General features: G+C 40.4%; 2 protein-coding genes across 3 annotated transcripts; both read right to left on the bottom strand.

Moving 5' to 3' along the window:
* Positions 1–24,373: 24,373 nt before the first annotated feature.
* LOC118004379 (myosin regulatory light chain 12B) lies at positions 24,374–42,215 on the bottom strand. The gene is made up of 4 exons (XM_034995661.1): positions 41,947–42,215; positions 29,530–29,728; positions 26,330–26,491; positions 24,374–24,895 (listed from the first exon to the last, which is right to left on the bottom strand). The coding sequence occupies exons 2-4, from the start codon at positions 29,711–29,713 to the stop codon at positions 24,723–24,725; spliced, it is 519 nt and encodes a 172-aa protein (XP_034851552.1). The 5' UTR covers positions 29,714–29,728; positions 41,947–42,215; the 3' UTR covers positions 24,374–24,722.
* A 5,072-nt stretch (positions 42,216–47,287) lies between these two features.
* On the bottom strand, positions 47,288–57,418 carry LOC118004378 (myosin regulatory light polypeptide 9). Of its 2 annotated transcripts, none has more exons than XM_034995660.1 (4): positions 57,166–57,418; positions 51,369–51,567; positions 50,763–50,924; positions 47,288–47,783 (listed from the first exon to the last, which is right to left on the bottom strand). In XM_034995660.1, exons 2-4 carry the CDS (start codon positions 51,550–51,552, stop codon positions 47,611–47,613), a joined length of 519 nt encoding a protein of 172 aa, XP_034851551.1. In that variant the 5' UTR covers positions 51,553–51,567; positions 57,166–57,418; the 3' UTR covers positions 47,288–47,610. The 2 variants fall into 2 exon arrangements, with proteins under 2 accessions (XP_034851551.1, XP_034851550.1); XM_034995659.1 differs by lacking the exon at positions 57,166–57,418 and adding an exon at positions 52,645–52,749.
* Positions 57,419–72,089: the final 14,671 nt, after the last annotated feature.

The raw sequence follows: 72,089 nt of genomic DNA, 5'->3' as shown, positions 1-72,089 counted from the left end.
ATCAAGATAGGGTATTGCACTTTGCCCTTCTTGAAGGATTAGCAGGTAGCTGTTAGGAGGCCTAGATCAGAGAGAAAATCTACATGACTTAACCGGAGAAAACTGTGCATGTTCTGTAAAGCATAATCTGTCTTTCCTTTAAAACTGGTTGCTCTGGGAGCTGCCCGATCACTCACTGTTCAAGTCTCAGGGCACAATGTAGCCAGTGAAGTGCACATTGTGTTTTCATCTCTATCAGTTAAATTGCAGAAGACGTGCCCATTAGGACATTTTTTTTCCCCCTGAAACTAAATGAGGGACTGAAACACAATGCAGATGTAAAATGCATCTTGTCTTTAGTAGCATAAGCAAATCTCATTAATTGTTAAACTTCCAAAGTTATCATAGAATAAAATGACAGGCTGATAAATGCAAAACACCAAACGCTTAAAAGATGAAGGGACCTCTCTGTGAAGCCAAATACAGGGAAGTACAGTAAGGCTGGTAATCTTACATCATTTAATTCTGATCTTAAAATCTACCTCTTACCATATTTTTACATATAAATGACAAAAATGTAAAAGATTTGTAATGCCCAATGTTGGCAAGGGTGGGAGGAAATAGGACCTCTAACATGGTTGGTTGGAGGATAAATTGGTAAACCTTTGAAAAGGTAATCTAACACAGTCTACTAAAATTTAAAATTCACTCATGGGGCACCTGGCTGGCTCAGTGAGTAGAACCTGTGACTCTTGATCTCAGGGTCACAAGTTCAAGCCCCACGTTGGTCATGGAGCCTACTTAAAAAAAATGCACAGAGGCACCTTGGTGGCTCAGTCAACCAACCGCACATCTGACTTTGGGTCAGGTCATGGTCTCAGGGGTCCTGGGATCAAGCCCCACTTAGGTCTCCCTGCTCAGCGGGGAGTCTGTTTGTCCCTCTTCCTCTCCCTTTGTGCCTCCCCCCCACCCATGCTCTCTCTCTTTCTCTCTCAAATAAATAAATAAATAAATTTTTTTAAATGAACTCATCATTTGACCCAGTAATTCTACTACTGGAAATTACCATATGAGATATATTTGCAAAAGTATGTCTATTTATATGCATAGAGAGTTGTTCATTATAATATTAATTGTAATGACAAAATTCAGGAAATAACCCGAACACCCATTCGTAGGAGACCAATTAAATACATTATGATGCACAATGTTGAAGACTGAGGTAAATTTGTATATTTCACATGAAAGATCTCCAAAATACGTTATCATGTGGGGAAAAAAAAGCAAACTATAGACAGCATCTAGTATGAGGTAATTTGTGTAAACATTTTAAAGTCTTCATACATATTTACATAAACATTTCTTAGAGGATAAGTAGTTATTGACACTAATTATATTTGGTCAATATAGTCTAGGGGACTAAAATTTGTGGAGAAGGAGAGGTCATTTTATATCTTTCTATACTGTTTGAATTTGTTTCTGTGTAATTTCTTATATATTTTTTAAGATTATTTATTTATTTGACAGAGAGAGAGAGTGAGAGAGCACAAGCAGGGGGAGCGGAAGGTAGAGGGAGAGGGAGAACCAGGCTCCCTGCTGAGTAGAGAGCCTGATGCAGGGCTCAATCCCAGAACCCTGGGATCACGACCTGAGCCGAAGGCAGACGCCCAACTGACTGAGTCACCCAGGTGCCCCGGTAATTTCTTATTTTTAAAAAAAATCACCTCTCTCGGTGGCTCAGTCGTTAAGTATCTACCTTTGGCTCAGGTCATGATCCCAGGGTCCTGGGATCGAGCCTCACATTGGGCTCCCCGCCTGGGGGGAGGCCTGCTTCTCCCTCCCCGGCTCCCCCTGCTTGTGTTCCCGCTCTCACTGTGTCTCTCTCTGTCAAATAAATGCATAAAATCTTTAAAAAAAAAATCACCTTTCCCTTGGGGACAGGCAACTGTCCAATTCATCCATTCAAAGAGTTTACAAAATTCACATTTTTATAGTCTAGAGCTGTGGCCTCTTACCTCATAAATAAGAAAAGTAAGGCCCATAGTGTTCAGGTGACTTGGGCTAAGTGACTAAGCTGGTGCAAGGCCAGGAGGAGAAGTCAAGTCCCCTGACCCCTGGTCAAGTGACTGGCCATTGCACTTTGCTACCTTGGTATGTCGACTCTGGGAGGTTGCTCCAACTGCGCCTGACATTTCACTCAATTTAGATCTCATTGCTAAACAACCATTCCCTGAAAAATACCATACTTCACATATTAAACAATGGCCTCATAATTATTAAATATTTTTCATTTAATAAGTTTGAAGTAGCCTGAACGCATCAAAATAAACAATCCCCTCCAAACTGAGGTGACCAGACACCCACCTGATTCACTGGTACCTGGATCTACTTGCAACATGCAGTCTGGGAGCACCCCACTGTGCCCACCAAACACAGTGTGTGAGGTGCCAGGTAGCCCAGTCAGTGCACTGTACCAAGGGGACTAAAAATGCCCTTTGGACCTCTTTATAAGCTGGCTTAGGTCAAATCTTCACTAATTTTTAAATTCTTTTTCATGAAGTGCTCGCTTCGGCAACACATATACTAAATTCTTTTTCATGAAGATGTAACTTACATTTAGTAATGGGCCCAAGTGCTTAGCTTGATGAACTTTCTCACACACACACACACACACATACACACACACACACACCCTGTAGCCATCACCCAGCTCAAGCACCCAGCAGGCTCCCCTCGATCCCTTCGCGTCAATGTCCCCAAAAGGTAACCCCTCTTCTGGCTTCTGTAACCAAACATTAGTTTTTAAGCCTTGATTATTAAAACAAAGTCAAACAAACAGAAAGCACAGCTGATGATATGGGGTGGTAAGCTGGATAAGCAAGAGGGGTCAAGAGTGCTTTAATCTATTCCTTTTTTTTTTTTTAAAGATTTATTTATTTGACACAGAGAGAGAGACAGCTAGAGAGGGGAACACAAGCAGGGGGAATGGAAGAGGGAGAAGCAGGCTCCTGGCCGAGCAGGGAGCCCGACGCGGGGCTCGATCCCAGGACCCCGGGATCATGACCTGAGCCGAAGGCAGCCGCCTAACGACTGAGCCACCCAGGTGCCCCTATTCCATTTTTTTTTTTAAAGCATCTTGTTATCTTTTAATTTATCTTCCTTGTTCACAGTGTTCTTTTTAAAAATTATTGTGTGAAAGATTTAAAAAAGAGACTTTTTCCAGGCCTCTTTTCTTGTAATTTATTTGTGCTTGAACTTTGACATGCTCTAGAGATCAGAGAAAACAACGTGGAAGGAGGAAAAGAATTACAGAGGGACATTGATTTTTTTTTCTTAAGTTCTATTTGTCATACCTGCTGTATTTCTCACTGCTTTTACTCAGAATCAATGCCTACCTCTACCTTCCCCAAAATGTGGGTATTATATCTATTATATTACATATTGTATTTATTATATAAAAACATCTATTATATAACATCATATACTGAAAGATTATGGTTTTTTATTTAACAGTTAAGAATAACTGCAGTAAGATTATAGAGTTTGATTATAAAGACTAGGGAGAGAACCGGTCCTTAAATGGACTTTGAAGTTTGGGAGTAATTAGTCTAGAGTCCCAAACACTGACTTACAGGATGTTGAAACTGGATCCCAGTCCGAGGGGAGTGTCTGGTGTGGGATACCAATGTGTTGGGGGTGGGGGAAACTCCCAACTGAATACAGCACAGCCCAGAGTTTTGCTATCTGACCATCAGCTGACCTCATGTGATCTCACCTACCCAGAGCAGATCCCCTCGGGGGATTCAGGGACGCTGGGCTTGAGAAAACTCCAACACCCTTTCCCCTGTGTCAAAGGGAGCTAAGAAATACCTTTCAGCAGAGACTGGAGAAGGCAGTGACAAAGAGAGCCATGCTTCCTGTAGACAGTGACACTTAGGGTCAGAGAGCTAGGATTTGAATAGAAAAGCTTCGAAAGCAACTGGTTACAAACTTCCTGTAGTGTTGTAGCAAAAGGCAAAGCTCAACTCTACCACTGATCTAGTACTCAGATAGTTCTTCAGGATAAGTCCGAAATGTTGAAGCAAAAATTATAGTTGATACTTATTTAAAATCGATGGTTTCCCCAGGGCACCACAGCCTTTAAACTACTCTTTATAAATATCTTTTGACATGTTTAACAACATATACAAACATTCTGGGAATGGCAAAAGAAAATCAGAATCCTGACGATTAAGAGTAAAACCTCAGGCTGACAAAAAATGATACTCTGCTCTAGAAATGGGAATCTGGAAGTGAGAGCCTAAGACAAGTCCCATTCTTGTTTCTGCTTTCACAGAGGGGTGAAGTCTCCCCAGTTCGAGGCTTGATCATCGCAAGAGCTCAAATTAATGGCCGGTGTTCTTGCAAAGAGTTCTGATGCTATCCGATTTCCTGTAAATTGGGATTTCTAAGCTTGGAGCAGAGCAAAGACTACAATTCATGTCCTATGACCTGGGTGGGCATTCAAATGAAAACCAGAATCAGCAATCATTCCCCTGGGATTTACATTTTCTGGGAAAAAAAAAAAAGAAAAGTCTCTTCCTACCCAAGATGGATATAAAATGAAAGCACCCCCCACCCTCCCCTAAAAAAGCAAAGCTACTGAATAGTGTTTGTAAAAGATCAAATTGCCACAGTCACCAACCATGTTCTGGTACATCTGAGGGACCCAAAGTGTTAGTTGAAGTAACAGAAATAGAAGCACGTAACAGGGCAAATGCAGTGTTGTCTTCCTCGCAGGGACATGAGCAAAAGAGTGAGTCAGCAATATGTAACAGCTTTCTGGACACTGAGGCCAGTATTATCATGGGGGGGGGGTGCTGTTCACAACATAAGTGTCCCATGAAAACAAGGAGGGCAAAGGAAGGAGGAAATTTTCACACTGAAGTGTAGGACTCTAATTTTGAGATAAATACTGTATTTCTACTCCCATGTAGCACCAAGCTGTGCTTGAGCAAAGATATTATTGGTAAGAGCACAATAAATGTTAGTTATAACTACTCTATTTATCATTATTATTCACTCTAATCAGGCCTTTTAAATGAGCCAAACATCATTATAGACCAGTCTGATTTTTTCAGGAGACCGCTGTCTAAGGAGAAAAATACAAAAGATATGTATCATGAAATAAAAATCCATCAGTAAGATAGTTTTTGAAGCTTCCTGAGAGTTCCTTTTAAAGTGTCATAAAATGTCTTCATTGACTGAGTAAAAAGTACTTTTTGGGCTACCATAACCAACAGAGTTAGGAGCAGAAAAATAGCAGCACAGGAAAGGAGAATATTATTAATATTATAAGTAATCTGGTACTTAGTTTTCTAAGAAAAATATCAGTGTATATCTTTGGGTAAGTAAGAGTCATTGTAGGTCATCCTGGATTACTATGGTGTCCAGGACTGCAGGGACATGGGAGCCACTAAAGAGATGAGTTTTTCCTCTTCCGATAAATTTATCCACCCATTTTACAATTACATATTTTGTCTCCATCTAGGGATATTTGAAGAGGACTTTGGGATAAGATAAAAAAACTGGTAAAGTTAGATCACAGAGTCTCCCCTAAAATTAAATGAAGGGAACAAAAAAGAGGAAATGCACAGCAAGCTACACAGGAGCCCCCTCCTTCCCCCCGGCACACTGTCAAAGCCCACAGGCTTCATTTATCTTTTCTTTCCTCCGTTGGCAAGGCAGTGGTGTGGCTGCCAGGGAGCAGCAATTGGCAAGTGAAGCAGAGGGGAAGAGGAGGGAATAAATGCCTACATTTTTCCTTAATCAGAAACAAAGCCTACATGGTTCCACTCTTAATTGGAGAGCCGCTGGAATCTAAGAGTAAATATACTCTACTGATAAAAGTGGGATGGATTTTAGGACAGGAGTTTTAACCCAAGTATAGCAAAAAGAGCAATGACCAGATCCCCCAACATGAGAGCCCGTGGCCTCTGCTGAAGCTCCTCCTCTCCTCCCATCCCAAACCCCAACCCTGTAGACACCAAGAGTTGCACCTGCTGTCTGTTCTTCCCTTCCTCCTTACTTAAAAAAACAAACCAAAACCAAATAAACCTCATATTTTTACTGAGCACAGGGACTCAGAAAAAAAAGATATTTCTAAGCTACCCGTGGAGTGAGGTACTCATAGGTGTTAAGTTCTGGATAATAGGATATAAGCTGAAGCAATTGTGTACAACTTACGGGAAGGTACTTAAATGGAGTGGACATTCCCCATTTCCTCTTCCCTCTTCCTTTCTGGCTATAAAGCCGCTGTGATGGCTAGAGCTAGAGTGACCTGGGACCACAGGGTGAACTTGAGTTTGCGACCCTAACACTGCAAAGTATCATATCAACTGTGATGGTTGGCATAGACTGCTAAGTGAGAGACGAACAAACTTCTTTCTGATTTAAGACACTGTTACTTTGAATTTTCTCTCCTGCAGACAAGTCTAATTCTAGCCAACAGATGCTGCCTTCAACCCATCCTCATGCAATGAGAGCTAAAACACAAAAGACTCAGTCTCAGACTGAATTTCTTAAAGGAAGACAAACAGGTCTCAGATCATTGTGAAAAAGTTTATAATAAGAACTCATCCACACCATATCTGTGACAATAGGAAATCTAGATAGGGACCCCCATGGTAAACAGTAAGATGGAGAGGAGGATCGTACAAAAACAAGACAAAAACACTATGACAGAAAAAGAACATGAACAAAAGATTAACTATATCTGGGAAGAAACATATATTCTACAAAATTCTACAGCAAAAGCTTTGTATTCTATGAAAAAAATTAGAAAGTGTATAAATGCAATGAAACAAGAAATCAAAGGTGAGCTAAGGCAATAGAAGGCTAAGATTGTAATGTGTGATAGTTAATTTTATGTGTCAACTTGAGAGGGCTCCAAGATGCCCAGTCATTTGGTCAAACATATTCCGAGTGTTCCTGTGACTGTTTCTGGATGAGATCAACATTTTAATCTGTAGACTGAGTAAAGCAGATTGCTCTCTCCCATGTGGGTGGGCCTCACCCAATCAACTGAACACCTGAATAGAAGAACAAAAGGGCTGAGTAAGAGACACTCCTCCTGCCTGACTTCTTGTGGGACATTGTTCTTTTCAGGCCGTTAACTCAAGCTGAAACATTGGCTCTTATTGGGACTTGAGCCTATTGGAACTTACGCCATCTGCTCTCCTGGTTCTTAGGCCTTAGACCTGGCCTGGAACCACACATCAGATCTCCTGGGTCTCCAACTTGCAGCCTGCAAATTTTGGGATGTTTCAGCCTCCATAATCATATCAGGCAATTCCTTAACTCTCTCTTTCTTTCCTAACCAACAGGATATATATAGATATAAATGCCTTGTGCTTAGATATATGTGTGTCCTGTTGGGTCTCTTTCTCTGGAAATCCCTGACTAATACACAATGCTAAATAGGAAAGAAAAGAAAAGAAACACCACAACGCATTGTTTTGTTTTTGTTTTTCACCAATGCATTGTTTAAAAAATTGATTAGGAAGAGCAAGGAATGGAACACACATAGCTGAAAACTAATTTAATAACATGAAGGAAAGGTCTGCAGTAATTACAGAGAATGCAGAGGAAAAAGACAAAGATATTTTAACAATCTTAGAAAAGAAATTAGATATAGTGTAGACAATAATAGTCTGACATCAGGATGACTGGTATCCTGAACCAGAGACCACAATAAATGGAATAGAAATCATATTCAAAGATCCCATAGAAGAAAAAAATTGAAACAAAGAAATACAACTGTATGTGGAAAGGTCTACTGTGTTCTAAGATAAATTGCTTAAGAAGGATGGACACTAAGCAATATCCTAGCTAAGTTACTGAGTTTATTAAAACAAAGAAAGAATTCTTCAAGCTTCAGGACCACAAACAAAGCTAATCACCAACAAAAGAGAAAAATGGGACTGGTGTCAAGCTTTTCCAGATCAGTAAAAGACTACAAAATTCCAAGAGGGAGAAGAATTTGACCTGAGAAAGGTGAACTGAATCACACTGTCTTTAAGTATAAAGGCAACAGACAAACATTTTGCACTTTTAAGACCCAAGGAATATAAAATTTATAAGCCCTTAACTAAAAAAAAATTCTGATGAGTAAATGAAGCTAGCCCAGAAATGAATCAAAATACAGGAGCACAGATAGAGTAGTGATTCTCAGAGTGTGGTCCCAAACCCACAGCGTCAGCATCACCTGGGAACTTGTTAGAAATGCAACTTTGGGACCACGACCCCAGAACTATTAAGTCAGATACTCTGGGGGTGGGGTCCAGTAGCTTCTGTTTCAATAAGTCAGCCCTCCAAGTGATTCTGATTCACACTGAAGTTTGAGAACTACTGGAATAGAGAATCTGTGGTTACAGAAGAGGTCATGGGCATTGAATCCATTTAAATAAAGAAAGAAGTCTAAACAACTAGGGGAAATTAAAGAAGAGGATAAAAAAGTCATTTTAAAAAGACACTGAGGGGTGCCTGGGTGGCTCAGTCGTTAAGCGTCTGCCCTCCACTTGGGTCATGATCCCGGGGTCCTGGGATCGAGCCCCATGTCAGGCTCCCTGCTCCGTGGGAAGCCTGCTTCTCCCTCTCCCACTCCCTTGCTTGTGTTCCCTCTCTTGCTGTGTCTCTCTCTGTCAAATAAATAAATAAAATCTTTAAAAAAAAAAAAAAGACTCTGAAAGGGGTGCCTGGTTGGCTCAGTAGGTAAGCATCCAACTCTTTTTTTTTTTTTTTTTAAGATTTTATTTATTTATTTGAGAGAGAGAATGAGAGACAGAGAGCATGAGAGGGAAGAGGGTCAGAGGGAGAAGCAGACCCCCCGCTGAGCAGGGAGCCCAATGTGGGACTTGATCCTGGGACTCTAGGATCATGACCTAAGCCGAAGGCAGTCGCTTAACCAACTGAGCCACCCAGGCGCCCAGCATCCAACTCTTGATTTTGGTCAGGTCATGATCTCAGGGTTGTGATCTTAGGGTAGTGAGATTGAGCCCCGTGTTGGGCTTGGCATGGGTCTGCTTGAGATTCTCTCCCTCCCTTGCCCTCTGCCCCTCTCCCCACTCACGCACATACTCTCTCTCTGTAATAAATAAATAAAATGTTAAAAAAAATAGGGGCGTCTGGGTGGCTCAGTCAGTTGGGCATCTGCCTTCAGTTCAGGTCATGATCCCAGGGTCCTGGGATCGAGCCCCGCATCAGGCTTCCTGCTCATTGGAGAGCCTGCTTCTCCCTCTCCCTCTGCCTGCCACTCTGCCTACTTGTGCTCTCTCTCTATCGCTCTGTCAAATAAATAAATAAAATCTTAAAAAAGAAAAGAAAAAAAAACATAAAAAGATAGCTGGCATCAAGATCAGTCAAGGATGAATTCAACAAAAAAAAGGTGAGAAAAGATAAAGGGGGAATTTTACAATGATAAAGCAGTAAGGATATAACTGTCATAAATCTTTATGGATCAGATTTTATATTATTGAAATACATGAAGAAAAATTGCAAATACAAAGAGAATGGGGAAAAAGACAGTATTACTAGGTGACATTAACCCTTGGAAACTCATTTCCAATTCATCTTTGGAAAACAAATATACAAGAAATAGCCAGGAAACAGCAAGGAAAATAAATATGCAAAAAAATATGCTAAAAAAGAAGAGCATTGAGGGAGACTAGTCCTACCAGACAGTAGCATCTATTAAAAAATTTCCATTCTTGGGGCTCCTGGGTGGCTCAGTCGTTGAGCGTCTGCCTTCGGCTCAGGTCATGGTCCCAGCGTCCTGGGTTCGAGCCCCACATCGGGCTCCCTGCTCGGCGGGAAGCCTGCTTCTCCCTCTCCCACTCCCCCTGCTTGTGTTCCCTCTCTCACTGTGTCTCTCTCTGTCAAATAAATTTAAAAAAAAATCTTTTAAAAAAAAATTTCCGGGGTGCCTGGGTGGCTCAGTTGGTTAAGCGACTGCCTTCGGCTCAGGTCATGATCCTGGAGTCCCGGGATCGAGTCCCGCATCGGGCTCCCTGCTTGGCGGGGAGTCTGCTTCTCCCTCTGACCCTCCTCCCTCTCATGCTCTCTGTCTCTCATTCTCTCTCTCTCAAATAAATAAATAAAATCTTTAAAAAAAAAAAATTTCCATTCTTGCCTTACTCCAAAAATAATTCAAGACAGAATTTAATGTAAAATATAAAGCAATCAAATGCTTGGATAAAATGTGGGAACATTTTAAATAAATAATTTTGAAGAGGAACTTCTTTCTAAGCAGAGTGTACCATCACAAGCCAAAAACATAAAAGACATGCATTTAGGGGCACCTGGCTGGCCCAGTCGGTAGAGCATGTGACTCTTGATCTCAGGGTCATGAGTTTGAGCTCCATGTTGGGTGTAGAGATAATTTAAAAAGAATAAAATCTTTAAAAAATAAAAGACATGCACTTAATTTGATAAAAATGTAAGATTTCTATTTAGCTAAGAATCACATAAATACAGTTTTTAAAAAACAAGCAACAAAATTGGGGAAATATTAGCCACACAAATCCTGAGAAGGGCTAATTTCAACAACAGATTTAAAAGTCTTGCTAAAAAAAAGAGTTTGGTAAAATTGAATTTGTGGAATGGTGTGAGTAAACATACTACGAACTCCTAAAAACTTGTGCTTTGTTTTTTAATAGCTTTATTGAGCTATAGTTGACATATAATAAAGTGAACAGATCTAAACAATTTGGTCAGTTTTGACATAGTATAAACTCTGGCCACATGAAAATAATGAAGGTTCTGTCACCTCTGAAGTTTTCTTGTGTCCCTATAATTTCTCCCTCTGTTGTTCTTCCCCATCCTCAGTCCCCAGGCAACCAGTGGTTTTCTTTTCGTCCCTATAGATTAGTTTGTGTTTTTATAATTTTATATAAATGGAATTATACAGTATACACTCTTTAATTGTCTGGCTTCTTTAACTCAGCATAAATATTTTGAGATTTATCTATGTTGTTGTGTGTATCAATAGTTCATTCTTTTTTTTAATCATTGATTAGTATTCCAGGACACTATATATTTTTAGATGATGTCTTATATTGTTGATTAGCATTCCATTTATAGATACGATTTGTTTAGCCATTCACCTGCTGATAGTCATTTGGGTTGTTTCCAGTTTGGGACTATTACAAATGGAGCTGCTGTGAGCATCAGTGTGTAAGTCTGGTATGGACGTATGCCTTTATTTCTCTTGGATAAATAACTGTGGGTGGTATATCCTGATATTTAAGGTTATCCAAGATGCATTACTCATTAAAAATTAAATATAACATGTATACTTTGATCTCATTCATGTACATTTTAAAAATACACACACTTTTATACGGGGCGCCTGGGTGGCTCAGTCGTTAAGTGTCTGCCTTCGGCTCAGGTCATGATCCCAGGGTCCCGGGATCGAGCCCCGCATCAGGCTCCCTGCTCAGCAGGGAGTCTGCTTCTCCCTCTCCCCCTGCTTGTGTGCCCTCTTTTGCTGTGTCTCTCTCTGTCAAATAAATAAATAAAAATCTTTAAAAAAAAATAAATAAAAATACATACACTTTTATTTATTTATTAAGATTTTATTTATTTATTTGACAGAGCAAGAGAGCACAAGCTAGGGGAACAGTAGGAGGGTGAGGGAGAAGCAGGCTCCCGGCCAAGCAGGGAGCCCGATGCGGGACTCGATCCCAGGACCCTGGGATCATGACCTGAGCCAAAGGCAGACACTTAACCATCTGAGCCACCCAGGCGCCCCAAAATACATACACTTTTAAATGTACTTCAACACCAACTTCACAGTTTGGCTGAATTCCAAATGGCTGGCTGTTAAAATCAATATACAGTTAAAACTAAGACTGAAACAGATTATACCACTATAGAATGAACTTCTGGGTTACTACAAGAATAAATCTGAATTTTTATTTGAAAATTCAAAAATTATGGGGCTCCTGGCTGGCTCAGTCAGAAGAGCATGCAACTCTTGATCTCAGGGTCATGAGTTCGAGCCCCATGTTGGCTGTAGAGATTACTAGAAAAAAATAAATAAACTTTGAGGTACCTGGGTGGCTCCATCATGGAGTGTCTGCCTTGGGCTCAGGTTGTGATCCCGGGGTCTTGGGATCGGGCCCCGTGTTGGGCTTCCTGCTCAGCGGGGAATCTGCTTCTCCCTCTCCCTCTGTCCCTCCTACCCACCCCCCCCAGCTCGTGCTCTCTCTTTCTCAAATAAACAAAATCTTAAAACAATAAATATAAATAAATCAATAAATAAACTTTTAAAATAAATAAATAAAAAGGCAAATATTAGTTAAATATTTAGTAGTCACATCTTTAAAGATTGCCATCATGGTTCAGGAACAGGGGTCCTCAGCAGGGTCAGCGGGTCAGCAGGTCCTGTGGTGATGGCACTGCACATTTATAACAGGTGAATTAGTTATCTCTTTCAACCAGCTCCTTTAATAACATCGTGTGTGTGTGTGTGTGTGTGTGTGTAGAGCAGAACACAATTCAGGAAGTAGTTTTTCAGCAGCATGTTTTCTAGGACGAACTTTGTACCTCAGATTTACATATTGGGTAACTCCAGAATCTTTTTACTTCAATTATTGAAAATGGTTGACAATCAATAGGAGTCATTTCAACAAGGTTCTGTTTAGATTTTTGAGCTCAATTGACTCAAAGCTATAAAGCAATTGTCTTGGGGCACCTGGATGGCTCAGTCGTTAAGCGTCTGCCTTCGGCTCAGGTCATGATCCCGGGGTCCTGGGATCGAGCCCCGCATTGGGCTCCCTGCTCTGCAAAAAGTCTGCTTCTCCCTCTCTCACTCCCCCTGCTTGTATTCCCTCTCTCACTGTGTCTCCCTGTCAAATAAATTAATAAAATTTAAAAAAAAAGCAATTGTCTTCTTAAAGTATTCTCATAGAATCTTTTTTTAAATTGTGGTAAAATACACATGACATAAAATTTACTATCTTAGCCATTTGTAAGTGCACAGTTCAGCGGCGTTAAGTACATTCACACTGTTGTGCAACCATCGCCACCATCTATCCACAGAACTTTTATCATCTTGTAAAACTGAAGTCCTCGACCCATTAAACAATAACTTCCCATCCCTCTTTCCCCGCAGCCCCGGGCAACCACCATTCCACTTTGCATCTGTATGAATCTGACTTCTCTAGGTACCTCGTAAAAGTAGAATCACACAGTATTTGCCATTTTGTGATTGGCTTATTTCACTTAGCATCATGTCCTCAAAGTTCATCCATGGTGCCTGCCATTTTGAAGTTAGAAGAGTGAGAACAAAATGTGTTTGGGGTACCCCCTTTTTCTCTATACCTCTATGTAATCTTCATTATGTCTAAATGTGTCACAGTTGTTGTTATGTGATGTTGGAGTTTTCCTTCTTTGGAAAATCTAAAGTGATAACAAAGCTGCATTTAATTCATCTTTAGAAGATGTGAGGAATTCTCAAATAGAATTTTTTTCTTGAAATAATCATGGCCTAACTGGAATTAAATAACAAATAATCAAAATTCTTTTTTTAAAAAAAAATATTTTATTTATTTATTTGGCAGAGAGAGAGATAGCAAGAGTGGGAACACAAGCAGAGGGAGTGGAAGAGGGAGAAGCAGGCTTCCTGCAGAGCAGGGAGCCCGATGCAGGGCTCGATCCCAGGACCCTGGGACCATGACCTGAGCCGAAGGCAGACGCCTAATGACTGAGCCACCCAGGTGCCCCAAATAATCAAAATTCTTAAGAGCTATTTTATTCACTAACTTCACCAAACAAGTCTGCAGATTCTAGCCTTTTGATACTCTCTAATCTCAATTATTTCCCTTTGTATTAATGCTTAATTTTTTATAAACATTTATGGACTCAAAAAGGATGTTTTACTCTTTCCTAAAGTTCTCAAACTCTGTCTTACTTATTTGCACTGTCAATCTATTGTCTTATTTAAACTGAAAATTCTCAATGATGGCTTTTGTTTACAAACTTAACTTTTACAACATTAATTATTACAACACTTTTTTTTACAATGGTAAATACAAACTTAACACTTTAACTGAAAGAATTTCAACATAAAACACTTGGGGAGATATTTCTCTCCAAATTGTATTTAGAATGCCTCCTGTGTTTACAAGTGATTGTTCAGATATTAGCAATCAATGTCTTGTCTTGTTTGGATTGTGGGTGTTATCATGCTCATTAGCTATGATGATAGCTTAATCAGAAATGGCAGACCTTTTCCCTAAAAGGCTGGAAATGAATTACTTTCAGCTTTGCCGGCCAGTTTCTGTTGCAACTACTCAACCCTGCCCCCTAGTGTGAAAGCAGCCATAGACAATTATATAAAGGAATGGATGTGGTGGGTTTCAATAAAACTTTATTTACAAAACAGAAGAGAAACCAGATTTGGCTGATAAGTTGCAGACCACCCCCCCTCCCACCCCTATCTGCCCAGATCTAGATGATAAGTGATCTTGCACAAGACTCAGAATGCCAGGACTGAAGGTAAGTTGGCATTTGACTATTCAGTCTTCCACAGGCCAAAGTTGAAGCCAAATAGTGATGCAGGATAGTTGGAAGAAAGGCAGGCAGTGACAAGGGGCCCTGCCCTAAGAGGAAACCACCCTTAAAAGGATATTACACCACCCTGGAAGGAGCCCTCCACCCTTTCCCATGTGCTTATTGTACACCTGAAACTAATACAGTGTTCTACGTCAATTACACCTCAATAAAAAATAAAATATAATAAAAAAACTCATAGAGTAAAAAAAAAATCAACCTATTATGCCAGTCCATGTGTTCAAAAGGCTATAAGAAGCATAAATAAGGAACATATTGGACTAAATAAGATCAAAAGGCGAAAAAGTTAATTTGGTTCATTGATTATGTTTTTAGTCTTCTCTTATCACAGTGATCATATTCTTGACAACAATTTTTTTTACCAAAAATGATTTTATAATTCATGATAATACTGTGCTGTAAATCAGAATATTTACCAACAAACCTTGGAGAAATATTAATGACTGAAGTGTCTTGAATACTTATAATGAGCCAGACATTATGTTAAGTGCTTACCGTGAATTATCATAAACAATGCTCACAATATCCCTCTGAAGTGGGTGCCAATGTTATCCTCATTTTACAGATGATAAAAAATTAAGCTTGAGGAGGTTAACAATTTTGTCCAAAACAAGACAGTTAATAAGTTCAACTAATAAGCTAGTAAGCTCTGAGATTTGAACATAAGCAGCCTGATTCGAGTCCTTCTTACTCTCAGTGTTCGACCCAATGAGGACAGGATGGAGTGGATAATTCAGGAAGCCTTTCAGATTGGCTGTGGAATGCACTCGATGACCTCCCAGTGTATAAGGGGTGAGAATACGGGAAGAGTTGCAAGCAGTACCAGAGTCACCTCCCTAAATGTTATTGACCTAGGACATTGACTACAGTTGGCATTCCATTTCTGACCAAATGTCATTTGGGCTCAAGGGGAAAACAGTATTTTTCATAGCATCCAGAAAACTCATTTAGGTTTTACAATTTATTGGCATTGCTGGACTTGCTAACTGAAAAGTAATTGTAACGAAAAGAAATCAACATTGCTAATTCCATTCCTCCTCTAACCTAAATGTTTTAATGCAGCGAAAACATAACAGGGTTTCTCAAAACTCTTAGGAATGCCAATAAAGACACACTCAGAAGCAGGCTGAACTTGGGTGAGGGCCAGATGTGACAAAAGAAAAGAAACAACAGGCAAGATCAGAAGGAAGTGATGAGTGCCGAAGCCAAGGCGAGAGGAGCTGGGATATTCTCTGCAGAGCACAGAGGAAATAATGTAAACATTTTAACAAGGAGGCTCCCTCAAATCCTTGAAATCCTGTGTTTGCCCTCTGAATGACCGAAGCCCATATAAAGATAATATCCACAACCAAGCCAGTACTTTGCTGCAAACCAGGACTATGTGAGACAAGCCGGCCAAGGAGACGGGAAGGTCAAGGCCACGTGGATCATGATGGCCCAGGAGGCTCTTACCATTGTGCTTGAATGTTACACTGTTTTTACTTTTTCCTCTTTTTGGTGAAGTCTGGCTTCATAACAAAAAACAGAACACTGAAACTTGTAAATATTATACAAATTTTACTTCAATTTTTCTTGTCCAAGCTCCAATTTCTTCGGAGCCTGGTGACTCTATGGTCATCTAATTAATCTGAAAATCCAACATTATTGGTCTGTGAATGGTGCCATGTATAAAAGTGTAAACATCACACTCCTCCCCAGAGGGTAAATTCGTTGGAGTGCTTAAACCCACTATGCTTTAACGTCTGGGCCATTAAATGAAATAACACAGATCCAGATTACCCAGTGCCCACCAAGAATGAAAGTACACTGCAAACCCCCACAGTGACTGGGGTTCGCTGTGGAAGCGTAAGGCACTGGATGTAGTTCGGTGGTTTTTATAGTCACTCTATGTCAGGATCTCCAGAGGTTTCCTATGAAGCATATTCCCGGCTCTTTCTCCAGAGATTCTGATTGGAGGGGTCAGAACAAGAAACTATTTTTAACAAGCCCGCCATGTGCTTCTGAGATTTGGGACTGGCTTTTGAGAATTGCTGTTTGCAATTGATCTTCACAACTTCTGCCCCCGCCCATATCACCCAGGCGTTCCCTTGCCTCATGCCCCTGCCCCAGGGCCTGCCTTTCTATAAGGAAATCTTGTAGCTGTTTCTCTTCTTGTCTTCTGCCCAATCTAGGCCTTCTTCCCTTCTTCACCATATTTTCCATAGCACTGTTATCAGGAGCCCCCCAAGTCCATGGTATTCAAGAGCATTTTGCTACATGGTAATATATCTTTGGCACATCTTAACCATCTCTGTAGTAAAATGATAGTTTATAAACATGCCACATTACTCCCTCTTCCATCTGAGGTAACACGCAGGATTTTATTCCTCCTGTGCCAAAAGGAGAATAGGGGACTACTTTTAGACTTACCAAGGCTTATAGAATATATTCTCTTGTTGATTATCAAAGTTTTAATTTGTAATGGGAAATGCAAGCATGAACTCCAAATTTTCAAAAAGGTGTTTACAGTGAAATTAAGTCTCCCTCTCATCCCTGGCCTATAACTACCCAATTCCCTCCTCAACAGCAGCCAACTTCTTGTACATCTTTCCAGAGACATTTGATGCATTTATGTTTGCATGAATACACATGTGTGTGCCCACAGATGTAGAACATACATTCTGAATACAAATATGATTTCTCAATGTGTTATGAACTCTATCTGGACTCTACCTTAAACCGAGGCCACCGATTTCCATATCTGCTTGCCATTCCCAGCCTCTGTGACACAATGAAGCATCAAGGTTGGGGAAATGCATTTGACCTCTGCCTACACCACCCTGACCACCACTCCCCCACAGGCCATGGTCAGTCTGTTGGTCAGCATCTCTGCCACTAGTCAAAGGTAACCCATTTTGCTGACTACTTCCAATTTAGCCCAGAGGCAATGAAAGTAGGGCAACCTCTTCGTATTTTCTAAATCAAACACATCTTTTCAAATAAAAGAAAAATGTGCCATGAAAGAGTTTAAAAATTGTGGTCGGTTTTGAAATATTCCAGCCAAGTAGCAAAGTGGTGAAGGTGACAGGCATCTGGAATGCGGATGGAAAAAGAAAAACAAATCCACAACAAAAACCATATGCATACAAAGACAGGTATATACTGAAAAGATAAGCAAAAATACTAACATTTTCAATCCCCACGATTGTGGAGGGATAGAAATGTTTGTTTTTCGTCTCTTTAAAATGATTTTGTCCGTTTTCTCTTTGTACTAATTTGATTGCATCCATTTACCCTCCATTTCACTTTATTCACTCAGTTCTTGGTCAATCCCACCACCTTGAAGCACCAGCCTGGATTTGCACATCTTTCCAATGTGACCATCTCAGACTGGTGATGGGTTTTCCTTTACTTGCTTTCTGGGGAGTACACGCTGGATTTGCTTAAGATCAGCCAGTCAACTACTAATCATGGATCTCCCACTCTGCATGGCAAGCCTGTTAAAGGGAGGTTCCTGCTCTGGTTGGGTTGATGTTACGGAAGAGGTTGGGGCTCTCGACTCTTTCTCTCTTTTAACAGGGAAAGAGCCAGACTCACAAGCAAGGTAGGGAAAAAAAAAAAAAGATTCCATGAATGTGATATAGGTCAAGAAGGGTGCTACAAAAAACTCCCTGGTTCTCTTAGAGACCTGAAATGAAGTAGGGAAAGAGACTGAGACACAAATCTTTTTTCTTGGGAAGTTTCTAAGAATCACGGATTAAAACTTGCCATTATGATTGTTCTCTGAGATTGCTCTCTTTATTCCCAGGAATGTAGGCATCATTCCCTGTTTGTGTCTCTGTTTACAGATTTTTCTCTTTGTATGTACTTTCAAGGTTTGGGCCCTAAAGGTGTAAAAACTTGGTGTGGGGAAAAGTGAGAGGGAGGGTGCTGAGCTCAAGAGCAATTTGAGAACAAAGGGAAAAGCTCTTGAGATGTGCACAGACAGCAGCCAGGTCTGCCCAATCAACTAGGTGAGGGGAGGAGGCCATGGGAGCCAGGGAGAGGCTGGAGTAGGAGGCTACTTCTGCCCACAACTGGCGCTGACGAACCCAGGCGTCCTTCAGATCAGAGGCCTTCATCTTCTGACCTGAGAAGTGGGAGCTTCTCCGGAGGTGCCTTTCAGCAAGTGGACCCACCTTTCAACTATTTATAACCTGGTAGGGACCTAACATAGAGAATATGCTGAATTTCTTTAACTATCTCCAAAATAAGCAGGAAATCTTGAATATTTTCCATGTAACTTTTAAAATTGAGGTTTTTCTTTTTTACATGTTTGCTTGAGTTTTTTTTTTTTTTTTTTTAAGATTTTATTTATTTATCAGAGAGAGAGACAGAGAGAGCACAAGAAGGGGGAGCGGCAGGCAGGAAGAGCAGGCTCCCCTCTGAGCAGGGAGCCCGGGTGGGGCTCCATCCCAGGACCCTGGGATCATAACCTGAGCCGAAGGCAGACGCTTCACTGACTGAGCCACCTGTTTGCTTGAGTTCTTAGCTACCATTGTTTCCTGGTTTGAAGGCAAACAATGGTAGTGCTGGGAAAATAAGCATCATTGTTAGAGCATTGTGTAAAAACCATCTTCGACCTCTTTGGTGAGCTGTTAGGCCAACAGCTGTAGCCCCAGCACAGCCACAGAGCACAGCTGTGTTTGGGGTTCCAGTAAAGGGAGAGAACTAACCTTTATTACCTGCATCCAGAGTGCTAGGCAGTCGGACACTTCTAGAAAGTGGGCTCAGAATCTCTATGTCGCCCACAGCACTCGGACATAATGTCCACTTCAGTAAATAAGAACTGAATAAATAGGTCACACATAAGAAGATAACTTGAGAAAAAGTACAATGAGCCTAACCTCCTAAAATGAGCCATTGTTAATTTACACTCAGATTATTACAAAATGTGAATAAAGTATTCACATTTAGTTCTGCTGTGCTGGTTAGCAACGTCCACGAGGAAATATGCTTCGTCATCATGTTCATTCAGAACGGGTGTCTGAAAGGCAGTAGTGTATGGGAGCAAAATCAACTGCACACAAGCAGGAGCAGTAAAGATTAGGTTAGCTTCCTGCAAGACTTGTGGAAACAATTTTTATACTTAAACACCCCCATTCATATACACCCCACAACATACTCCTGGTATCCTGCCAAAACACTTCAGATCTATTAACTTCATTTTTGGTTCTGACAGTATTTCCAAGAGGTAGATAGAGGCAGGGAACAGCTACACTAAGAAGCTGTCTCCTGGTCATTTGTGTTGGGGCTGATCTTAATAAGCTTAGATTGTGGGACGCCTGGGTGGCTCAATCGTTAAGCGTCTGCGTTCGGCTCAGGTCATGATCCCAGGGTCCTGGGATCGAGTCCCACATCGGGCTCCTTGCTCAGTGAGGAGCCTGCTTCTCCCTCTCCCTCTGCTGCTCCCCCTGCTTGTGCTCTCTCTCTGACAAATAAATAAAAATCTTAAAAAAAAAAAAAAAAAGCTTAGATTGTGTGACTTAATAGAGTATATTATACAAAACTATTAATAGAAACAGCTCTCAACATTCTTGAGGTAGTAGTAATATTCATATATAGAACATGATTTTACAAAGTATTTTCATACCCGTCCACTGGCTCTGTGGCTCAGTCTTCTCATCCCTAAAACAGAAGTGATAATAATACTGACTTGCACAAGATGACCCTGTCAATAAATGGAGGCTTACAAGAGCAAAAAATTCTTACTTTCTTACTTTCAAAAAAAGTCCTTACTTCAGTGTGAAAATAACCAGAGCTTTGCTGAGATCTTGGCATTTTCCGGACAGTCAATAAGTATTTGTAGTGGATGAATGATTGATTGATTGATTGATTGATTGATTGACTCAATGAATGAATGAATGAACGAATGATACAACATTGTAAAAAGGAGTCTGAGAGATTGCTCCCTGGATTTTGGGGTTCACAAAATAGTATGAGTTTCACTGCAATAGACTTTGTTATTAATTCTTTCTCTTAAACAATTTTGACAATGTTACAGCATTGTTGGGACTAATACTCTACATATTTATACTCTTGCTTTATCACTCAAGTTCATTAAGGAATAAGTTACGACAGTACTAAGAATATAGTGCCATCTAGTGACACTTCTGGTTATTATCTCTAAAATTGCATATGACAAGGGAGTGTGATGTATGCATGCAATCGGCGATGCTCAGCATTTTTCAGTCCAAGAAAACTTTTCTCAAAATTTCAGTATGTGATAGACTTTCACATCCTCGTTCATATTTCCCAGATGACATATTTACAGAGGCTATTCATACCAGATTTTTCAGTTTATACGTTTATATTTCAAAGACTGTTTCTTACCTTTTAAGACCTATCAATTTTGAGTGGCAACACTGCTACAATGATTTTTCAGGATAAACAATATTAAATATATACATTGATGATAAGACATCCTGTTTTCAAAAACATTAAAATTTTTTTAAAAAGTCAATTTACCATCAAGGAAATTCATTATTCAAGTATTCATATATGTATTGCTGAACTTTAAAATTTACTTCAATGCAATTATTAGAAGATAATCCATTAAATGTATAATTAAATACAATTTCATTTTTATAAATATTAATGGCTTTCATATATATGATATATGGTATACATAAATTTACAAATTAGAAAAAAACTTTGGTCAGGCTACAGATGTTATTTAATTAGAAAACCATAGATTTAATGAGAAGCCCTCTAGCTCTCAAAAAGCTTAGAAGCTAGTCTTAGCTCTGATACCATCTAGTTATCTCAAGCTGAGCAAGTCAGGGAACTTCTGTAACTCAGTATTCTCAACTGTAAAATGGGTTAACAATGCCTACCTTATCTACTTCCCAGAGTTTTGAAACTTCTTTATGATGCTAAGAAACTAATGCTGTTATTGCCAATAATCATTTTCCTGGGAGGGCAGGTTCTGGAGCTAGACTGGCTGGACTCCCAAGTATAGCCCCATTTTTGCCTCACAGCTGTGTAACCTTGTTAAGTTACTTCTCTGCTCCTCAGTGCCTCATTTGTAGGACAGGTATGTATAATAAAAATACCCACCTCAAAGGGTGGTAGGGTGGGGCGCCTGGGTGGCTCGGTCGGTTAAGCGGCTGCCTTCCTTCGGCTCAGGTCATGATCCCAGAGTCCTGGGATCGAGTCCCACATCGGGCTCCCTGCTCCTTGGAGAGCCTGCTTCTCCCTCTCCCTCTGCCTGCCTCTCTGCCTACTTGTGCTCGCTCTGTCAAATAAATAAAATCTTTAAAAAAAAAAAAAAAGGGTGGTAGGGTAACATGCTTAGTACATGGTAAATATTCAGTACAGTTTTAACTATGTGATTAAACCACACATCCCCAGTGTGATAGCCCAAAGATCAATTACCAACTTAAGAGATCATCACCATGTGGTTCTCACAAAAGGGAAAGATACTAGAGAATTTTCACCATCATCACCAGTATTTATTGTAAACACCAAAAAGGAACAAGGTCCTAACCCAGGTGCCTTACAGCACTGGATTCCACAACTGTCTTTAGCGATCCTATAGACAAAACAGAATGGGATAGGTCAGGTCAACGTAAGATGTTAAGAAACAACCGCATTTTTTTATAATCTTGAAAACTTCTTTTCCAATCTTTCAAATCTGCCCTTAAGCAGAGCAACAGAATAAATCAAAATATGGCAGTTGGAATGATGCCAAAGACAGCAGCCAGACAGGGTTGCAGCAGAGGAAATAAGACAGGGAGAGGCATTTTACAGCCACCCCTTCTACTATTTCTGGAGTCCAAGCCACCCTTGCATCTTACCTGGATGACAGCAATAGTCTCCAAACTGGAAGCCTTCTTGCTTCTCATCTTGCCCCTCCTTTCTATACACAATGGAAAGGTTAAGTTTCCAGAACCCTAACTCACCTTTCTTCCCTCCCAAAGCCCTATGATTCCACACTTAAACTAAGCAGCAAATACCATTCTATGTCCTTATCCTATGCTCTCCCCTTGCTCCTGCCACAGCATGCCCTGAAAGGAGCCTTTTGAGTGGAAACACAGGGACCTCTTCTTGTCATGCAGATCTCTGCTTAATGTCACATCTCCGAGGCCCTCTGCCACACTTGCTCCGTTCTTTGTCCCACAGTACTTGTGTGCTATGGCTCACTGATCCTGGCTCTCACCAGAGAATATGAACTCCAGGAGGGCAGGCAGCATCTTTGTCCTGCCCCCCAGTTATCCCCAGCACTTCCAACAGTGCCTAGCACATAACAAGTGGCTGATCAGTCTTGGTTTAATGACGATCAAGATTATCATGGCAGACTCTCCCCTTTTCTTAAACATATAGCAATTCTCCACCTGGTGTGATGCTGCATGGTGACTTGAAGCTTGGACAGGTGCTCTGGCTTGTCTGAACTTCAGTTCTCATTTAAAAAGCAGGAATAACAGCTGCCCTACCTACCTCATGTGCCGTGAGGATTGGATAATAGAGGTGAAAGCTCTCATGAAGTGTGAGCACTCTAGACCATGACAGTGGAACTGCTCTCTCGTTTTAAAGACGATGAAAAGGAAGCCCAGAAAAATTAAGTGGCAATACATGACCAGGACTTGCCTACCACACCAAGCTCTAAGGCACAAGTATTAAATGATATGAAAATGCATTCATTTGAAGCAGATAAAATACCAATACAACACTTTTAAGAGAGGGAATAGATGTTGAACAAGATAGGGAAAATTTTTGATTTTTTTCCTTTTTTAGCTTTTTCTCTCCTACTTTGCACATTGTCTGGCCTTAAGGATTTTAAATGAGCTCTGTAACAGCCTTGTCTGTTTTCCAGTCCTTGATACAGTCTACAGTCTATACACCACATGAACTACCTTCAAATATAATCTTGCTTAAAATCGTTTGTCTTCTATTTTTTAATGGGATACTTTTCTGAAATTCTGTTCAAATAATCAATTTCCACAAATTATTTCAAATTTTAATGACTACAAAATTGTGTTAGAGTGTAATAGAAATGTCTTGACCTTTTAGGCATTTGGGACTTTTTGTAGAGAGAGCGCAGGGTTCCAGGACTATAAGCTCTGGAGTTAGGCGCCCCAGGTTGGAATCCCACCTCTTACTTACTCTAGTGACTCAATCACTCGATACTGCAGAGCTCAGTTCCCCCACCTGAAACACAGAGCTAACAAAAATCTCACAAGGTCACTGGGAAGATTCAGTGGAAAAATCATTACAGTAATGTTAGTAATAACTATTCTTTTCTTTAGAATTTTGCCTCATCTTCTTAGACTCTAAGATGCATAAAATGTTAAATGTTTTCTCAGATACATCCTATATTTTCATTCAATAGTTTAAACATCTGACTTATTAAAGCATGAAAAAAACAAAGGCAATAAGTAGTTTTTACTGCATAATGATGTTAATATGTACTTAGAAGTTCTTTTTTTTTTTTAAAGATTTTATTTATTTATTTGAGAGAGAGAATGAGAGAGAGCACATGAGAGGGGGGAGGGTCAGAGGGAGAAGCAGACTCCCTGCTCAGCAGGGAGCCTGATGTGGGACTCGATCCCGGAACTCCAGGATCATGACCTGAGCCGAAGGCAGTCGCTTAACCAACTGAGCCACCCAGGCGCCCTGTACTTAAAGTTCTTAAGAACACTGTCCTACATAGGTGAAAAATCAGCTTGACCATGAAATTTGAATTACGTGAAGCTGAAAATCTGAAAAAAAAAAAAAAAAAACTACCCCCAACTACCACTTACTTGTTTAACTTTCCATTATATTCCATCTGAGTCAGCATAATCTTTATTTCAAAATAGTGTTTTTATTATATAAAAGTGTAAAAATCCAGCAAAACCAGAAATACCGGATATATTTTCCTGGGCTTTCACATTTGTTGATTTTTATTCGCAATCTCTTTTTCAGTTCAATTTACAACCTCAACCCCATTCATTTGCAGTTTGATTATACAAGTGCTAAGTGGCAGAAAGGTCTAGAATAAATACATCAAAAAAAAGAGGCCAAGCCGTGAAACTAAGCTGCATGCAACAGGTCTATGAGGGTGGGGGAAAGTGTCTGGGGAATAAAACGGAGTAAGACAAAGCAATTGGAAGGTTTTAGCTAAAGTTCTTTCAATCATCTTTGTCTTTTGCTCCATGTTTAAGGATGCGCGTAAACTCAATATAATTGAAATTTCCCTTTTTGTCGATAGGCGCTTCTCTGTACAGCTCATCCACTTCCTCGTCTGTAAACCGATCTCCCATGGTTGTCAGCAGCTCTCTCAGGTAATCTTCCTGGATGGTGCCTAGAAGGCAGTGGAGAGGAGGGAGTCACGAATACTTCCTGGCGCTTTAATGGTTCATTTCTAAACTAGGTCAGTGTTACAAAATATTTCAGAATACCCACATTTACGTGAACAAAATAAATTAGTGAACTAAAGCAATATGTAACTATATCATTATCTTTGCCTATTACTTTTTTTTTTTAAGATTTTATTTATTTATTTGAGAAAGAGAGAGAATGAGCCAGGGGATGGGCAGAGAAGCAGGATCCCCGCTGAGCAGAGAGCCCGATGTGGGGCTCGATCCCAGGCCTCTGGGATCATGACCTGAGCCGAAGGCAGACGCTTAACTGACTGAGCCGCCCAGACTTTTAGAATTATTACTTTTGGAGTTCTTTCAATACTTTTAGAGTTCTTTTAGAGTTATTGCTATTACTTGACTATTACTTTTAGAGTTCTTTCATTTTAGAGATTTTTTACAGCCACCCCCTCTACTATTACTGGAGTCCAAGCTGCCCTTGTGTCTTACCTGGATAGTAATAGTCTCCTAACTGCCTATTATTTTTAGAGTTCTTTCATTTTAGAGGTTTTTTTTAAAAAAATATTTTATTTATTTATTTGAGAGAGAGAGTGTGTAAGCAGGGGAGGGACAGAGGGAGAAGCAGCGAATCTCAAGCAGACTCTGCACCGAGCACGGAGCCCGACATGGGGCTCAATCTCATGACCCCGAGATCAGGACCTGAGCTGAAACCAAGAGTGGGATGCTTAACAATGAGCCACCCAGGTGCCCCATCTTTCACTGTAAAAGCTCAGTTAATACATTATAATGCTTACAAAATTAATTTGGAGCAAGTGTTTTCTAGAGGAGGAAAAAAAAACCCCTCTATATTTCAGAGATGCAAAGAAAAAAAAAGGGCAGCTGCCCAGAAAAAAAAACCAAATGTGCACGAGGGACGGTGCAGTTGTGACAGGTAGAGACAGGAAGCAGGAAGAGGGTGCAAGGTGTCTCTGACGAAGTGTGCGGGTGGCTGAGGAAGGGGTTAAGAGAGAAGGAAAGGGGAAATGAGAGCAGTAAGAAATGTGAATAGCTAGGCTTTACACTCATTAAAATGAGGAAAAAAAAGATTTTACCTGTTGAAGTTAGTTAATTATACTTTTTGGTGAGATTTACAGTCACTTTAAGAAGTAGTTTTCATTGTCTAGAAATACTATTTAACAGACAATTCTCCGTTTGGCTTTCAGGAAGCTCTGAACCAAATTCAAAGATTAACACCACAAACCGGGCAGCTTTCTGACCCATATACCTGTGACCTCCCCATTCTCGGTCATATTATCCTATTATAAATGATAGTTTATTCATTTTTTTTAAGTTCTATTTTACTCATCTTTTTCATTTCCTAAAAAGTGTTTCATGTAGTCTGGAATGAGGGTGGGCATGAACAAACAAAGAGCACTCACCAGTTGCTTCTTCATCAAAGCAAGCAAAAGCGTTTCTGATGACATCTTCCGGATCTGTGCCATTTAACTTCTCACCAAACATTGTGAGGAACATGGTGAAATTTATGGGCCCTGGAGCTTCATTCATCATGGCCTCAAGGTATGCATCGGTTGGATTCTTCCCTAGAAGATTTCACATTTTAACATTTAAGGACAAAGAACTAATTTCAATACATAATTATTTTGTTATTATGCTCCCCAGTATATTTTTAAGTTACATCATCATCCCATGGAATTATTTTTTCAATTAACTTGCATTAAGAACATTTTTATTTTTTAATTTTTTAAAAGATTTTATTTATTTATTTGACAGAGAGAGATACAGCGAGAGAGGGAACACAAGCAGGGGGGAGTGGGTGAGGGAGAAGCAGGCTTCCCGATGAGCAGGGAGCCCGATGTGGGGCTCAATCCCAGGACCCCGGGATCATGATCTGAGCCAAAGGCAGACGCTTAACGACTGAGCCCCTCAGGTGCCCAAGAACATTTTTAAAAGACAATTTTTAACAATGTAAAAAATCTTTGATATATCATTATGTATTGTGAGCGTAGGTTGAATGTTTTTCATTCACTGATACTTTCTGCAACTTTTCCTTCACTATTTTCATTAAAAGCAAGCACCTGAGGGGCATCTGGAGTGGCTCAGTCAGTTAAGCGTCTGCTATTGGCTCAGGTCATGATCTTGGGATCCTGGGATCGAGTCCCGTGCTGGGGTCCCTGCTCAGTGGAGAGTCTACTTCTCCCTCTCCTTCTGCCTCTCTCCCCCAGCTCATGCTTTCTCTCTCTCAAATAAATAAATAAAATCTTAAAAAAACAAAAAAAACCCCAAAAAAACAGGCAGCTGAAACCATGAACCAGGCAATGCTATGTTTTCGCATCTTGAATGTTAATCATGTTAAAGGTCTATCAGGGCATTTCAATGCCAGTTATTTAAAAGATCGAAATATTCGTATTTCCAATTGTGGCACAGTTGCCCATGAATTGATATGCTTCAAAAATTTTATTTAGTAAGTTGGTCATTTAAGCTAAAACTATTAGGTTGGTTTAGAACCGAGAGCTCATTTTGAACAATGTTATCTATTACTCAGTTGCCAGATATATGAGCAAATGTGGTTTATTCATATGACAATACTAGTTTAGTATTGCTCATAATGGGAAATCTTAATCTCAGTGTCAGCTGAGAACACTTCTCCCTATGGAGGGAGATTCCTCTGACCCTCCCTTTCAAGTCAGGAGAAAGTTCCCTGGACCGGCCAGTCTTGGCGGGAATAACAAAACGCTCCTCTTTGTCCAGGCATTTGTGAGGCTCCCATGGTATAGGAAAAGTAGCCCTGAACGAAGGGTCTCGAATAGTGAGTTTGAATCCCAGTTCTGCCACCAACTGTGTGACCTGAGAAAAGGTGGCAGCTGTCTAGGGTTTACTTTTTTTTTTTTTAATCTGTAAAATGGACTGGTTAAACTTGGTATCTGAGAAGTCCCTTCCAACATTAAGTTTGTAATGATTCTCCAGGAAAAGAACATCTTAAGTTAGATATTTATATCTAAGGAAGCAGCTGAATATTATACCCAACTAAGTGCTAATGATAGTCAAATCTAGAATTATGCATCACATGTAGTTTTCATCCTGGGAATTTGAGTGAAATTTAAATGCCAAGTTGGCATCTGTCTTACTGTATATTACCTGTCTTACTCATTATACCTATTCAACATAACAATACAAAAATTAGCCCAAAATTCATTTCAAGATTACTGAATAAGTGAAAGGAGCTAAAAAAGATCTACTTTCCTACCTTCAAATTTAATCCAACCCTCTTGCCACAGTTTTTTTGGGGAAAAAAAAGTCCAACCCAAAGGTGTCAAGAAAACATGGGGGTACCAGAAAGACATAGGGATTTAAAATGAATTGGTTTAGGTTAAGCACCTATGGACACATTTAGGGCATCCAATATAATTTGATTTGAAAGGTAAATAAATATGTATCTTTAAAAGCATGGGTTCCCCAAAATGGAAGGCCCCAAAGTCAGCCTCTTACTCTACCATCCCTCATTCATCCGACACAAATTGAGCAACTACTATGAGCAGGGTACAGGCTTGAATGTTCAATCTTTTTTCTTTCTTTTTTTTTTTTAAGATTTTATTTATTTGAGAGAGAGAGAGAATGAGCAGGGATGGGGAAGAGGGAGAAGCAGGCTTCCCACTGAGCAAAGAACCGGATGTGGGGCTCAATCCCGGGACCCTGAGATCATGACCTGAGCCAAAGGGAGACACTTAACTGACTGAGCCACACAGGTGCCTGAGTGTTCAATCTTTGTAATACAACTAAATCCTTCAATCTTCCTCCACGGCCTTCTTCAGTAGTGACCCGCCCAAAAGAGTACACTTAGCTATTCTAAGTGTGAAAAATACTGGGATCCAACCTACCTCCAAGTCAGTAACTTAGTTCAGTATCCCGATTCTACTCTCATTCTGAATAAAGAAAATGTTGCAAAATGTTAAGAATTGGTGTATCTAGGTAAAAGATGTATGCATGGTCACCATACTGTTCTTTCAACTTTTTGTAGGCTTAAACATTTTCAAAATAACATGTTAGAAAAAAAAAAACAGAGGAACAAAACTGTGTTCTGGTTACTAAGAGGAAAAGAATAACAACCTCTCTCTTTGCCCTCTGGCCCCCGAACTGCCCTTTCTGGCTGATAGTCAAGCACAAGAAAACTCCAGAGAGTAGAGCCTAACTGACCTGCACCCCTTCCCTGCCCAGTCTACAGAGAACTCCCAGGCTTGCCATTCCCAATGTAAAATCACTGCTGACTTGGGGGAGAACATGCAGGAACCTTCCCTCTCATCCTTCTTTTTAAGATCACAACAACAACAAAATCATACGAGGAATAATAAATTAACACCCATATAACCAAAATGACAAAGGGGCAGTTTCTATTTGCTTTAAATCTTGTATCTTTATATTTTCTTTACCTTAATTATAAAAAAATTATAAATAAAATCCTCTTATGACTGGCCAACCCCAATATGGCACTTCCCACCCAGACATCTCTCACTAGGCCTTTGAGATAAGGAGAGAAATACTTACACATCACACACAAAATAATTCATAAAACACTGAATTATTATTTTTGGGAGGTGGGCATATTAAGAATATAAAAACCTACCTAGAGAAGCAAGCATATCATGCAAATCCTCCTTGTCAATGAAACCATCTCTGTTCTGATCAATCATGTTGAAGGCCTCTTTGAACTCCTGAATCTGCGACTGGTCAAACATGGCAAATACATTGGATGTTGCGCGCTGGGGGCGCTTCTTGGTGGTCTTGGTCTTTGCCTTTTTGCTCGACATGGTGGCTATTTAATTCTAGAGTTAAAAAGAAAAAACATAAACCAAAAAAGAACACATAAAACATAAAACAGAACAAAAAAGAACCTGTAACACCTAAAGTTAGTAAGTAAAAGTATCTTAATGCAGAATTACTTTAATTGTGTAGGAATAAATACACATTTCAACTTTATTTCCAATGTGACAATTAAATGGTTAGGAAAAAGCAATTCTGAAAAATTTAAGAAACAGAACAGAAATCATTATATAGCTTGCCTCCAAATTTCATGAGACTCATTTTTATTACGTGGAAATTAATTTAAAAATATACAGCAATAGGGCGCCTGGGTGGCTCAGTTGGTTAAGCGACTGCCTTCGGCTCAGGTCATGATTCTGGAGTCCCGGGATCGAGTCCCGCATCAGGCTCCCTGCTCAGCGGGGAGTCTGCTTCTCCCTCTGACCCTCCCCCCTCTCATGCTCTATCTCATTCTCTCAAATAAATAAATAAAATCTTAAAAAAAAAAAAAATATATATATATAGCAATAGCTAGCATTTACTGAGTAGCTTACTATGTGCTAAGCACTGTTATGAGGGTTTGGGGCTCCCCTAAAGAGAAAGACTCCAAAGTTGACATTTCATCTTACTTTTTACAAGGATTATCCCACTGGATCCTCCTAACAATCCAATGCAATAGGCACTCTTTTTACTTCATTTTATTACCAATATTGCATAACCTCTCTGAGCCTCGGTTTTTCAAAACACAGTATGAAAACCAGGGAAGCTCACACAATTCTCAGTTTTATAGCCAAACACAGCCTCTATTTCAATGCAAGTGAGACTTCAATGAGACAACATTCACAAAGGAACTAGTATAGTCATTGTATGGTACATGTTCAGAAGGCTCTCATCTTAAAAAAATTATCAAAACCTTTTTTTTTTTTTAAGTAATCTCTACGCCCAACATGGGGCTTGAACTCACGTGAGGCTTGAACTCAGGACCCTGAGATGGAGTCACATGCTCTACCAACCAAGTCAGCCAGGCACCCCAAAACCTACTCTTTAATCTTTCATCCCTTCTAGCTTCATATTCATTTCCCCTTTCCTTTGACAAAACTTTCAGAATAGCAGTCTGATACTCAACCGTCTCCATTTTCTAATCTTTCCAATCACTCCTCAGTTCTCGATAATATGGCTTTGATGTTAGCCTCCAATACTCTACTGGAAGCCACCAATAATATAGATGTCAAATAGGGGGCGCCTGGGTGGCTCAGTCAGTTAAGCGTCCCACTCGTGATCTCAGCTCAGATCTTGATCTCAGGGTTGTGAGTTCAAGTCCCATGTTGGGCTCCACACTGGGCATGGAGCCTACTTAAAAAAAAAAAGTAAATGTCAAATAGAATGAACACATTTCATTCCATTTTTTATTTGCAGTTTTAAATAAACACAATGCAAAAATATTATCAGCTCTGGAATTAGAAGTCCTGAGTTCAAATCTTAGCTCCACCATTACTAGCTACATATAACCTTGGAAAACCCAGAGAGACCAGAGCAAATTTTCCATCCAATCTCTTATTCAATCTTCACAACTGTCCTATGAGATAGGTATTATCTAGGTTAAAATATAAAATCAATGGCCCTTTGGAGTAAACAATTTTGCCCAAAGAGAGGCTTGGCCTCTGCTTCTGGGAGGTAATCTCTAAGCCTTTGGAATGTCCTGCCTATATCTGCGGTCTTGGGTCATATCAGACAATCTAACAATGTAATTTATTGTGGGGGTTATGGGTCATGTATTACCAGTTTGACCTCTCAAGGGGGCTAGAGACTGAAGTCAGTCACAGAGCAGCTGACAGTATCTATGTGACGGAGCCCCAATAAAAACTATGGCTATCAAGGATCAAGTGAGCTTTCCTAGTTGGCAATACTACATGCATAGTCACATCTTGTTGCCAGGAGGAGTCAACACTGTCCATGGAAGAGTACAAATGGAGCTCTGCATTTGGAACCCTCCTGGACTCTGCACCACACATCTCTTTCCTTGGCTGATTTTAATCTGAATTCTTTTACTGCAATAAACCATAACCAAGAATATAACAGCTTTCAATGAGTTCTGTGAATCCTAGCAAAATCATCAAACCTGAGGGTTGTCTTGGGGACCCAAACTTGCGACTGGTATCAGAAATGAGGGTGGTCTTGGGGACTGTTGTTTAACTCTGCAGCCCCATAGTATGAAAGCAGATGACTAGCTGGGCAGCAGCTGACCAAAGCAATTTTGGACTTTGGTCTCTAGGACTTTTAGTCATGAACTTTTTTTTTTTTTTTTAAAGTAAACTCTACACCCTACATGGGGCTGGAACTCACAACCCCGAGATCAAGAGTTGCATGCTCTACCAAATGAGCCAGCCAGGCACCCCTAGTCTTGGGCTTTTAATCTACATTGCTTATTTCTCTATCTTCAATTTAAAAAATTATCACCACCAATAACCACCCCCCCAAAGGTCTTCTGAAACTGGGCTTAGTGGTGTAGGTTTGAAGTATACCAGCCTTAGAATTCTTATTCTAATATTCCAACTCCTTCTCTACCCCGTATAAATGTTAATTTTCTTCTCTGTCCTGTAACTTAGCTTATTTGAGTTTAGTTATACTGAAGGTTAAATCAGAGACAGAATGTGGTCCACCAGCAAGGCACGTGTCTAGGCTTTAATTCTTCTTCCTATTCCAGAACTGTTGATTAAAATTTTTTGTGCTAAAAATTCTATCTATTCAAGATATAATATGTACAAAAGACGGTAAATCTGAAGGCAAGAATCAGTTCTTTCAGTATCTACAAATTATGTTTGTAATAGAGTCATTTAGAAAAACCTCCCAGAGTAAATTTTTATTATTTATTTTTTATTTATTTTTAAAAAGATTTCATTTATTTGACAGAGAGACAGAGAGGGACAGCGAGAGAGGGAATAAAAGCAGGGGGATTGGGAGAGGGAGAAGCAGGCTTCCCTGCTGAGCAGCGGGCCTGATGCAGGGCTCGATCCCAGGACCCTGGGATCATGACCTGAGCGGAAGGCAGACACCTACCAACTGAGACACCCAGGTGCCCCTGGAGTAAAAATTTTTTTAAATAATCAGTCAATTGTGTCATGCTAACCCTATAGCTACCGCAAAAGTCTACTGTATTGAAACATTTCTGAAGCTTGGTTGGGGTTCTCCAAGAAGCTGATGCCAAGATGGGATTCAACATGCAAAGATTTTTATTAGGGGCAATGCCCGTGAGAGAACAGGGAGGTAACCAATAAGGCCACTAGATGGTAAGACAAGTCTGACCCCAAGAGTGAAGGCAACAGAGAAGGAAGGTGAAAAACAATCAAGAGCAATTCATACATGGCCCTAATCAAAATAGGTTACAGCACAGATAATAGGCTCAATGTAATAATACCATAATTTCTTCTAAAAAAAGTTTTTTCTCTGTACTTCACTTTAAAACTGTATACATTTATATACATATATGGTACCTATACACTACACACATATATACAAAATATCAGCTGATAATAAAATATCAGCTGAAAAGCAAGGCAAAGTTATTGCAAAACAATCAATCTGAAAAGAACTCTACCCCCAAAAGAAACTACCATCCTCTCTCCTTTCCTTCTGAGATAAGGATCTTGGCTTTCTCTACTTTCTTACTTCCCACTCACTTTCAACCCACCACAATCTGGCTTTTTTTCCTCTACTGCAACTGCTTTCAAACTGCCAAATCCAGTCTAACTCCTTGGATCACTCTGCTGTATTTAACACCATTTTATCCCTCTTTTCTTCAGAGTCTCAACAACTCTTGGCCTTGGTGAACAGTAACAATAGAAATAAACTGTCCAAAATGGAAAGAGAGTGCAAGGTTCCCCACAAATAAATTCAGACTATACTGGGGAAACCAATGTACACTCCACTCTAACAAGGGAGACTTAAAAACAGAACAAAAAAAAACCCCCAATTTTATTTATTTGAGAGACAGCACAAGCAGGGGAGAGAAGCAAAGGGAGAGGGAGAAGCAGACTCCCTGCTGAGCAGGGAGCGGGACATGGGACTCGATTCCAGGACTCCAGAATCATGATCTGAGCTGAAGGCAGATGACTTAAATGACTGAGCCACCCAGACACCCAAGGGAGACTCCTAGTGATATTGGAAAGGTTGGTTTATGTGAAATGCTACATTTGACTTGGTGAGACCAATTTACTCTTCTCTCAGTTCTATTTCTATGACTGGTCCTCCTCCATTTCTTGTTAGGCTTTTATCTTCTCCACTCACCTAAATATTCATGTTTCCCAATATTCTAGCGGTCCATGGCTTATTAAAATTCTTTCTATTCTGCTTTCCTCGGATGATTTCATCAACTCTCACTGGTCTGACAACACTGATGCCTCCCAAGTCTGTATCTCCAGGCCTGACCTTTCCCTTGGGCTGCAGACTCTAATATCCACTTGCTTGTGAAAGGCACCCATTTGGACACCCCACAGACACTCATAATCAATGTGTTGAAAACTGAATTATCTTCCTGTTTCTAAATTTTCTTAGCTTTCTGTCTTCTCTCAGTTAATGACACCATCATTTACCTATTCACCAAGCCAGAAACCTAGGAGTCATTCCCAACTCATCCTTCTCCCTGGTGAATCAAGCCCTGCCTCTTGATTACTTCTCAGACTTGCTGATCTTCCTCATTCCTCTCCCACCACCCTACAGTGGGCCTTCATTTTTTCTGTGTAGAATATTTCTATAGCCAACAAACCTATCTTCTTGCTTTTTCGTCCCTCTAAACTGCCCTTTATGTTCCAGCCAGTGGTGTCTAACTCATGAATATGACCTTACCTTTCCCTTAAAAATTTTCTTTGGCTCTCCACTGCATATAGTACAAAGTATAAGTTCTTAAGCATGGTATACAAGGTCCTCCTTTTCATACACTAGAATGACCTTTCCAGCCTTATCTCTAGCCATTCTTTGCTTTCTACTTTTCCTTCAGCAGCACCAAACTGCTTGTATGTGTCCATGGCACCATGCAGGTTCTTACCTTATGTACTTTTGTTCTTGCTACTTTTCCAGCCCAAAATGCTTTAAGACCAGAGAGAAAATTAAAGGTCTACTCAACTTATGGCTCCACTACCATTTACTGAGTGACTCATGCGCTAGGCACATTATGTGCATTAAACTTAACATACCTGCTTTACAAATATAAAAAAACTGAAGATCAAAGCTATTAAATAACTTTCCCAAGGTCACCTAGTGGCAGAGCTGGGATCCAAACCCAATTTATTAAAGGTTATTTCTACCTTTATATTTTTTACTTTGTACTAAATGTTCTTCTAGTCATTTTACCACAAAATTTTTTTAAAACTTTCAATACTACCAATGTAATCCAACACTGACCTTTTTTTTTTTTTTTTTAAGATTTTATTTATTTATTTGAGAGAGAGAAGGAGTGCGTGCAGGAGAATAGGGGAGAGGTATAGGGAGAGGGAGAGAGAGAACCTCAAGCATACTCCCCGCTGAGCAGGGAGCCCCATCTGGGGCTCAATCTCACAATCCTGAGGATCATGACCTGAGCCGAAATCAATTTGCAGACACTTAACTGACTGAGTCACCCAGGCGTCACCCCCGCTTCCCACCGCCCCGCAATGATTTCTGAGCAGTGACTTTCCTCTAAATTCAAATCCTCGAGTTTTCAAATAAATTCAGACTATACTGGGGAAACCAATGTACAGAATAGAACTGCATAGTGGAATGGACCGTGTAATGTAGGCTTATTTGAGTGACAATATTTCCTACCAGACCTGGCCTTGGTTTGACATCATAAAGGCTTGAAACCTTTACCTAGGGCTGTCATGCTAATGTTTAACCTATACATGTTAAAGAGAAAACAACAATCAAACCCTACCCTTAAACTATAATTACAGGGAAAAAATCCATATAAATCAGCATATAATGTAATGAAGAACCCTCAATAGCAGTAAAAACTTCTCACTTCCTCTTCAAAATTTTTATTTCATTATTTTTGTAAATTTCTCATGTAGAATGAACTAAAGGTTATATGTACTGTTCACAGAGCTTACAAGAAGGGCAGGGATATAGGAATACTGGTATATGTGGTTGTGGTGTCAACATATTTAGATAATAATCTACATGTCTGCAAAACACCTGCAATATTGATGTATAAGTCAAAACATGGGCACGATAGTAAGAAAAAATTGCTTGTGAACTTCATCCAACCTATATGACTTTATTGGCTTTTATGGGACATGTTCTGTCAGCTGCCTAGGACTTCAACATTCCTTTGAGGCTTCTTCCTTTAAGTGTCTTAAGTCAGTTGGCTGCTGTCACCGTATGGCAAGTAAACATGTCTCTCACAGCACTTAACCTTCTGGTCTTAATTTGGGCTGCACATTAGAATCATCTTGAAAGTTTAAAAAAACTGATGCCTAGGTCCTAGTCTGGTCTAACTGAAACTGAATGATGATGGGTGGGGCCCAGCAACTTCTATTTTAAAAAGTGCATCAGGTGATTCCATGCATGAGAACCAAAATTAACCATTTAGAAGGCATTATTTATGCACTGAGTTCCCTTTAGTTTTTAAAATTTGGTCATTATGTTTTTAATGGAGATGCTAGAGACCTGGATACTAATTTCAGTTCTCTCATTCACAAGATACAAGACCTTAGTCATTTTAGCTTTCCTGGGCCTCACTGTCCTCATCTATAAAATAGGGTAAGTAGATCAGAAGTCACAAACTGGCAGCTACCAAACTATATGCAGTTTGCAGGGAGGTTCATTTAATTCTCCCAGGGACGATCTTTTAAAATGCCTTTTTAAGTAACTGAATTAGTTTGCCAACATTTTAAAAAACTGAATAGTTACTTTAATAAAAACAAATTTCAGACATCTTGAAAAACTGTATGATAAGGAATCACTTGAACAGCATTCCCAAGTTCCTGTAGATAATGAGTATTCAGTGAGCAATTCCCACTACTCCCTACAGCTTCCTGTCAGAGATGGAATTTGTTTATGTGACTGAGAGCCTCTGAGAGCTATGAACTTATTCCTTGGCCTCTGAGAGCATCTGAACTTGTTCCTTGGCCTCGAGAGCATCTGAACTTGTTCCTTGGCTCCAGTGATAGCCAAATTCCAAGATGGCCCTCAACATTTCTCATGCCCTTGCACAATCCCATCCAACAGTGAAAAGGGCTGACCTGTGTAGGGAGGTAAAATAATTTTCCTTCTACCCTTCTGAGTTCTTGAATGACACCTCTGTAATTATAGATTCACAGGAGAAAAACAGAAGCTTATTAACATATATACATGGGAGATACAGGGAAAAGCCAACTCAGAAAGGTAACTTAGAACTCAGCTTAAAATCTCCAGCTAAAGACAAAGAAGGAAGGTGTGTGTGTGGGGAAGAGGCTAGCTGTGCGGAAGTTGCACAGTAAACAGGGTAAGGCTTGTCATGCAGACTAAAGTCAGGACTTTCTCCAATGATAAGAGTCTAAAGTTGTCTCCATAGAGTAACCTTTGTTCTTCCTGGTATGGAGAGGAGGAAGGACACCTTTGTAAATTTATGTAAATTTATGTCCTGCTTTTAGGCAAATAGGAGGATAGAGAGCGTTTCCTGTGTGTTTGCTTCTTCTATTGCCTTCAGCTCAAAACAATCTCTTGACAAAACAACTTTATGCCAAAGTAGCATATTTTGGAGTGGCATATTCTGCTACTCTTCATAACCAATAGGATATTGCAAAAATGATGGTGTGTGACCTTGTAACAGACACTGCAGCTTCTGCCCTGCTCTTCCTCAAACCACTCAATCTGGGGCAAGCCAGCACCAGGACCCAAGGGCCCTACAGAGCCCTATGGAAAGGTCCATGTGGCAGGGAACTGAGGCCTCCTGCCAAGTCAACACCAACTTGCCAGGCAGTGAGTTAGCCATCTTGGAGGCTGATCTTCCTTCAAATGATTGCAAACCCAGCTGACACTTGGACTGCAACCTCATGAAACTCTAAACCACTAGCTAAGCTGCCTTGGAATTCTAGACCCTCAGAAACTGTTTTTTTTTAAGATGCTGAATTTGGGGTAATTGGTTATACAGTACTAGAAAACTAGTAAAGCCACTGTGTTTCCTTGGCCTCTTTAATATTAAAATAGGACAATGATTTACTTCAGAATTATGGCCACAGTTGTTTGTATTAGGGAATTTTGATTCCAGGTTAGAAAAGAAAATTTTAATTCCTTCTATTCAATTTCTCCAAGTTCTGTGGGCTCCTCTTTTTTCTTTTTGAAAAAGATTTTATTATTTTATTTTTTAAAGTAATCTCTACACCCAATGTGGGGCTCGAACCTACAATCCCGAGATCAAGATTTGCACGTTTTACCAACTGAGCCAACCAGGCACCCCTCATTTTTGCCATTATAAAAATATTTTTCTAGTAATTTATAACCATCTCATCTAGGTTTTTAAATGTTAGCCCATAGTTACTCATATTATTTACTTTTTCAAAAGTTTATTTATTTTTAAGTAATCTCTATCCCCAACATGGGGCTCAAACTCATGATCTCCTGAGATCAAGAGTCACATGCTCTGACTGAGCCAGCCAGGCACCCCTTCTGTGGGTGCCTCTTTGAACTGCAAGAGTCTCCACTTCCTCAACATTCCCATCAACACTATCCTATTCTTCTGATTCCTATGCTGATTTGCTAGTTCCTCTTGCTTCCTAATTGGAGTTTTTTTTCCAAAGCTCTATCCTTGAACTATCGTGCTTTTCTCAGGTACTGGTTGAAAAACCAGGAGCATAAAGCTACCTCTCAAAAATGAGGTAAATAGGGAGGGAAAAGGAGCTGGTTTTGTGAGCAAAGGGATGATGGAAGAGTTCGAGTTTTAGCCAAGCTCCAGTAGAATGGTAGTAGAGAGGCCCAGGGGCAGGATGCTTAGGGGGTCTCCTTTAGCAAGGCCAATTTGTAAGCAGAGGGACAAGGTGAGGCCTAACAGTAAATGAATGCAAAAAAGCAGAGAGCAGTTCTGCTAAAAGTTAAGGTCATTTCTGATTTAATTCTCATGCTCACCACGGTCTGTCAGAACCTTTAGAAATTTCTCACGGATTCCCATGGTCATTATTGTAGTCAAGACTAATGTTAGTGCTAATTAGGAGGATCAAATGACTGGATCCATGAGCAACAGTCTGAAAACAGCAATCATAAGGAAAATTTAGTATATAATCAAGCTAAAACAGTTCACAAAATTAACCTCATACACTTAATGACATCACTGTTTTTATGCTGCATATTTAGGCCAATATGTAATCAGTTCTATAAGTTATTATATCTATTATTTCTTTTACAGAGCCAAACACAATTTTTACAGCTTTCCTCTTAGTACCAGCTAAGCTTTCCCCACAGTATACATGTTTTAATATTTACCACATACATTATAATGTTGTCATTTTTAAATTACGGGCTTTAGGATCATCCCAGCTGGCAGTAAACTTTCCATCCCCTGAATTCCCATATCATTTTGTTTTATTGCAGTGAAATTTATATATGGTGAAATGTACAGATCTTAAAAATGAGTTTTTATAAATGTGAACACCCATGTAACCACCATCCCAATCAAGTTACAAATGTTAACATCACTCCAGAAAGTTCCTTCCAAGTCAATGACCCTCTACCATAGGCAACCATTGCTCAGATTTCTATAAATCAGAAATTTATTAAATTAACTATAAATTAGTTTTGTCTTTGACATTCTTATAAATGGAATTATAAAGTGTATATTCTATATGCCTGACTTCTTTCACTCAAAATAATATTTTTGAGATTCATTTATCTTGTTGCATTTATCAGTGGTTTATTCTTTTTTTTACTGCCCAGTAATATTCTCTTGCCATGCCATTTACTTACACATTTTTGTGGCATTTAGCCTTTTTACCTTGGATCATATGGTAGAGCAGAGTGCCTTACACTCGGTAGGTGCTCCATAAATATCAGTAAAGCAAATACATACATATACTTCCTTCCTATCACAAACAGAATTATATATACATATATAAGGTAGATCCTGGATCTGACTCCCAAAATAAATCTTTTCTCTATGGTCTACCCATGGTTCAGCATTAACTCTACTGGACTCTTCCTCAAGAGATCCTCAACAAAACTTGTCAGTTAACCCCTGTTCCATATCCGGAAGAAACAATGCTGATAATAGACAATATCTGAGTGCTAAATATGTGCTAGCCACTGGTCTAAGCATTTCACATGTATTAGCATATTTAATCTTCAAAATTTATGATATAGGTGCTGTTATCCCCATTTCTCAGATGAGAAAATTAGGGCAAGGAGAATAAACAATTTGTCCATAGCCACACAGCTAGAAAATGGTAGAGTTTAAATTCAGGATTTGTACTCAGGAAGTCTAGCTCCAGAGCTTGTACCACTGACCCCTAATATCCTATATATAGACAGCTGAAATTCTCTATCATGAAAACATGGATAGCTAGTTGGGGGTACCAAGCAATGTCACCACACAGCTAAAATGCAGACTAAGGAAGATACCAAAGCTGCTAGCAATGAAAATCATCCCCAGATACCTGGCGTCTTTGCATCCTAGAAAAGAGGGACAACCAGCCCCATTTACTAGCTCTTTTTTTTTCCTAATCCCAGGATCCTTGCATGGGGATCTATCCTTCAGAAGTTTCAGTTCACCCAGTCGAAACTCAGTCTCATTAAAGCATAAATGAATATCAAGCCAGTCATTATAAAAGTTGTTTCATTCAACAGAGCCTGAACAAACAAAAAGCTTTGCACTTAGTTATGAGGTCCAGTGGGGTCCACCTAATGCTTTCAGAGAAAATGGACGGCACCTGTGAATCCTTCAAGTGACCTTGGGCAAATTTATCTTACTTCTCTGGGTTTCAGTTTCCTCAATTATAAAATGAAAGATAATCTGTAAGACAGATAATCTGTAAGGTTCTTTTGAATTCTAAAATGCTATGATTCTTCTCTTACCAAAAGACCATTCTAAATCCATCTTAAACAAAGGCTGGCAAACTAATCCTTTAAACACCCCCTTTCTTCATATTACTCCCTTTCTAAAGAATCCAAAATGACTGCCTAATGACTCTTACATAATCTTTTATTTCTCGGTCAAGTTTTGAAGACATCCATAAAAATGCCTCACTTATTTACTTACCTACCCTTATATCCAGCTATTATTCATTTTAGTTCTTGTTCCATTCAGGCTGGTCTCCCCACTGTCTCCTTTTCACATAACACAATTCCCACCTTTTCAGCTTTTAGTCTTGTGACCTCCTACCACAGCTCCTGCCAGAAACACTTAAGTTCTACCTCCTAAGGCTGAATCCAAGGTCTTCAATGAGGTCATGATTCTTTCTCCAAGAAATCTTGACTTTTTTTTTTAAGATTTTATTTATTTATTTATTTGACAGAGAGAGACAGCGAGAGAGGGAACACAAAGCAGGGGGAGTGGGAGAGGGAGAAGCAGGCTTCCCGCTGAGCAGGGAGCCCGATGCGGGGCTGGATCCCAAGATCCTGGGATCACGACCTGAGCCGAAGGCAGACGCTTAACGACTGAGACACCCAGGCTCCCCTCCTTCTTGACTTTTGTTATTCGTCCTTTTCTTCAACCAACACGAATGAACTAAATCTTTACAAGATGCAGGACACAGTGAGAGTTACAACTCTTACGAAAATCATTACATTTTAGCCTGTACCAACCATGCACTCCGGTACAGTTTCCTCCGACACTTCATCTAAGGCAAGAAGCAAGCACCGGTAGACTCCTACCCACCCAAGTACCCAGCACCGTGTGGGGGCACAGAGCAGGCGCTCAACACCCTAATCGGTCGACTGGGCCCGCGAGGGAAGGGCGCTGGCAGCCGACCGCCCGGAGGCACCAGGTGGGTGAAGTCAGCCGGGTGACGCCGGGCCGGTCTACCCTCCGCTGGGGACCCAGCCACCTCTTCCAACAGGGCGTCTCCCCAGCCCGGCTTCATCCGCCCTGGCGCGGCTCGGCCTCTCAACTTCCAGGCCCAGGCCCGGCCGCTGCCAGGACCTCCTCGCCCACCCTCCTCGCCCAACCTGACAGGTCCCGCAGCCCCCGGCCCCCCGCGCCCCGGCCCCCTGGGGCGGGGTCCGGCGGCGGGCGGGAGGCCGGAAGGGAGGAGGGACGGGCGCGGCCCGAGGGGTGTCGTGCGCGGGGGCCAGTGCCACTCACCGCCGCCAGACACCAGAACCCGGGCTGCCCTGCGCGAGACGACGAGCGACGGCGGCGACCGCTGGGCTGTGGCGCGACAGTGGCGGCGGCCGGCACTTCCTGCCTCGAGAGGTGGACCGGAAAGCGCACCGGAAGGCGCGGCTGGATCCAACTCGGGACAGGGGGGTGCGAGAGGGGTTCTCGCTCAAGACCGAGCGAAGCCCGCTGTAGGGGCCGCGGAGCCGGGCTGGGGCCAGCGAACACAGCCTGGGCTTTAGTCGTCTTCTGTGGCCTGTGGGATCTGCTGCCGCATCCCTTCCTGCGTGCGGCTGTAGTCCCCCGGCCCGCCCTCCTCCCCCGCCTTCCGCGGCGGGTTCCCGCGGCCCTTCCGCATTCCTCGGCCGCGGGGCGCCCCGCCCGGCCTGGCCTGGAATTTGACCCGGTGGGGAAGGGCGGGCCGCGCCGCGATCCCTCGGGATTTGGAGGGCCCCGGGCGCCCGAAGCCGCCCACCCTGGACTCCCAGAGTTAGCAAGGGAAAGTACAGTTAGCGTAGTTCCATTTGAACTTGAGGTAAAACAAGTAATTGTTTAGGGTGCGTCCCACGTAATACTGCGGAAGGTAAGAGGGCGGCGGCCGGGCGGACTCTGCCTGCTGGAGAACCCTTTCTTCTTCAGCTGAGCTCCAGCCGGAGTTGTATCATTTACCCTCAAATTTTAAGGTTTACGGCCTTACAGACCACGGCCAGCCTATGACCGTTTCACTCCCCTTCCAAGCACAAGAAAGTTTTATTCAAAATATTTGCATTCCTTTGGGTGAATAGATGACAGAATTGCACACACACATACCTACAAGCGCTCACACATTATAAAATGCTCTTCGTCAAAACCAGAAACCACGAAGCTACATGATTCAAGTTTTGTTCTAAATAGTGTTTGTGCCCCTAACCTTCACTTCCCTCACTTGGAATAATATAGATGAATAGCACTATTGCTGGGTAATGGAGGGTAAGTCATTTAATACCAAACCTTTATTGAGCACTTGTGATTGAAAGTGTGACAGATGGGGAGAGGAAGAAAAATGCCTTTTATATTCTAGAAATCTTTGATCAGAAATTCCTAGATAGTAGGAACCATGTGTTCTTAAACAGCAGCACTGTAAGCAAAACCTGGAGGGCTTTGTAAAAGATTCTTGAGCCCCAACCCCAGATATTCAGATTAAGTAGGTCGAGGGTGGGGTGTTAATTTGCATTTCTAATAAGCACCCTGGGGATGCCGATGCTGTGGTCCTCATGTGAGTAACACTGTCCAAGGTCCAGATCATTATGGAATGCATTTTCTCATAATTTGAAAAGCAATTTCTGAAAAGTCACACCTGGTTCTAAAATATTTACTCTTTCCCTTGGCTGCAGTCTGCTGTTTGGTCCAATAGTATAATTTTTTTATTCCACTCAAAATCAAAAGATTTTGGCTTCCTTAGGTCTGTGTCATAGAGCTCTTCAAGAGGTCTATTACCATCCCATAAGCCCTCACCTTGGTCACCTTAAGACCATAGCTGAGGGACCCAGACTGTACTTTGACTTTCATCTCCATATTTGTTTATAGAACTGTGCTTTTCAATACAATAGTCATTAACCACATGTGGCTATCTAAATTGAAATTAAAAACTCTGTTCTTCAGTTATATTAGATACATTTTAAGTGCTCAATAGCCACATGTGGCAAGTGTCCTTATTGGAAAGCACAGAGAGCATTTCTATCATCACAAAGTTCTACTGGAGAGCCCTGTTCTAAAAAATAATTCTAGGGTATATTCTCTAGATTCTAAAGAAAAACATAGTATTTATTAACAAAAAGCCGAATATCTAAATACCTAGCACTTGGGTAATGGCTAATTAAAGCATAACCTTGTCAAAGATAATTGTGGTCATTAAAAAGAATGGTTAAAAATAAAAATGGTGGCTATACCAAAACATGAAAAGTAAGTTAAGATGTATTAAACTAAAAAATTATATATTCATTACAACTATAAAATGTGGATAAGAGACGTTATGACGCTACTTGAGTAGGGAGATAGAATCTAAGGTAAAAGGGTACAGGGACTTTGGACGTTCAAGAGCAAGTGGAAATGGGAGAAGCAGGATTGGGAAAACTGGGCATTTCTTCCATATGGGATTAGTTCTGGCAATGCCTTCAAGAACAGTAAAAAGCCAGGTTTCAGGGAAATCAAGAAATCGTACACCTAAGGAAGACCTAGAAAGACACAAGTCTACATATTGGATCTACCCAGGAAATCTAAAGTAAATTATTTGATCATCTAGTCAGTACCAGGAAATAGGCTTTTTAATGTACTCCCATTCAATCCTGATTACAACCCTTTAATATAATAAAATTCCAGTTTGAGCTAATTTACTATCAAACAACTATGGACCTTCCTCCTAACCTCAGCCTTTTAGTTCCAACTACCATTAAACTCCCATCACCTACCCTTCCCTCTTTTCAGAGGGAGAAGTATCCATTTTTATTTCTCTAAGGATCATCCTACAACATGTGATCTAGGTTCTGTCCCCTCCTATCTCCTGGATATGATTCATTTTGTGTCACTGATTATTTCCTCTAGTTTGTCTTTTCCCCCGTCTACAAACAGGCTTGAATCTCTAAAGATGAGTCCTTTGATCTTGCCTTCCCTTCAAGTTTCTCTTCATTGCCAAGCTTCAGACCCTTTACTGGTAAACTGAACAAGAATACCTTTTTGAATACCTACTGTGTACCAAACCATTTAGCTTCAGTGTTTCTAATTTTCACAACATACTTGGGAGGTTATCATCCCAGTTATATAGGTGATGAAACTGAAGAGTGACCTGCCCAAGGTTACAAAGCCAGCCAAATAATAGGTGGAATTCATTCAATCTAGTCTGGCCTCGTATTGCTCTTAGTCACAAGAAGTACTGCTTTATATATTAATAGATTATGTTCCTATTATGAACCAATAGCATTACTTCCATTCTACAAATGAATAGGGGTCCAGGGAATTTAAATAATTTATTTAAGGTTATGAAGCCATGTAGCAAAAATGGGATTAAAATGCAGATTGGCTTGATCCCTAAACCTAGGCACTGTCCACCATTTCATGCTGCACAATGGATCCTGCATTCATAACTCTGCCTAGGGGCACCTGGGTGGCTCAGTCAGTTAAGCATTTGCCTTTGGCTCAGGTCATGATCTCAGGGTCCTGGGATTGAGCCCTGCATTGGGCTCCCTGCTCAGTGGGAGCCTGTTTCTCCCTCTCCTTCTGCCCCTCCCCTGCTTGTGCTCTCCCTCTCAGATAAATAGTCTTGAAAAAAAACAAAAAACCTCTACCTAATAGATATAGCAAAGGTGACCAATGACTTGTCAAATCTAGTGATCCCATTTAAACTTTACTGAGCTTTTCTGATTTAACACTATTGACTAACCTCGTCATTCTTGAAACTATTCACTTGATTTCCACAATACTGTTTTTGTGGCTCTACCTCTTCAAGCCCTTTTATCATTTTCTATCTGATCCTTCTTACAACTTTTCTGCACGTCCCTAATCTAGGTATTACACTTCTTGGCCTTTCTCTCTTCATACTTTATAGGAAATGGTTGCCTTTCCTTTTCAGAATATGATTTTGCTAGTCTTATGTAGTTTGGCTTTCCTCCCTATTCCCCCCAATAGCACTCATCAATTCCTGCCCTTGAATCATAGTCTCCTTGATCAAGTAAAATTTGGACCCTGGAGTCCAGTGATAATATAATCATAAGCAGGCAGATAAGGATGCTACCCTAGTAGGTTGGTTTCATGAGAACTTTTCAAATGTATGACTTTCTTCATGGAGACTGGTTTTTCAGTCAAATCCACTGTTGGAGTTAGATGCTTTAGTTTTTTATTGGCAATTATCTTTGCTTAAGTAAAACCTAGTTACTACGTAAAGAATGCTATTACCATATTAGGAGACGTATTTCATTTATGGGAGACCATTCACTATTCCTAATGGAAGCTTATTCTTTGAGCAGTTACTTGAAATGAAAATGGGGATACTGCAAGAGCTCATTTTAGTAGATGAGACCACATTGTTTCTGTAGTGGAAACAATGTAATGTGGAAATTTGTTAAAAACAGAAGTGACCATGTTTTCAGTTGAAATGGAAATTCAATTCAACAAACAAGATTTTAGTATCATGGCTATGAGCCTAGGAAAAGTATTTTGCTTAACTCACTGAATGAAATTCAGAAACACATAAAAGGCAAAGAGTTAAGGGAGGTGCTAAAATTCTAATCTTGAAGGGGGCAGAAGCAGTCTTGTTCCTAGTCTTTCTACTTCTGCTCTATAAAGCTGGCTGCACCAGATTAAAAGATCTAGCTCACCTATCCTGTTGAGTGCAAAGGTCTGCTGCCTTGAAGGAATTCAGTAATTGTTCACTGAATGAGGTAATGGCTTTGTCCAAGGATAGTCTTGTTAATAGTAGCATAAAATATAAAGTTATTAGAGTAATTGTCAATTACTCATCTTTGTAGGCCATCAACTCTTTTCAACCGACTTTTTCTCCCAACATTTCAAGGTCTTTTTAAAATTCATGAATATTTGGAAGTTAGATTTTTGAAGCCTAAAGCAAATGAAACTTCTGATTAACTCTGAAACAGTCCTGCATTTCTGCAAATAGCAGAAGTTATTTTTAGGACTGAAATAATGATCTCACTTTCCCAGGCATGTAGCTTCAGCTGTTTTGATTGTGGGCAGGTCAGGAATGTCCAAAATTCATACAAGAATTCATGGTGAATCTCTGTATAAACAAACACGGTATTTCAAGAGGGACTGTTGTATTAAAAAAGAAACTACATACAATAAAAGATGCTGGCTTGTATTTTCAACATTTTGAAATACAATACAAAAAAATATTTTTGGTAAGAAACATTCCATAGAACCTTTTGGGGCTAAAATAGTTTAAAAAATTAGGACAAATTAAAATTATACTCAGTGGCCTGGTCTAATTTTAAATGACATGAAATAATGCACAAAAGTTTAGAACAGATAAGGAGGGATGCTGACAGGTATGTTAAACTTAAGGATTTAAAGCTACCAAAGCTAGCATGTCTATACAAATTCTATAGAAATTATTTTTAAAACTGAAAGACAAAGTGCAGGAAACCCAATTAAGGCAGTTAAAACTGATTTCTTTGGAGGGGGGAGGGATATATAGTAGAGATAGGATTGTTAGGGAAACTGGAAGGAGTAAGGGAGAGGTCTAACAACCATATCATTTTCCAGGATTTGTCTCATCTACCTTCCTTGGAAGATGCAACTAACAAAAGCCGATTTTGGTAAATAAGAAATTTTAAACAAGTAAGTTTTTATCATAAAGTTTAATTATGGTTCAGAAAAAACTGAGTGAATAACTTTCTCTGAAAAAATATACTGACTCTGTGTAGACTACAGTTATTTTGGGAGGGGGCTGGTAAGTTAAATTGCCCTATTTTCTATTCTGAAAATCATAAAAAGTCCCATTTCCAGTCTGATTATAGAGATGCATGTGCCCAAAATGGCTGAGAATAAATACAAGAAAGGCAAAAGCTGCAAAGCTAAGGGCATGCAACAGACTCTAAGAGAAAGTCTCAGAAATACCCAAAGTGGCAACAAGGAACGTTTGGCTGGAATTTGAAGTTCTTTTCAGTCATCTTTGTCTTTTGCTCCATGTTTAAGGATGCGCGTGAACTCAATATAATTGAAATTTCCCTTTTTGTCAATAGGCGCTTCTCTGTACAGCTCATCCACTTCCTCATCTGTAAACCGATCTCCCATGGTTGTCAGCAGCTCTCTCAGGTAATCTTCCTGGATGGTGCCTAAAGAATAAAGAACTGGGGATCAGAATACATACTACTCTGAGGAGTAACTACAGGGAACATCTACACTTGACCAAGCATGCAAATATAGGAAATATGGGCTCTTCACATGTTTTAAGCCAGCCTCAGCAGACAGCTGCCTAGCTCTATCATCCTGCTCTGCTCTATTGACTTCTGTCCACAAGTCTTCATAATAGGGCCTAAACTACACCTAAACAACAATAAAGTACGATTAAGGAAACTAAGCCTCATGGTTCCTTTAAAGTAGCATGGTTACACTAAGTCTTTTTTTTTTTTTTTTAAGTGAGCTCTATGGCCAGTGTGGGGCACCCCTGGTCACACTTACTCTATAAGCAAGTAACACTAAAATACCACATCATAAACATCAATAAATTGCTTCGGTGGAAAGAATACTGGAGTCTTGAGGTCCAGGTTTTTGTTTTCAAGATTTTATTTTTAAGTAATCACTACACCCAATGTGGGGCTCAAACTCACACCCTGAGATCAAGAGTCACATGCTCTACCAACTGAGCCAGCCAGGTGCCCTGAGGTCCTGTTTTAACAAGTATGTTATTACTTCAGGCATTTCGTTTTATCTCTGACTTTGGGTTGTTTGTTTTTTATATGTACAATGAGATTTTTAATGTTTCTTTCTTTTTTACAAATCTAATTTAAATTTTGTAACAAATACAGCTGGGCCCTGAGTGTGCAAAAACATGAGTATATATTTGAGCATTACCTATGTCGCAGACACTGGGCTAGGAATCGGGGATGTGGAATGGTGAGTCAAAAGGTGTGCTTTTTACTCTGGATCTGTGGTATCAGGGTTCTGATAGAGAGCTTAAAAAAACAAAAACAAAAACCCCAGATGCCACCCTTGATTTATTATCTGGCATTGATTTCTTTTTTTTTTTTTTAAGACTTTATTTTTAAGTAAACTCTACACCCAGCATGGGTCTCAAACTCATGACCCTGAGATCAAGAGTCGCACACTTTTCCAGCCAGGCGCCCCATGGCATTGATATTTTTAAAAGGCTCTCCAAGTAATTCACACCATGATTGAGAACCACTAATGTACTAACAAAAGTTGATAAATGACCAAGCACAGAGATGTTTGAAATTCATGAAGTAAAAGAAAAATCTGACAATATTCTTGTATGTGAAATTAAGCTAAAACATTGACAATATATTTCCTATAAAATGAGTTTAAAGTAGGTCAGTTCACAAAAGAAACTCTAGACTTACGGGGTTTTTCCTAATTCCATTCTACATTTTAAAATGTTTCTCAAATGTTAGACTTCTAGCTTGTAGAAATAAATTCTCATCTCCAACCAAGTAATTCAACTATCACATAAACCTATCATCGAGTATGTGTGAGGAGCTGTGGTAGGTGCTAAAAGGGGTTACAAAGATGGGAACATAACACTGTTGAAGACACAGAGCCATTGCTGATTGGGAGTAAGTACACAACTGAATAGAAGGTCAGGAAGAGTACGTGCCAGGAGAGAGATAATAAAATACTTTAGATGTGGAGAGAAAGGAGAGGCTTCAAGTTTTCCTGGAATGAGGAGAAAATAGTATAAAAACACAGGTAAGGCTCTATAAAGAATGTGATCTTTGAGATGAGTCTGAAGAATGGATAAGACATTTTACTCTTTTATGGCTTTATTCCCTTCCATTAAAAAAAGTAACAATTGCTCACAGTCAAAAGCTCAATCAATACAGAAGTGCCTTAAGGAGGGAAAAAAGTAAGTTTCCTCTGCCTTTCCCTCCCCACACCCCATCCCTTCCAGGTATAACTGTTAAAGAATTTCAGTTTTAAGAGGAAGGAGAAGGGGATATGATGAGGAAGGCACAGAAGCAGCAATGGTGGAGGTAAGTTTAGGACAACAATGCATAGAAGAGCTTGGAAGGTGGTTAGGAAGATGATACAAGAGTCAAGGATGGTATACCTGAGTAGGCCTAATGAGGCCATATTGTGTGTGGAGACTGCTTCTAACAACAGACTGTACTTGACATTAGGGGCGCCTGGGTGACTCAGTTGGTTAAGCATCCGACTCTTGATTTTGGCTGAAGTCATGATCTTGGGGTCATGGGATCAGGCCCCACATCCAGCTCTGCACTAGGCATGGAGCCTGTTTGAGATTTTCTCACTCCCTCTGCCCTCCCCACCACCCCTCTTTCCCTCTCCCTCTCTAAAATAAAATAAAATAAAATAGTTCAAGTAATATGTAACTAAAGGGTATACCTTCTTTCTCAAAAACCTTGCCATGTGAATTACTCCCTTACGTGTCCCTTATGTGCACTTCTGCCAAAGGATCAAGCATTTACGTAGTTAACTTTTGGGGTTTTTTGAGAATTAACTCTATGCCAGCAGTATGCTAAGCACTTTATATAAAGTATCTCACTTCCTCATTTAATCCTCACAAAAACCCTATGAGGTAGGTAATATTATTGACCATTTTATACGTACAAAAACAGAGGCTTAGAGAAGTTACTTGCCCAAAATCACACAGCTATCATATAGAACAAGCATATGAAATCAGGGAGCCTGATTCTAGAGCAAAAGGTTAGATACTAGATTTAAACAATCTGAAGGCTGAGAGGTACCTGATAAACAAATACAAGACTGTACTGAGATCATGGCCTATAGCAATTCATACTTTTTCCAAGATTGCTCTGGTAAAAGTTATTCATTCAACACAATTACTGAGAGCCTAACCCTTGTGGAGTTATTCTAGTAAAAGGGCAACATAAATTTCCTAGAGAAGTTCCAAATACACCTATTAAATTGTTAATTAAATATTTAAGGGTAGAGGCAGTAAAATGAGTGATTAACATGCCACAGGAAAAGCCTGTCCCACAAACAGGTATTGTATAAACCTGAGGGTATTATGTCATATTTCAAGTTGTTATATGTTTTAGTTACCATAACCAAAAATTAAATCACTTGGTAATTAAAGGTTACCTCAGACTTACCAGTTGCTTCTTCATCAAAGCAAGCAAAAGCATTTCTGATGACATCTTCCGGATCTGTGCCATTTAACTTTTCACCAAACATAGTGAGAAACATGGTAAAATTTATGGGCCCGGGAGCCTCATTCATCATGGCATCCAGATACTCATCAGTTGGATTTTTCCCTAAATGAAAAGGAGGGTCATAATTTTAATTACATCACAAAATGCACCAAGTATTCATCATAGTGAACATTTTGACAAGAGAGATTATCATTTATACAGTTTGCTGTTTATATTCACACACAAATAGTAAAACTATTTGGGAAAAAGTCTTCTCAATAAGTAAGGCCTGTATTAAAGAGTCTAGAGATGGTATGCTATTCCTTTGGGATGTTAGAAGGAATAGTGCTGGTGTCCTCATAATATCAGTGTTTACAACACACACATATAATATGCTGGCCCCCGGCTCAATCCTGAGATCTGACCAGAAATTTGCAGGTGGTCCAAGGACCACACTTTGGGGAACACTGCTCCAGACTTTAAATCTTGGGAAACTACATCATTAGATTGGCTCCACAGGCATTACAGAAATTCTATTTAGTCTTTAATATTAAAACTGATCATTACCTAGGGAAGCAAGCATATCATGCAAATCTTCCTTGTCAATGAAACCATCTCTGTTCTGATCAATCATGTTGAAGGCTTCTTTGAACTCCTGAATCTGTGACTGGTCAAACATGGCGAACACGTTGGATGTTGCGCGCTGGGGGCGCTTCTTGGTAGTCTTGGTCTTTGCCCTTTTGCTCGACATGGTGGCGTTTAAATCCTAATTAGGAAGGGAGATACAAAAAAAAAAAAAAAAAAGATTAACAAAAAGTAAACTGAATAAAACTTCCTGACATGTCTGAGCTAGTTAGAGATGTACCTAAAAACTACTCAGCAGAGTAGTATCACTTGGCAAAGATATCTCACTCAGCTAATCAATATGATACTTATAGAGCCAAACTACAAAGAGAAAAACCACTCATGTTTCAGTTCACTCATCCTTAGTAGTCGTAACATCTAATCAACAGTCTGTCACTAACTTCAAATTCCAGACTAAAACCAACATAAATTCAAAGCTCAGAGCCTATTGACAAGATTGTATGTTCCCCAAGCTGCTGGATAGCCAGATAAGGTACTGATAACCAAATCTACTGGTTTAATAACAATAGAGAAAACAAGAAACAAACAAAAAAATACAGGTACCCTGGAGAAACAGTACTGGTTCTATACTTCAGTGCTATGCCAGTACTGGGGAATACTAATTCATCTTCAACAAGTCTATTCTGCAGCCCTAGCCTAAGCTGGCTATCCCATTCTAAGGTGGACAGAAAGTAGGAAGGAAGACTAATTGATGGAATAGGTCTTCGTCTCCTAATCTCCACTGTCAAATAGCATTCTTCCACTTGCAACTAACAATTTTTATTGCACCCTCACTTCTGGAATCAAAGTAGTTTAAAAAATGTATTTGTTGAAAAGCTAACTGAAAAAGTATAAAAAACTATGAATTCACCTACAATTTATTTCCACTCTATCCAAACCAGTTTCTTGCACAGAGCCAAGTTAAATCATTTGAGGTCACTAAGTTCTCTAGACAAAAATCAGCACAACAGTTTTTAAAGCTATTTACTTTTTAAAAAAAAAAAGCTTTAAAAAACATTTTAATAGCTATGGAAACAAACTTTGTTCTCTAATCTAAATTTATCCCTGTAAAATTTAAGTTAAAAATTAAAAAAAAAAAATGCCTAATGATACCTAAAATGAAAAGGCAATTTTTTCAACACTCAATCTTTAAAAGACGATAAAAATTTGTTTGGAGTTAAAAACCACATAGTCATCAGATAACAAAATTTTACCGTACCATCCTTCAGAGCCCGGGTGGCGATGGTAGTCTGCAAAACCTCTAACCAGCAAGACTAGGCCACTGTATTGAGTTATATTCTTCCAAGCAGGCCTAAAATAGGCACTCCTGATTTCACTCTCTGACTAGGATAACAATTTAAAGCTTACGTTCTGAAAACAACATTTAGCTATGATGTAGCAAAACACTATGCCCTTGCTCTAAAAATAAATCTGTGGACTGCAAAGAATGAAGTACTACCTAGATCTCAGCACTGCAAAGTGACCTTAGAATACAATGCTTCCTATGAGCTTAAAGTTATTTCTTACATTCTTCCCTTTATTATACCACATCACCCAGACTAAACTGAATTATAGAAATAATCAGAAAAGCTCTGCTTCAGATTTTTTTTTTTTTTAAGCTAAATCTGTTCTCAGATTTCAGTAGGAAATTCCACAAAGAAGAGTCACAAATTCCAGGCCATCCAATATAGCACTCGGTGATACATGGAATGTGTTGTTGGTAAGATATACCCTACACAACCCAGAAGTTAGGATATACACTCCTCCCTAATTTTCAAGTTTCCTTTAACCACAATTTGGGAGGCTGCCTGTCATAATTTATCTGCACCATTCTTGAATGCGTATTTTCATTCTGCAACACCTTTTGGGGGCAGTAAATACCATTATCGAAACTACATAGGGTTGTCATTTTTCCCTCTATTCTAAATGTACTTTTAAAAACTACAAAGAGTCACAGTGTGTATCATTCCTCCATTTCTTAACTGTACTCCAGGACTTGGGGTGAGTGGCAGAGACCCAATGACGGGCACAGAATTACCAGTCCACCTCTCTTTAATATTTTAGGCATGCCATGTCTTTGCAAACCAAAGCATGTCTTTAAAAATAGTCTGTTTTGTTTGACAACATTGTCTTCCCCTCATGAGGCAGGAATGTCAGTTATTTTAAGAACAAAGAAACTGATGAGAATTATAGGTCAAATGGTTGGCACATTTTTTAATCTATAAAACCTCATAATATTAAATTTGGTGGGAGGGGTGCCGGGGTGGCTCAGATGGCTGAGCGTCTGCCTTCGGCTCAGGTCATGGTCCCGGGGTCCTGGGATCGGGCCCCTTATCGGGCTCTTGGCTTGGTGGGGAGCCTGCTTCTCCCTCTCCTTCTGCCTCTCCCCCTGCTCATGCTCTCTCTCTCTCTGTATCTCTGTGTCTCAAATGAATAAATAAAAAATCTTTAAAACAAAAATTTGGTGGGAGTCCTCTAAGTACCTTTTTAAAATGCTTAGTTTGTGCTATAAAGTTATAGATAAATATATGTATTTGAATTTTAAAGTATTTCCCATTAGTCTTTCTTTTAATCATGCATTATTTAAATCTCTATTCATTGTAAAATAGTTTGTAAAAGTTATAAAGTCTTTTTTTTTTGGTCAGCACGGACAATGTCTCAAAGAATTTTCCTTTAGCTCAAGCAATACTTAATCATCAATCTTTAATATCATTTAATTACACCAATGTATATCAAATGTCACTAGTGTTAAGCACTATTTAAGAATTAAGAAATGTAAGGCAAGTGTCCTATCTTCAAGAAGCTTGAAGTTGGGGAAGCAACTATAAAGAAATGAAATGATTGGTTAATCTTATGAAATGTTAGTTTTCATTCCTGAAGACTCTCAAGTTAAAACAATGTGTGACAATAATGAAAAATAAAGGTGGTACATGATCTATCAAATACTGTGAGTTGAGAAAGATTTTTTCTAAAGGATTGAGGAGGTGGGGAAAGACCTTGAAAAACCCTGCAAGACATCCTTAGAATTAAGAGATTCAGATATTAATTTTAATTCTAACAAATTAAGGTAGTTAATTCTACCAAAACTGGTAGTATAATGTTAGGCAAGTTACTACCTGGGCCTTTACTTTTTCAAGGAGGTTGTGTTCTTGTCTATGAGTTTATCTCCCAGCAGAAACTGGGAGCCTTCCAGCAATAGGTAGTTCAGCTTCACAGTAAGTTGTTCTAAAATAAGGAAAGTGTGGGGTTTTTTCCCTATCAAACTAAACGTATGGGTGGAGGGGTGCCTGGGTGGCTCAGTAGGTTAAGCACCTGCCTTTGGCTCAGGTCATGATCCCAGGGTCCTGGGACTGAGTTCCGCATCAGGCTCCCTGCTCAGTGGAGAGCCTGCTTCTCCCTCTGCGCCTCCCCCTCATACCCCTCATGTGCATGCATGAGCACTCTCTCTCTCTCTCTCTCACTTGCTATATCTCAAATAAACAAATAAAATCTTTAAAAAATAAAAATAAAAAAAATAAAAGTATGGGTGGAATAAACACTGATGTAGAGGGAACCAAATCAGGGACAGTGCTATGATCCCAAAGAGCAGATCACTTATGATATTGTCACTGTCCTCCTTTCTATATGATTCTAATTTGTTATCCACTTTTACTTTCCCCAAACAAGTGAGACGTGTAACTCTCCTCATGTTAGAAATCTTCCGCAAATGCACAACTCCCACAGAAGTTTAGAAATTAGGGTAAAAAACATTGAAAATATTTCATACATCAATGTAAGTATTCTTTATATAGAATGGGAAGATGTAGGCATCTGAGATTTTTAAGTTATGAGTATTCTCACTCATTCTAAGTTATAGCCTGGAGTCTATTTTTGAAGCAGTTAATGAAAGATCTCTGGCGTGAAGGCATATTTGTTGTATGAAACTTTAAAGCAGGGAAACTTGCAGTGCAGGCATCTATGAAATATGAAAGGATTTCAGATGCACAAGAAAGTGAATGAAACAGAGCCAATGGTGGTCAAGAAGATTCAGTTTACAGATCTAAAGGAGTATAACCTTGTTTTAAATCAGGAGAGGTTAAGTGTTGGTAACAATTTATGTGTGTGTGTGTTTTAGCTTGATCAAATAGGAAGAGACTCAATTCAAGGTTATGACAAAAGGAGGGATACAAATCATGTAAGAAAGATGTTACACTAGATTAAATGGTAGAAGAAAAGCCTCAAAGAGGCTTTTCCCACACATCAAGGGCAATGGGAAGATTTTTCAGCCTCTCTAGATACTATGGTTTCATTTATAAAATGGGATTAATCCATACTAATATTGATTACTCTAATTAGAATCCTAGAATGTAACATTTGTAAAGTGGTAATAAATGTAAAATAATCTAGAGATTTTTTTCTACAGAATTGGCACTAAAACTGATAGTATTCTAGGAAAATATGACACATTCTTTAAGGAAAAACGCCCATCTTAGAAAACACTTCCTAGTGGGGCGCCTGGGTGGCTCAGTCAATTAAGTGTCTAACTCTTGATGTCAGCTAACGTCGCAACCTCAGGGTCTTGAGTTCAAGCCTCAGGATGGGTTCCACACTGGGCCTGGAGCCTACTTAAAGAAAAAAAGAAAGAAAGAAAGAAAACACTACCTAGTGTGATAGGATGTAGTATCCAGACCAAATCTCCTGTTTCATTTAATCAATGTACTTTATCCTCAAGCTAAGCATATTTGATTTTTTGGAGCCAACCGCAGTTTTTAAAAATACATTTTCAGATTGGTGTTTCCTTTCCAAATGAACCAAGTTTTCATTTCCTATGCAAACTTCCAGCTGAAGGTAGGATTAGATCTCAGACTGCCACACCCAAAGTTCTTCGCGCTAGACAAGAGCAGTTAATTAGTTGTCGGGGTTCACTTGCCAGTAAAGCCTCACTCTTGAACATCTGAAGCTTTTGTGGTTAAGTTTCATCAAAGCCTTCCAGAACATAAAACAAATAGTAGTAATTTTAAGAAATACTCACTTGATCTTCAGATATAAAACACTTTGCATTTAAGTTAAAATCTCAACTCTTATTTCTGCTCCAAAGTTCTGTTAAGAATTCTTTCATATACCTACTCAACTACTTTAAAATGAAAGATTTTGGCAAACTGACATAACCCAAAGTCTCCACCCAAAAGGAACTTGGTGTTGCATTCTGGAGTTTTCTCAAGCTGCAAACTAAACCCTTAACCCCTTTGTAAAATATCACTTAAAAAAAGTTCTAATTATAGAAGTGGATGCTGAGCTGAGGAAATTGCTAATTTGAGTTGGTTATTCCTACTAAACGCAGCCACACAGCTGCAACAACAGCTGCAGCACGCGGGACACTTGGGCTTCGGATTTTGAGCAAACTCTTGAATCCGGCAAGTTTACGTTAGAAACTAAACTTAGTGCAGGAGTCAGCGCCGCGGGGCTCGGGTTTCACAGGCCAGGCTGTCGCCGAAGATCGCGGCGCCAGCGAGCGAAGTCATACTTGCTGAGCTCCAAGTTTGGGCAAAGGGACAAAGTTCGCGCCTCGGGACTTCCGGGCGTGGCCTTCGATCCCGGAGCTGGCCGTTGGGCTCGAAACCCGGGAACCCGCTAGGACACCTGCCCAGGTGAGCTCCCGGCGCTGGCGGCCCGCCGCGGAGCGCCGCTGCCCACCCAGCCGCCCTGCGGAGATGGGCCCCCGGGGATGGGCCTCACGCGCCGGATCGCGAGCACCACTCACCCTGCACAGCTGCGAAAATCCGAGCACTTCGGTAACCCCCTCGCTGCCCAGGCTGCTGCTATCAACACCCTTCTACTCCCAGAGCCCCCTAAAACCAACACTTCCGGCCTCCGCTTAGCAAACCGGAAGGGAGCCTAGTCACCATTGTCGGCCGACAGAGTGGGCCTGACTTAATAGAAAGACGACGGGTGGGGGGAGTTGCCAGTGTGCTAGAAGGGTGCAGTTTTGAACGAGTGCACGGGAAGGAGTATAAAGCGGGCGACTCAGAACATAGAAGATTGTGTAATGGTTCGTTCGTGTAATGGTTCGACTGAGTTTCCGTCTTTTTATACCTCCTCTTTCATGTAAGCTTTTCTTCCCCCCTTTCCTGTTGGCAAATGGGTGAGCCTGTCCTGTAGGTCGGCCCCCCTCACATTCCAGGGCACGGCTAGGGGCGGGGCCCGTTTGCCCAAGTCCTTGTAGGGACATCGCAGAGAGGGCTGCGCGGCCCACGTGACCCGCCCCCGCGCGGCCCCGGAGCGTCAGGCCCTGGCCGCCGGGCGGTCGTGCGCCTGCGCGCGGGGCTCACGCCGGGTCTGCGTCGCTGTCTGTGAGGCTTTTGGGTAGGAGGTTTTATCTCGGCGTACTGCGCGGGGTTTTGGAGAGCTCCACCCCTTCCACATTGGAGCAAACCTTCGGAAGTCCCCAGGGCCCTCAGCTAAGCGGCCACTATCTTTTTGGCCCAGACGGATTTCATGAGGTCACGAATGATGAAGACTTACTCCCTCTTCAAAAACGTTGTTTGGTATTTTTCCCACCAGAGCCCCGCTTAACAAGGAAAGACTGGATCTGACCAGGAAGGAAGACAGGCGACCAGCAAGAGCTAACGAAATCTTGCCCCTATCTCTCACTATGATGCAGACTTGTGGCTTGGTGAAAATAGGAATAAAAAGTTGGGGCTATTTTTTTCTCAGCTCTCCTTTCCTTGGACAGCTTCTAACAATTCATCTTGTTAAAGGAAAGCCCTCCCCAGTTCTGTCCTTTTCCGTACAAAGCCTGGTGAGGAAAACTATGGTGCTGGTCACCTCAGCTCTAGTGAGCTCAACTACGAAAGGAGTGAATTGGATCCGGCAACGCTCAGATCATCCCAGCACTAATAAGGCTCAGTTCCTAGTTTGGCTCATGTGGCAAGAAGAGTTCTGACGTTTGGGGTGGCCCTATTGTCCTTTCCTCTCACTTGAATCACCCTGCTGAAAAGGAAGGTAAAAGCTGCTGAATAATACATTCTAAATATTAATAAACTATAGTTTCGAGGAGCCCAGGAGCATTTTATCTGTTAACCAAGAGCATATTCCAAAGTTAACATTGAGGTGAAATCACTGAAAAATAAATAACTGCCCTAATTCTATAGTGTGAGTGATACAAAGATGATTAGTTTCCTCAACTGCCTTGATAATAAGAATCACTTGGGGTGCTGGTTAAAAATACAAAGTACTGGTGCCTTATCTCCAGTCTAATGATTCCGAATCTTCTAGAGCAAGTCCTAGGAAGCCATCTATTTAACTGGGGTCCTAAATTAATCTTATCACGTGGGGACGCAGAACTAGACAGCTTAGGGCCTAAGACTTACACAGTGACAGGGCCAACTCCAGACGGCTTAGTGGTGGGGGACTGCAGTTTGGTTTTGGAGTTTGGCTTGGGCAGCAGTGTGAGCACCCTGCAGTGTACTCACATCTCCACCGAGTGGTGGCCTGCCACCACTGAGCTGGAGCCTTGCAACTACTGTCCTATTCTTTAATCCACAGTGAAATGGGTAGTTCAGTCTTCTCAGCTCAAAAGGAAGCAGCAGCATTCTTTTGCTTCTATACTGTCAGATAATTGCCCTTCTTTGTCTTCTTTCTTTCCACTCAATCAGTCAACAGGTATTACGCAGCAAATTCATTTCCAAGCAGTGTGGTGGTTATCGTGGTTTATGCTATTTGAACTAGGACAGAGTTGCTACCTCTGGGATCGAGGGAGAGGGAGTAGAAAGGGTTGCAAAGGCACAGGGAGTATCAGGGAACAGCTGTAAAACAGATCATTGCAGTACAATTAGGTAAGGCCTTTAGAAGGAACACAGAGAAGGAAATAAACCCGCCTGGGGATTTGTGGAAGGTGGCCCTAGAGGACTATTAAAGAGCTGATTCTAAAAGTCAGTGAAGAAGGGCACCTGGCTGGCTCAGTCTCCAGAGCATGTGACTCTTGGTCTGGGGTTATGAGTTCCAACCCCACATTGGGCATAGAGCTTACTTTTAAAAATAAATAAATAAATAAAAGAATTAAAAATTAAAATTAAAAGTTAAAAAAAATTTCAGTGGGAAAGGAGAAGAGAGATTCCAAGCAAATGGAGGAGCATGCTTGATTATCTGAAGGTGATCAGAGGAACTGGCTGATTGAAGATGAACAGGAATTGTGTGGTCAGTGTTCATTCATTCATTTATTTATTCCATAAGTAACTCTGGGTATACAAAGGTTAGCAAGCCAGTGTGGAAAATAAAAATCTTGATAAAATGTTTTTCAATTTTCCATCTAATGTATTGATATCTAGTTTTAATTATTGGACCCACTGCCAAAGACCTATGACTCCATGATATCTCTGTCCTTCTGAGCCACATAGGAGATCTTTGCCCTTAGGTAACAATTTCCTTTTTACCTTGTAACTAGAAGTTTAGAGACTTGGGTTCTGCTTCATTTCCTTCCTTTAGCCTACTGGGTAACACTGAGGGCAGGTCCCTCAGCTGATCTGAGCCCCAATTTTCTGATTTGTAAAATGGGGATAACATCTGTCCTGCCTACTTTATAGAGTTTTGTGATTAAATGAGATAGTTATGTGAAAAGTCTTATTAAGTACAGACCAGTGGCTTTCAAACTTTTGACTGAAACTCACTGTAAGAAATTTATATCACTGGGCACCTGGGTGTCTCAGTGATTATTGGCTCAGGTCATGATCTCAGGGTGCTGGGATCGAGCCCCACATCGGGTTCCCTGCTAAGCGGGGAGCCTGCTTCTCCCTCTCCCTCTGCCACTCCCCCTGCTTGTGCTCTCTCGTGCGCTCTCTCTCTCTCAAATAAATAAATAAAATCTTTAAAAAAATAGATTTATATCACTAAGCAATACTTGAGTACCTATGATATTTTCTAAGTTTTTATTCTATTTCAATTTTATGTCATTTAACTTTTTTAAATGCTCTGTAGGACTCACTACATGTGAATTTATGATCCACTAATGCAGAGGTCCTTAACCAGGTGTAAATTGTTTCCCCGAGGAAATATTTGGCAATGTCTGGAGACTTTTTTTTTTTTTAAGATTTTATTTATTTGACAGAGAGAGACACAGCGAGAGAGGGAACACAAGCAGGGGGAGTGGGAGAGGGAGAAGAAGGCTTCCCGATGAGCAGGGAGCCCGATGCGGGGCTCGATCCCAGCACCCTGGGATCATGACCTGAGCCGAAGGCAGACACTTAACGACTGAGCCACCCAGGTGCCCCTGGAGACATTTTTTATTTTCACAGCCAGGGAGCTGCTACTGGCATCTTGTGCGTAGAGGCCAGGAATACTGCTAAACATTCCACAATGTACAGGATAGCCCCCTACAGCAGAGCATTATTTGGCCCAGAATGTCAGTTGTGCTGAGGTTGAGAAAACCTTGCATTAATGTTTCAGGAGCTCAGAGTATATAGTATTTGATTCTCGTGGGGTACTATAATTCTTAGAAAGACACTATTGCTCTTGCCGCAAGGTGAGGCTTTTTTGCGAGACCAGAGAAATCCAAAGGGAGAAAGAAAAGGAGCTCACGTTAGTACATACCTATTATGTGCTAGGTATTCTGCCTAAGCATTTTTATCATTTAGTACTTTTTTTTTTTTAGATTTTATTTATTTATCTGACACAGAGAGAGCACAAGAGAGACACAGAGCAAGCACAAGCAGAGGGAACGACAAGCAGGGGAGAAGCAGACTCCCCACTGAGCAGGGAGCCCGATGTGGGGCTCGATCCCAGGACCCTGGAATCATGACCTGAACTGAAGGCAGACGCTTAACCAACTGAGCCACCCCGGTGCCCCATCATTTAGTTCTTACAACAACCATGTGAGGTAGGTATTATTACCTCCGTTTCACAGATGAGAAAACTAAGCTCAAATACTTCAGTGATTTGCCAGTGTTACCCAAAGGGTAATAAGAGAACCAGGATTATAACTCATGTCTCTGTGCTTGTCTGGGGGTAGGACAGAAGGGAGGACCGGGGTCAGTATTTCTTATTCGTGTATCCCTAACTTGTAGGATAGTACCTAATTATCCATGAGTGCCAGTAAATATTTGGTAATTGGTTATTTGTTCAAATGCATGTAACTGGTAAATGGCCTAACCCAAAGCCCACATTTTATTTTACAATTCTGTGCTCTCTTTGGTTCAAGAAGGGAAACTCTACCCAAACAACAGGAAGCATGGCTGAATTAACCTTTGGTATTTACTGCCGAAGTTGGTAATTTCCTAGTGATCACTTACAATTTTTATTGCATGTAAGAAATTTTTGAATGGTGAGAGACATGGCTTACATTCTGGTTTTGCCTACATAAATGGAATTCTAATCCTTTCTACACAAACTAATATGTAGCAAATTAGCATTAATCCAGGAAAACAGTAGGAGGAGCTCCTTTCTTTTAAATGAAGTTAAGGTCTTTAAATTAATCTGTATGGAAATTAGCTTTAAAGCTCCAAAACTACAAATAAGTGTATTAAGAGGGTTTAGAAATTTCTACATAAAGAATTCCTTTAGGGGCGCCTGGGTGGCTCAGTTGGTTAAGCGACTGCCTTCGGCTCAGGTCATGATCCTGGAGTCCCTGGATCGAGTCCCGCGTCGGGCTCCCTGCTTGGCGGGGAGTCTGCTTCTCCCTCTGACCCTCCCCCCTCTCATGTGCTCTCTCTCTCTCATTCTCTCAGTCTCAAATAAATAAATAAATAAATAAATAAATAAAAGAATTCCTTTAAAAAATAATTACAATTACTTTAAAATTCAGGAATGATATACAAGATGAAATAATGTGGAATTGAATTAAGAATATTTAGTGGGTGGGGTCCCTGGGTGGCTCAGTCAGTTAAGCAACTGACTCTTGGTTTAGGCTCAGGTCATGATCTCCGGGTCCTGGGATTGAGCCCCATGTCCGACCCCAAGATCAGCTGGGAGCTTGCTCAAGAATTCTCTCTACCTGTCTCCCTTTGCTCCTTCTCCTGCTTGCAAGCTCTCTCTCTCTCAGATAAATAAATAAATCTTTTAAAAAAAAGGAATATTTGGGAGAAGTTATTACTTCCATACTAATAAATTTGAAAAAAAGATAAATGCTTAGGAAAATTAAAATACTAAACAGGATTCCAGAAAAGAATATGAATAAACCAAACCAAGAGAAGAAGTAAGAATTACCTAAAAAATAATTTACCTGACCCTGATAATTATTAAAGAAATGCTTCTCCAATGATTAAGACAAATATCAAGATCACAAACTGTTATTAAATATGTACCCTATGATACTACTAATAATTTGTTAATGAATGAATATAGTGACCAAATTACATTTGCTGAGTTAATCTTGTGAGGCAGATTTTTTATTAAATACTCCCAAATAAAACAAATACCTAAAGCAGAAATTATGGCTTAGGCTTACTTCAGTCAATTCTCTGGTTTTCTCATCTGGAAAAGGGCGTAATGATATCATCTACTTTAGTCATCCATTGTGTGCATTAGGTGAAATAGTCCATATAAACTTCTCAGGGAAATATCAACTTTAGTTGTGTTAAGGCACTGAAATTTGGAGTTTGTAGAGTAGTTATTCTGCCCTGACTAATATACCAATGCTTTGTCTACTCAACTGGAGGAAACATGCTGAATGGTCACAGTTTAATGACCAAAGACCTCAAGTGGGCCCTTGATGTTACCATGATGCTCCTGCAATCATAGATGTCAGTTTTATAATTTTTTTCTCCTAGCACCTCCAACACCTTTTCTCCCATCCTTGCTCTCAGTTGAGGACCTTATTTCTAAGTCATTGAGAAAAAAACGGAGACTCCCACAAGCTGTCACCACCACATCTACCTACTGACCAGCATCTGTCCCCATATGTTGTCTTTTCCCTTTTCTTCTGTTAAATAGGGGAAGTACCCTCCTTGCTCCTGTGGAAACCAGTTCCTCCATTTGCTAATTTATGTTACTCCAATGATTCTACCTTGTCCTGCATCACCAAGTTTTCTCTCTCTTTCTCTCTTTTGGATTAGTCCCATCAATAGGTATGCAGTAATGTATCCTGTATGTAGCAGATAGAATCGTGGTTCCCCAAAGATGTCCATGTCCTAATCTCCAGAACCTGTGACTATGTTAGGTTACATGGCAAAGGGGAATTAAAGTTGCAGATGAAATTAAGGTTACTAATGAGCTGACCTTAAAATAGGAAGATGTCAATGTGAGTGACATCATAGCTGGAAAAGAAAGAAAACAGATTCTCCCCTAGAGCCTTTAGAAGGGAACATAGTCTTGCTGACATCTTCATTTTAGCCCAGTGAGATCCAAATTGCAATTTTAATGATAGAACTGTAAGATAACTAAATTATGTTGTTTTAAACCATTAGATTTGTGGTAATTTGTTACAGCAGCAATAGGAAATTAATATATTACAAACAACAACAACAACAACAAACCCTCTTCCTGGTGTATTTTCCTCCTCCAGCTATTGTCCTGTTTCTTTGTTGCACTTTATAAAACTCCTTAAAAGAGTCACCTAGCTCCAATTCTCTCTTAAACCCTCTATAATAAGGCTTTTTTTACCCAGCCACTTCACTGACCATGTGCTTATCAAGGTCACCAAATGACCATGTCATCATGGCCAATTCTCAGTCTTCAAATAGATTTGACAACCTCACCTTTGAAACACTTTCTCTCTCCTTTCTAGGGTGTCTCACTCTCCTGGTTTTCCTGGTTCCTATGGCACATTCCTTATGGCTACTCTTCAGTTTCCTTTGCCAGTTCCTCCTAATTTCCTCAGTCCCTTGGAGTGGTTCAGGATTCAGTGTTTGTCTCTCCTCTCTTTTCTGTCAACACTCCTTCCCTAGCTGATCTCATCCATTTTCATGGCTTAAAATACTACTGAGACACTGATTATTCTCAAGTATGTATCTTGGCCAAGACCTCTGCTCTGGACTCCAGACTCATGATATAGTCACTTGACATCTCCACAAGGAGGTTTACTAGGCATTTAAACCTTCAGACCCCCAAACTGATCTTCTGACCTTACCTGTAAAACCTGCTCTTCCTGACATTTTCTCCACATAGGTTAATGGCAATTTCATCCTTTAAGTTGCTCAGGCCAAAAAACTTGGACTCATCTTTGCCACCTCTTTTCCTGTCCTGACCCTCATCCAACCTTTCAGTCAAACCATCTCCAGGGTCTAGAACAGCAGTTAACCAAACCTATTGGTTAAGTCCTTCAAAACATATCAATCTGACTATGTCCCATCACCCCTACAGCTACTATCCTAATACAAGGTATCAGGCCTGGATTTTAGCCTTTTAACTGGTCTCCATACTTCCATGTTCCCCTAAATTCTAGTCCCACAGACACAGACTGATCCTTCTAAAAAGAGATTAGATCATATCATTGTTCTGCTCAACACTGTCCAATGGTGTCTCAACTCAGAGTGAAAGTCAAATGCCTGTAAGCCCCCAAAACATCAGACTGGGTGAACTTTCACCAATTGCTCAACCATATTGATCAGGCTGTTCCTTGAAGAAGGAATTTTTCCTGTCCTTTTGATTTCTTTCTTCTAATGTTTTCATTGCTTTCTCCCTCAGCTCTCTTGAGTCTTCACTTAATTATCATCATCTCAGTAATGCCTTCTCTGCTCATGTAAGATTTCATCATTCATCTTCCACCTCCAGCATTCTCTTCTCTTACTTTATTTTTTCCACTGCATTTATTATCTCTGACATACAATATACTTTTTTTGCTTACTGCTTATTTTTCATACTAAATTCTATGAAGACAAGGTTTGGGGGATTGTTTTGTTTACTGAAGTATCCCCAAGGCCCAGGACATTAATTAGCACATTACAGGCACACACTAAATAAAAATACATATTGAATGAATGAAGAACTGGAAGGTAGGGTATGAGAGGGAAATGGCAAAAATATGAGGACTAAGAGGGGCAGAGCAAGATGGTGGAGGAGTAGGAGACCTGGATTTCATCTGGTCTCAGGAATTCAGCTGGATAGGGATCAAACCATTCTGAACACCTACAAACTCAACAGGAGATCGAAGAAAAGAATAGCAACAACTCTCTGAACAGAAAAGCGACCACTTTCTGGAAGGTAGGACGTGCGGAGAAGTGAATCCAAGGCGATATTCAGGAGGATAGATGGCGGGGGAGGGGACCTCCGTCGGCCGCTTCTGGCAAGTGATAGAGTTGCGGAGCACAAAGTTGGAACTTTTAGAAGTCGGCTCTGCTGAGGGACGTCGCTCCGGTGGCTAAGCGGGGGGTGGAACCCTCATGGGACAGTGTGGTCTCAGGACCCTCGGGGTCACAGAAAGACCGGGGGTGCCTGAGTGCAGCAGAGCTCCCAGGTATCCGAGTGGGGAAGCCAGCTGCAGAGATGGAGCCAAGGTGCGGGCTCTCAGCTCGGGGTTGCCATAAACCATGATCCGCGGCACAGTCGGGCCACTGCTTCTCCAGCAGGGACCCAACAAGCAGGAGATCCGGGGAGACTCACCTTCCTTCCCTGGCAGGAGCGGTGTGGGAGCGCACCGCAGGGATCTGCTGGGTTTGGAGACTCCACACGAGGTTCTGTTCCAGAGATAAAAACCCTCGGTCACAGGCCGGGTGAGCACAGAGTGTGGCCGGAGACTGGGGAGACAGGAGTGACTGACTGTTTTTCTCTGGGGGCACACTGAGGAGTGGGGCCCCAAGTTCTCGATTCCTCTGGCTCTTCCGGGGTGGAGATTGGGAGGCCGACATTTTCACTCTCAGCCTCCAAAGCTGTACGGAAAGCTTGCCGGGAACAAAAGCTCCCAAGAGCAAACCCAAGCAGATTACCTAGCCTGGACCGGGCAAGGGCAGGGCAATTCCGCCTACGGCAAAGACATTTGGGAACCACAGCAACAGGCCCCTCCCCCAAAAGATCAGCAAGAACTGCCAGCCAAGACCAAGTTTACCGATCAATGAGAATGGCAGAACTCCAGCGCTAGGGGAATAATGCACATAGAATCCATGGCTTTTTTACCATGATTCTTTAGTATTTCAAGTTAATTTTATTTTTAAATTTTTCTTTTTCCCTTTTTCAACCAACATCTTATCAATCCCTTTTTTAAAAAACATTTTTATTTTTCATTTTTAGAGTCATATTCTATCCCTTCATAGTAGTTACCCTTATTTTTAGCATATATATATAAGTTGTTCTCTCTTTAAAATTTTGAGATAGTTTCTTCTAACAGATCAAAATATACCCTAAATCTCTAGTGTATGGTTTTGTTCTACTCTCCTGCCTGATCACATTCTCTCCCCTTTTTTTTCATTTTTTTTTTAAATCCTCTTTTCTTTTTTCAAACAACTTCTTATCAATTCTTTTTATAAAAATTTTTTATAATTTTCATCTTTACAGTCATATTCCATCCCTTCATCATATCAACCCTTATTTTTGTACACATATAAGTTTTTCTTTCCTTAAAATTTTGGGAGGCACTATCTTCTAACAGACCAAAATACACCCAAAATCTAGTGTGTGGCACTGACCTATGTACCAGCCAGATCATATTTGATCATATTCTGTTTTTTTTGTTTTGTTTTGTTCTGTTTGTTTGTTTGTTTTCTTTCTGGTTTTTATTTTTTTCTTTTTTTGCTTTTTCTCTTTTCTTTCTTTCCCTTTCTTTTTCCCCAGCTTCAGGTCTTTTCTGATTTGTTTAGAGTATATTTTCTGGGAACGTTGTTATCCTGTTAGCATTTTGTTCTCTCATTCATCTATTCTCCTCTGGATGAAATGACAAGATGGAAAAAATCACCTCAACAAAAAGAACAAGAGGTAGTACCGACTGCCAGGGACCTACTGAATAAGGACATTAGTACGATGTCAGATCTAGACTTCAGAATCATCACTTTAGAGATACTAGCTGGGCTTGAAAAAAGCATAGAAGTTATTAGAGAAACCCTTTCTGGAGAAATAAAAGAACTAAGACCTAACCAAGTCAAAATCAAAAAGGCTATTAATGAGGTGCAATTAAAAATGGGGGTGCTAACTGCTAGGATAATTGAGGCAGAACAGAGAATCAGTGATATAGAAGACCAAATGATGGAAAATAAAGAAGCTGAGAAGAAGAGAGATAAACAACTACTGGATCACGAGGGCAGAATTCAACAGATAAGCGATACCATAAGACGACACAACATTAGAATAATTGGGATCCCACAAGAAGAAGAAAGAGAGAGAGGGGCAGAAGGTATATTGGAGCAAATTATAGCAGAGAACTTTCCTAATTAGGGGAAGGAAACAGCCATCAAAATCCAGGAGGCACAGAGAACCCCTCTCAAAATCAATAAAAATAGGTCAACACCCGACATCTAATGGGAAAACTTATGAGTGTCAGAGACAAAGAGAAAATCCTGAAAGCAGCTCGGGAGAAGAGATATGTAACCTACAATGGTAGAAACATTAGATTGGCAACAGACCTATCCACAGAGACCTGGCAGGCCAGAAGGGACTGGCAGGATATATTCAGAGCACTAAATGAGAAAAATATGCAGCCAAGAATACTCTATCCAGCTAGGCTGTCATTGAAAATAGAAGGAGAGATAAAAAACTTCCAGGACAAACAAAAACTAAAGGAATTTGCAAACACGAAACCAGCCCTACAAGAAATCTTGAAAGGGGTCCTCTAAGCAAAGAGAGAGCCTAAAAGCACCATAGACCAGAAAGGAACACAGACAATATACAGTAACAGTCACCTTATAGGCAATACAATGGCACTAAATTCCTATCTTTCAATAGTTACCCTGAATGTAAATGGGTTAAATGCCCCAATCAAAAGACACAGGCTATCAGATTGGATTAAAAAACAAGACCTATCAATATGCTGTCTGCAAGAGACACATTTTAGACCCAAAGACACCCCCAGATTGTAAGTAAGGGGGTGGAAAACCATTTACCATGCTAATGGACACCAAAAGAAAGCTGGTGTGGCAATCCTTATATCAGACAGATGAGATTTTAAACCACAGACTGTAATAAGAGATGAGGAAGGACACTATATCATATTTAAAGGGTCTATCCAACAAGAAGATCTAACAATTGTAAATATCTATGCCCCTAACATGGGAGCAGCCAATTATATAAGGCAATTAATAACAAAAACAAAGAAACACATTGACAACAATACAGTAATAGTGGGGGACTTTAACACCCCCCTCACTGAAATGGACAGATCGTCTAAGCAAAAGATCAACAAGGAAATAAAGACTTTAAATGACACACTAGACCAAATGGACTTCACAGACATATTCAGAACATTCCATCCCAAAGCAACGGAATACACATTCTTCTCTAGTGCCCATGGAACATTCTTCAGAACCGATCACATCCTAGGTCATAAATCAGGTCTCAACCGGTACCAAAAGATTGGGATCATTCCCTGCCTATTTTCAGACCACAATGCTTTGAAACTAGAACTCAATCACAAGAGAAAAGTCAGAAAGAACTCAAATACATGGAAGCTAAAGAGCATCCTACTAAAGAATGAATGGGTCAACCAGGAAATTAAAGAAGAATTTTAAAAATTCATGGAAACCAATGAAAATGAAAACACAACTGTTCAAAATCTTTGGGATGCAGCAAAAGCAGTCCTAAGAGGCAAGTATATAGCAATACAAGCCTTTCTCAAGAAACAAGAAAGGTCTCAAGTATACAACCTAACCCTACACCTAAAGGAGCTGGAGAAAGAACAGCAAATAAAGCCTAAACCCATCAGGAGAAGAGAAATCATAAAGATCAGAGCAGAAATCCATGAAATAGGAACCAAAAGAACAGTAGAACAGATCAACGAAACTAGGAGTTGGTTCTTTGAAAGAATTAACAAGATTGATAAACCCCTGGCCAGACTTATCAAAAAGAAAAGAGAAACGACCCAAATCAACAAAATCACGAATGAAAGAGGAGAGATCACAACCAACACCAAAGAAATACAATCATAAGAACATATTATGAGCAACTCTATGCCAGCAAATTAGATAACCTGGAAGAAATGGATACATTCCTAGAGATGTATCAACTACCAAAACTGAACCAGGAAGAAATAGAAAACCTGAACAGACCTATAACCACTAAGGAAATTGAAGCAGTCATCAAAAATCTCCCAACAAACAAAAGCCCAGGGCCAGATGGCTTCCCAGGGGAATTCTACCAAACATTTCAAGAAGAATTACTACCTATTCTCCTGAAACTGTTCCAAAAAATAGAAATGGAAGGAAAACTTCCAAACTCGTTTTATGAGGCGACCATTACCTTGATCCCCAAACCAGACAAAGACCCCATCAAAAAGGAGAATTACTGACCAATATCCTTGATGAACATGGATGCAAAAATTCTCACCAAAATACTAGCCAATAGGATCCAACAGTACATTAAAAGGATTATTCACCACGACCAAGTGGGATTTATTCCTGGGCTGCAAGGTTGGTTCAACATCCGCAAATCAATCAATATGATACAATACATTAACAAAAGAAAGAACAAGAATCATATGATCCTCTCAATAAATGCAGAAAAAGCTTTTGACAAAGTACAGCATCCTTTCTTTTTTTTTTTTTTTTAAGATTTTATTTATTTATTTGAGAGAGAGAGAATGAGAGACAGAGAGCACGAGAGGGAAGAGGGTCAGAGGGAGAAGCAGACCCCCTGCTGAGCAGGGAGCCCGATGCGGGACTCGATCCCGGGACTCCAGGATCATGACCTGAGCCGAAGGCAGTCGCTCAACCAACTGAGCCACCCAGGCGCCCAACAGCATCCTTTCTTGATCAAAACTCTTCAGAGTATAGGGATCGAGGGTACATACCTCAATATCATAAAAGCCATCTATGAAAAACCTACAGCGAATATCATTCTCAATGGGGAAAAACTGAGAGCTTTCCCCCTAAGGTCAGGAACGCAACAGGGATGTCCACTATCACCACTGCTATTCAACATAGTATTAGAAGTCCTAGCCACAGCAATTAGACAACAAAAAGAAATAAAAGGCATCCAAATCAGCAAAGAAGAAGTCAAACTCTCACTCTTTACAGATGATATGATACTTTATGTGGAAAACCCAAAAGACTCCACCCCAAAACAGCTAGAACTCATACAGGAATTCAGTAAAGTGGCAGGATATAAAATCAATGTACAGAAATCAGTGGCATTCCTATACACCAACAACAAGACAGAAGAAAGAGAAATTAAGGAGTCGATCCCATTTACAATTGCACCCAAAAACATAAGATACCTGGGAATAAATCTAACCAAAGAGGTAAAGGATCTGTACTCAGAAAACTATAAAATACTCATGAAAGAAATTGAGGAAGACACAAAGAAATGGAAAAACATTCCATGCTCATGGATTGGAAGAACAAATATTGTGAAGATGTCAATGCTACCTAGAGCAATCTACACATTCAATGCAATCCCCATCTCAATATGATCAACTTTTTTCAAAGAAATGGAACAAATAATGCTGAAATTTGTATGGAACCAGAAAAGACCCCGAATAGCCAGAGGAATGTTGAAAAAGAAAAGCAAAGCTGGCGGCATCACAATTCTGGACTTCCAGCTCTATTACAAAGCTGTCATCATCAAGACAGTATGGTACTGGCATAAAAACAGACACATAGATCAATGGAACAGAATAGAGAGCCCAGAAATGGACCCTCAACTCTATGGTCAACTAATCTTTGACAAAGCAGGAAAGAATGTCCAAGGGGAAAAGACAGTCTCTTCAACAAATGGTGTTGGGAAAATTGGACAGCCACATGCAGAAAAATGAAACTGGACCATTTCCTTACACCACACACAAAAATAGACTCAAAATGGTTGAAAGACCTAAATGTGAGATAGGAATCCATCAAAATCCATAAGGAGAACACAGGCAGCAACCTCTTCAGCCTCAGCTGCAGTGACTTCTTCCTAGAGACATTGCCAAAGGCAAGGGAAGCAAGGGCAAAAATGAACTATTGGGACTTCATCAAGATAAAAAGCTTTTGCACAGTAAAAGAAACAGCCAACAAAACCAAAAGACAACCGACAGAATGGGAAAAGATATTTGCAAATGACATATCAGATAAAGGGCTAGTATCCAAAATCTATAACGAACTTATCAAACTCAACACCCAAAGAACAAATGATCCAATCAAGAAATGGGCAGAAGACATGAACAGACATTTTTCCAAAGAAGACATCCAAATGGCCAACAGACACATGAAAAAGTGCTCAACATCGCTCAGCATCAGGGAAATCCAAATCAAAACCTCAATGAGGGGTGCCTGGGTGGCTCAGTTGGTTAAGCAACTGCCTTCGGCTCAGGTCATGATCCTGGAGTCCCGGGATGGAGTCCCGCATCGGGCTCCCTGCTCAGCGGGGAGTCTGCTTCTCCCTCTGACCCTCCTCCCTCTCATGCTGTCTCTCTCTCATTCTCTCTCTCAAATAAATAAAATCTTTAAAAAACAAAACCTCAATGAGATACCACCTCACACCAGTCAGAATGGCTAAAATTAACAAGTCAGGAAACCACACATGTTGGCGGGGATGCGGAGAAAGGGGAACCCTCCTACACTGTTGGTGGGAATGCAAGCTGGTGCAGCCACTCTGAAAAACAGTATGGAGGTTCCTCAAAAAGTTGAAAATAGAGCTACC

This window comes from Mirounga leonina, unplaced genomic scaffold, assembly GCF_011800145.1.
Source record: "Mirounga leonina isolate KUSES-001 unplaced genomic scaffold, KU_Mleo_1.0 Mir_93, whole genome shotgun sequence".
Lineage (NCBI taxonomy): Eukaryota > Metazoa > Chordata > Mammalia > Carnivora > Phocidae > Mirounga > Mirounga leonina.
The sequence above is the reverse complement of the archived record's forward strand: the minus strand, read 5'-3'. Positions and strand labels throughout refer to the sequence as shown.

Bases quoted from the DNA above. Each gene is read 5' to 3' on its own strand.
- LOC118004379 (XM_034995661.1), bottom strand. From the start codon at position 29,713: ATGTCGAGCAAAAAGGCAAAGACCAAGACCACCAAGAAGCGCCCCCAG. The intron at 26,492-29,529 runs GTAGGTTTTTAT...GAAATCTTCTAG, and splicing joins TGATATGCTTGCTTCTCTAG to GGAAGAATCCAACCGATGCA. The intron at 24,896-26,329 runs GTGAGTGCTCTT...ACTGCCTTCTAG, and splicing joins CTTTGATGAAGAAGCAACTG to GCACCATCCAGGAAGATTAC.
- LOC118004378 (XM_034995659.1), bottom strand. The intron at 50,925-51,368 runs GTAATGATCAGT...CTTTTCATTTAG, and splicing joins TGATATGCTTGCTTCCCTAG to GGAAAAATCCAACTGATGAG. The intron at 47,784-50,762 runs GTAAGTCTGAGG...TTTATTCTTTAG, and splicing joins CTTTGATGAAGAAGCAACTG to GCACCATCCAGGAAGATTAC.